The sequence below is a fragment of the Spinacia oleracea genome, chromosome 6 (assembly GCF_020520425.1).
Source record: "Spinacia oleracea cultivar Varoflay chromosome 6, BTI_SOV_V1, whole genome shotgun sequence".
In the NCBI taxonomy this organism is placed as follows: domain Eukaryota; kingdom Viridiplantae; phylum Streptophyta; class Magnoliopsida; order Caryophyllales; family Amaranthaceae; genus Spinacia; species Spinacia oleracea.
In genome coordinates, this window is record NC_079492.1 from 137,125,970 (window position 1) to 137,197,611 (window position 71,642).

Below are 71,642 nucleotides of genomic sequence, written 5' to 3' on the forward strand. Positions count from 1 at the left end.
TTATTTTTATTTTTTACCTTCATAAATCTCCTCGGCAACTACAGAATACAATTTATATCATAGACTATTTCTAATGTGACATAATTTAGGTATTGGATCAAAATATAATAGTTGGTATAATAGTTTTATTTTAACTTCACAATTTAATAGAATCCCTCCCACGGGTTAAAATCTAGATAATTCTAGGCCTAACCCTTTTTACTTTTGAGAGTTTTAGTTGGGCCAAAATCGTTGAATGCAAAGAGGGGAAAATTAAAGAACAAAGGACACGTTGAACACAAAAAAGGAAAATTAAAAAAATCCAACTCATCCAGTCATCCCCTCAAAAAAACAAAAACAAAAAAAAAGAAAAAGAAAATCCAACTCATCGACTTTCCGAAACCGCGTCAAATTTGGAAAACTTAACCGCCTCAACCAGCCTACCCTCTTCTATAAATATAGCCCTCCCACCCTCCCCTTCCTCCGTATCTTCGACCCTCGTATGGTTTATACTTTCTTGCGTCGTTTATGTCGTTATTTTCGTATGGTTTATAGTTTGTCTTTTAATCCAATTGCTGAATAATTAGGGATTTGATAGATTTCTGATTTTCGAATTCTCCGTAATATATCGGCTGAGTTATTGACTGTTGCCTGCTTTCTAGGCTTCTTTCGGATTGATCGGTGTAATATTTGCGCAATTTTTTGAGACGGGGGCTGTTAATTCAATTGCTGAAGAATAATTAGGGGTTGTAATTAATTTTGAATTAGGGGTTTGAATTCATGTTTATGTTCTTGCGCTGCTCTATAAGGTTTCTAATTGGTTGATAATTTCTGATCGGAGGGCTGTTTGTTTAATGCGATTGCTAAACTATTAGGGTTTGATTGGATTTCTGAAGTTCGAATTCTCCGAAATTTATAGGCTGGTTTATTGATCGTTGCTGCTTTCTTGGCTTCTTTCCGATTGATCGGTGTAATAATTACGCAATTTTTAAGACGGTGGATGTTAATTCAATTGCTGAAGTTTGAGGGTTTTAATCAATTTTGAATTAGGGGCTTGAAGTATAATTGCCGAATTTCATATTTATGTTCTTGCACTAATCTATAAGGTTTCTGATTGGTTGATAATTTCTGATCGGAGGGCTATTTGTTTAATTCGATTGCTGAATGATTAAGGTTTGATTGAATTTCTGAAATTCATATTCTCCGAAAATTTATCGGCTGATTTATTGATTGTTGCTGCTTTCTAGGCTTCTTTCGGATTGATCGGTGTAGTATCTGCGCAACTTTTGAGATGGAGGCTGTTAATTCAATTGCTGAAAAATTAATCGTTTTTCCCTAGTTTATGATGGTTTTATTCAGTTTTGATTATCGATTCAATTTGAAGTATAATTGAAGGATTTAGTTCTGATTCAATTGCTAGAACTAGAAGATGCTTTTTAGCTTGATTTGTGATTGAGCATGACAGTTCTTTGTTGGCGGTTGAATAGTGATCAAGTATGTCATTTGTTGATTTGGATGCGGGTTACAATTTGATTAAATAGTCCGTGTTTGATTTTGGTAGATTTTGATGATTATGGAGTTGCTTCGGTTTAAGGTTCCTGTCAGACTTTGATGATTATGTAGTTGCTTCGCTTAAAGGTTCGTGTTAGATTTTGTTGATTATGCAGTTGCTTCGCCTAAAGGTTCGTGTTAGATTTTGAAGATTATGCAGCTGCTTTGCCAAAAGGTTTGTGCTAGATTTTGGTTTGATTTTTGATGAGTATGCATTTGGTTGTGTGTTCGGTGATCAAGTAGGTTGTTTGTTGATATGCAATCCTCATAAAAGTTTGTGCTTTATGAGGATTGTATAGAGCTGATATGCAATTTGATTTGTCCGTTTCAAATGCTGTTGTGTTGGTTGTAGTCCCAAAAACTCTTACAGATTTTCAGGTGTTCCGTTTCTGTTCACTATGATTTTGTGTGATTCACCTCATGATTCTGTGATGATGAATAAGTTTGAGGATTTGAAGATAAAAATTTGTTATGAAAAATTCAAATCTTGTAGGCGATGGTATTTGGATTAGGTGTTTATTAATTACGTTTAGAATCCCTTATTACCAAATAAGATCCCTCGGTGCTGTTTATTTCAGACTTCATACTTCTAATTTCTTAATAATATCTGCATTATTCAGTTGGCAACGGAAGTTTCCTTCGATTCTCCCCTGCTTTGGTAAACTGTAAATATTGCTTAATACCATAGTTTTGAACTGTTTTTAAACGGCTTTTATCTTGTACTCTATCATTTATTTTCATCTTTTTGTTCTGTTATATATTTTTCAGTTATACTAGCTTTTCTGATGTTACTTAAACATAGGTTTTATTGAGAATGATGAACTTTTAACAGAATTTCTTTAAAGTAATTCATAGGTCATATTTTCATTTGAAACAAAATTGTTTCCTATCTAATTTTCTCTTTTTGGGTTGGATTTTGATACAGCAAAAGACAAGAGGTCGAAATCCAAATAAGCTGGTTCCTTGCAAATAGTCATGTTTTCATTTGAAACAAAATTAATTTTTTTATTTCCTTATTATTTTCGCTAGCTCCTCAAATCTTTAGTTTTTTTCATAAAGTAAGTGCGCTTCTGATATTTCCAAGTATTGTCCAGAGACCAAAGTATGAGTATTAAGAGTGGTTGACTACCTGAGATTCTATGACATGCGGAATTCCTGGAACTAAATTTTGAGGTCTGAATTCTCCAAGTATTGGTTAATTTATTGATTATATTTGCTGGACAATTTGTATTTGTTTTGTTTTTTCTGCTGCAGTTGGTGAGTAGGTTCTTTGTTGACTGCGTTCCCTAGGAATATTGTTATTCGCTGAAAGGTTTTCCGTAGATGGTTTTGATCAGCATACACACTTTGATTTGTTGATTGGGAGTTTTGTATAGCTTTTTCCACCTCTATTGTGGTGCTTGCAGTTCTAAGTCACTTGCAAATTTAGGCGTTTGTTTTGTATTTCCCCCTCCAAGTCTTCTCTTGTGTTTGCTTGTTTCGTGAACAGGTGATGGGGGTGATGACGAGTTAGACAAAGTTCCTCTTGAAAACCAAATTACACATTGTGATATTTATACTTGATTAAATAAATATTTGTTCTAACATCAGATGGTGTGGTTGGTGTGTTTAACAATAAATAATTTAATTTTAAACATCACTCATTCTGAAATATGGACTTTGGTGTAGGAAACTCCAGTCCTATGTTGCTATCCATTTCCTCCTATTCCTGTTTTTATCATGGAAACTGATTTTGTATGTAAGTAACGCATGCTTGTTCTTCGTGGTGGTGTCAAGTTCGTCAAATAATATTAATTATCAACTTATCAGTATAATGTTCTCCATCCCTATGTGATTAGCAGGGTTACTAAGTTCAGTGGTATGTTACTTCTCATAATTTCTTTCTTGCTTGTGTTGGAGATTACAGTAAATGATTTCCACTCTCTCTGAGTCATGTGTGGTATTGCGTTTCTTTCTCCCAAGGCTTGTGTTATGTTAGAAACTTCATTTGCTGTTATTCTTTTTTGGGTCTATTTCTAGCCTAAGCTTCCCGGTAGTTTTTGGCCCCATTGTTGGTAATTTGTTTTTTAATTTTTATATTTCTATTTTGACTTGTGGGATTATAGCTTTGTGCTTGAGGTGAGGGTGTAGGGATGTAAGTGTTCTCATCCAGGTAACATTTTCTTTAGAACCAGTATATATTTGCAGACTACTGACATGTGATCTTGTGGCTTACTCGTAAGAATTTTTTATTGGTGATTTTTGAATTTGTTGTTTTCCTATGATTTGACTTCTTGATATGGTCTGCAATTGGTGACTGGGGATGAAAGATTTTCTGGTTTGTTTCTCTTGCAGACAACATTATTTGGTAGTTCTCATGGTCTTAGGATCACAGTTTGAGGTTAGAATCTTTTTGTCCACGGAGACCCCTTCATCCTTTCAATCAACAATATCTTTTCCCTTTGAATTCGCATTATATTGATGTGGACAAGGTTTATCACATCTATGGGGTAGAGGAAGTTTCGTATTTTTTTTTCCCCGAAGAAAGCAACACTTGCTTAAGCCTCGGGGTAGTGTAAATGTATTTCTTTATTTGAAAGGCAATCTAATCTACGTTTTCGTTCTATACTATTGTTACTACTGTGCCTTAGGTGCTAAGCGGTGGCAGCTGCAGGGGGCTGATTTTTCTGATTCATTTGTTTTTTCTCCTACGTAATCTTCTCTGTTTTTCTGTTGGCAAGTGTTGCGGACTTGCGGTAGTTATCATCTCCATTGTGGTAGCATGCTTGCTGGAAAATGATTGGTTTCTGATAGTATTTCAGAGTAAGTATTGTTTCCTTAAAGGCTAGTGTGGCAGTATGAGTTCTGTTTCTTAATAATTACTCCGTAAGTCCGTGGGTGAATTTTTAGCTTCAGCTTCCTGGGTATGTGTACTTTCCTTTTTCCTTTTGTGATGAGTGTTGATCGTTTATTTTTTTGGTACACTTAGAACCACAGTCTGTTCTTTTTTTTTCTTATTCCATGGGCCCCTTCATCTTTCCTATCAACAACTGCTTCGCCGTCGAAATCGCACATTGGTGGCAGATAATATCTATTGATCTAAGGGAGTTTTATACCTGTTCCTTCTAACACTTCCCCAGATTTTAAGTGCAAACATCCTTTGGCCATGAATTGTTCTGTAGGTAAACAGACAACTACTTCTTTATTGGACTTCGTGTTGATTAAAGGACATTATGTTGATCCACCTGCTGGATTTCTTGGAGGAACATTAAGGTTTGGTTGGTTTGTGCACTTTCTGCATGACTTGCTGACTTAATTGCTGATAAATATTTGGCCTTCTTGGGAGCGAAGTTCTTTCTGTTTGTTGTTTCGACTGTTGTGGCGCTTAACTTTTGCAGATTTATGGTGTTCTCTTCCTTCCACTTCTACTTCCATTTGCTTTTGTAAAGTCATCTCTTGATTCATGATTAAGTGGTTGGTCATAATCAATTAACGATACAACATCAGAATAAGTTATTATCAAACTGCGGAAGGTCATTTCTATTTAATCAATAGACCTGTCTGTGATGCTGTGACCTATTCTGCAGTCTGCACACAATTAATTACTTGTGAGCAATACATGATTTTTGCTGTAGGTTGATAATAGTTGTTCCCCTAAATTGAAGGCAATCTGGTAACTGACTGAAGCTGATATACGTGTAAAATGAGCAATTCCCTTGGATAGTGTCATTTGAAGATGAAAATTCTGACGCTGATGATAGTCGAAGAATTAGGAGTTTGGTGACTTATTGATTATTTTAGCTGGAGGATTTCTTTGTTTGGTTTTCAATGGTCATGCAGTTGCTTCTCGGTGGTTGATTAATTGGTGATCAAGTAGGTTGTTAGTTGACTCCGTTTCCGATAACCTTATGTCCAGATAGGTTTTTGCTAGATGATTTTGATCTGCATAGTTGATGGATTTTGGAGTCCTTCTGAACAGATGTTTGACTACTAACTCTTGCAGATCAGGAATTGTTTTTACTTTGTCCTCGTGAAATTCTCTCTCTTGCAGATTAGGAATCGTTTTTGCTTTGTCCTCGTGAAATTCTCTAGATTTTATTTACTGGTTTCATGATCAAGCGAGGGTGGATTCCGACAAAGTTCCTCTTGGGAACCAAATGACATCGGTGACAGTGTTTTGATAGGTTGCAAATAGTTTAACATTTGATGATGGGCCTTAATGTTGTCAACTTCAGTGCGTTTTGTTGTTCGTATCTTCTCCTCCTTTATGATCGTGGACCTTTTGCAACAATAGGATATTGATACATCTGAAGCGGTGCAAGCTTGTGATTTGGGATGGGTGTTGTGAGTCGTTCTCTTTTCATTTTTCTGATTAGTTACCTTGACAACCAAATTACACGGGTGATGGTATGTTATTAGGTTGCATATATTTCAACATCTGATGATGGGCGTGGTCAGAGTTAAAACAATTTTGATGGTTAGAATTTGCAGTCTATTCTTTCTCCAGTTGTGGTTTTACTCATTCTCAATCTGGTACCTTGATCCTGTCGACTTCAGTTTTTATACAGGTTTTTTTTTGGAACTCTGACTGCAGTATGTTGTGTTCGTATTCTTCTCCTCCTGTTTAATCATGGACCTATTTTCTTCATGTATAGGAAATTGAATTCATGTGTAACGCATACTTGTGATTTGGGGATGGTGTTGTGAATCTTTCTAGTCATTTTTCCGATTAGAGGGTGATTAGGCTGTTGCTAATTGGTCATCGGTAGCATCTTTGGAGTTTCTTGCTTTATCTGGATTCTGGATTTTCACAATTGGATTCTTACGGTGTTTGTTTACGTTCTCCTAGGCTTTTGCTGGAATTTATTTTCTTCATTTTAGTATCTTTTTTGTCAATTTTGTAGCTGGTGGCTAGTATTGATCATTTCCTTTTTACTGTTTATGTTCTGAAGATTTTCACTCATCTTGTATGGAGATAGCTTGTGCTTCAATGACTGAATCATATGGGTCTTATTAGAGTTGGTGATGCAGAATCTTGATAAGAGTTGTCTAGAAGTGTAGATGCAGTTTCCCATCCTGTCCTTTCAATCCTGAAATCTGGGTCTTATTAGGTTTGCTTGCCTCGTAAAGTGTTGGTGCTTGGAAACATATGGATGTTGGTGGCTCGTGATGTGTTTTGGCTGGCTTATAATTTTTGTTGGTTAATTTGGCTTCGATTATTTTGGAACATGTTGGTGTGGTGGTTTCTTGGAGACTGGGTGTCAAAAACTTTATGGTTTGATTTTATTACAGAACTATGCAACTTTATGGTTCTGGTTCTTTTACACAAAATAAAATGAAAATGTGAACATCCTTAGGCTGTCTTATTTTGTAGGTATACAACCAGTTGCTTCTGCATTTGACATTCGATCAAAATGGTTATCTGGAGGAGTTACGCATCAAGATCCATTACAAGAAGATTGTTTTTTAAAAATAAATGATTCTGGTATTAGAATATTTTCCTTCATGCTCCTCATAGACTTTTTATCTTGCTGTTGATGTTCCTTACCGAACTTGTGGGATAAAAAGCATTTAGCACGCTAATGCTCTTAGTTCTTTAGGTCTGAAGGGTGTGGGGTACTCAAGTTTTTTTAATGCACTGGGTGATGTGAAGAGGCATGCCTTTCTCTCCGTTTTTTTCTTCTGCTAAGGTGCTCGACTCTTGCAGCTAGTTTCTGTTTCTAAGAGCCTTCAGGTATGGAGCTCGGCTTTTGATGATGCTTTGGTTCTTGCTCTTCCTCCCCCCCCCCCCCCCCCCCCTCTCTTTGTAGTGTAGAGAATGTAAGTGAGCTATTGAGATTTGACTGGTAAAGATGTCCCAAGCTCTTTGCAAGGTTGAGTTTCTCACTCTATTTTAGTTTATCCCACCATTCGGTTTTAGGGTTTAATCTACTTCTGTTTCTCTTGGCTCCAGTGAACGAAGCAGCTATTATTGGCTCTGTTCGTACAACATTTTGATTTGTTCAGGATTATTGGTACTTGAAGCGGTTGTGGTATCATGAGGTTTGAGTTTTGTTGTCGCATCTTTTAGTTTCTGACATGTGCGTAAGAAGTAGATTATGTTTCTAGGATTGTTGTATCTTGATAAGGATCATTTATGACGAAGAAAAAGTAATATTTTGGGTTTTACAGTTCTGTGTGCCCTCAGAGATTTTTTTTGGGGGTGAATACTGCTCTGTGTGCCTTCATGTGTGACTTTTGGCTGATGAGTGTGACAGTAGTAATTTTTATGATATATTGTCTACGAATGGTGGAACTTTGATTTCATGGACTTCCTTCTGCCGATATAAAATAACTTTTGTGTCCTTTCACTTAAGGAATTTGTGAACAATTCGCTGCTTGGTCTTCAACATGCCCATCTTATGAAACTCCGACCTTCATTATGACAAGTTAATTTTGATTTTGTGATTCCTGATGCTCCTTCTACTTCTTGGCTTCTTGCAAATCATCCCTCTTAACTTCAGGAGTTCAACTGTTCCATGGTTAAGATTTTGTGAATTTTTATGGTTCCAAGACTGTATCTTCTCTTCGTTGTGACTTGCTGGGTGAAATTGTTTTAGGGTTTGTTGTTGGATTCTCTTCCTGAATCATTTCATGACTTACTTCTTGCTCTCAAAATAGAGCTATTGGTGCACTTTGATGCTTTTGACATGGCTTTCACATGGAGATTTTTCTAACATTTTTTGCGGTGATTTTTTGTACATTTGCACACTGGACCTGCAGAGTGTAGTTGGTTATGTTTACATAGATTTTGGACTCCTTTTCCTTCAGAATCTTTTTGTTTTGAACCTTTGGGAATTTACATTTTCTCTTCTTGGTTTATTTAGTTAGTCAGATATATTACTGACTTCACACTCTGTTGCTTATATGATTTATAAAGGTGGAATCTCCTTGGTCGTTGCCGTTGATTTTCTCTGCTCGGGTAAAATTTTATGCGAAGTTGGTTTTATTTGCTGTGACTGCTTCTGTAAAAGATTTCTATTGGGAATTGGTGTGTTGCTTGTTACATTTCTGCTTATTCCAGTGGGAGTCCTCCGTGCCATGTACAAGTGTCAGCGTTGCTCATTTATATGCCAACATTTGCTAGTGTAGTGGTCTCCAATACATCAGGTTAATTGTCTGGAAAATTACGCTGGGTGAAGAGGTCTCAGGAGTTTGGTGACTTATTGATTATTTTAGCTGGAGGAGTTCTTTGTTTTGTTTTTAATGGTCATGCAGTTGCTTTCTCGGTGATTGAATAATGGGTGATCAAGTAGCTTGTAAGTTGACTCTGTTGTCCGATAACCTTATTTGCAGAAAGGTTCGTGCTAGATGATTTTGATCTGCATAGTGGATGGATTTTGGAGTCCTTTCTGAACAGTTGTTTCGACTACTACTGTTCCTGTAGTTTACTTAATCTCTTGCAGATCAGAATTCGTTTTTGCTTTGGCCTCATGAAATTGTCTAGATTTTGTTTACCGGTTTCATGATCAAGCGATGCTGGATTCTGACAAAGTTCCTCTTGGAAACCAAATGACATCGGTGACTGTTTTGTAAGGTTGCAAATAGGTTAACATCTGATGATGGTGTATTTAGCGTTTAAACAACTGATGATTTAAATTCTTACTCATTCTCAATTTGAGGACTTAATGTTGTCAACTTTAGTTTTTATACTGGTTCCTTGTTAATCTGCCTGCAGTGCGTTCTGTTGTTCGTAATTTTCTCCTCCTTTTTGATCGTGGACCTTTTGCAGCAATAGGATATTGGTACATCTTAAGCAATGCAAACTTTTGATTTGGGATGGGTGTTGTGAGTCGTTCTCTTTTCATTTTTCTGATTAGTTACCTTGAAAACTAAATTACACAGGCGATGATATATAATTTTGATGATTAGAATTTGCGGTCTATTCATTCTCCAGTTGTGGTTTTACTCATTCTCAATCTGGGACCTTAATGTTGTCGACTTCAGTTTTTATACAGTTTTTTTTTGGAATTCTGACTGCAGTATGTTGTGGCCGTATTCTTCTCCTCCTGTTGAATCATGGACCTATTTTCTTCATGTATAGGAAATTGAATTCATGTGATTTGGGATGATTTGTGAATCTTTCTAGTCATTTTTCTGATTAGAGGGTGATTAGGTTGTTGCTAATTTGTCATCGGTAGCATCTCTTGAGTTTCTTTCTTTATCTGGATTCAGGATTTTCACAATTGGTTTCTTATGGTGTTTTGTTACGTTCTCCTAGGCTTTTGCTGGAATTTATTTTCTTCATTATAATATCTTCTTTGCCAATTTTGTATCTGGTGGCTAGTATTGATTATTTCCTTTTTACTGTTTATTTTCTGAAGATTTTTACTCATCTTGTTTGGAGATAGCTTGTGCTTCAATGACTACGAATCATATGGGTCTTATTAGAGTTCGTGGTGCAAGGATCTTGATAAGAGTTGTCTAGAAGTGTAGATGCAGTTTCCCATCCTGTCCTTTCAATCCTGAACTCTGGGTCTTATTAGGTTTGCTTGCCTCATGAAGGGTTGGTGCTCGGAAACGTATGGATGTTGGTGGCTCGTGATGCGTTGTGGCTGTCTTACAATTTTTGTTGGTTAATTTGGCTTCTATTGGTTTGGAACATGATGTGTGGGGTGGTTGCTTGGAGACTGGATATCAAAAACTTTATGGTTTGATTTTATTGCAGAACTATGCAGCTTTATGGTTCTGGTTCTTTTACACAATAAAATCAGAATGTGAACATCCTTAGTCTGTCTTACTTTGTAGGTATACAACCAGTTGCTTCTGCATCTGACATCATTCGATCAAAATGGTTAATGCTTCAAGATCTACTGCATGAAGATTTTTTTTGTATAAAAAGGAACAATTCTGGTATTAGAATATTTCCCTTTATGCCTCTCATAGAATGTGTATCTTGCTGTTGATGTTCCTTACCGAACTTGTGGAATGAATAGCATTTAGCACGCCGATGCTCTTAATTCTTTACGTCTGAAGGGTGTGGGGTACTCAAGTTTTAATGCACTGGGTTAGATGAAGGGGCATCTCTTTCTCTTTTTTTTTCTTTTCTTTTACCCTAATAACCCTTGGAGCCATTTTATGTACCCTGCTTCTGCTAAGGTGCTTGACTCTTGCAGCTAATTTCTGTTACTAAGAGCCTTCAGGACTACAGGTATGGAGCTCGGGTTTCGATGATGCTTTGGTTCTTGCTTTTCCTCTCCCTCCCCCCCTCTCTTGGTAGTGTAGAGAATGTAAGTGAGCTATTGAGCTTTGACTGGTAAAAGATCGTCCCAAGCTCTTCGCAAGGTTAGGGTTTAATCTACTTTTGTTTCTCTTGGCTCCAGTGAATGAAGCAGCTATTATTGGCTCTATTCTTACAACATTTTGATTTGTTCAGTGATTTGTGGTATGGGTTTGAGTTTTGTTGTTGCATCTTTAAGTTTCTGACATGTGTGTAAGAAGTAGATTATGTTTCTAGAATTGTTGTATCTTGACAATGATCATTGATGAGGAAGTGGGTAGGTTTTCAAGAAAAGGTTTATTTTGGGTTTTACAGATCTGCGTGCTCTCAGAGATTTTTTATTTTATTTTTTGGGTGTACTGCTCTGTGTGTCTTCACGTGTGACTTTTGGTTGATGAGTGTGACATTAGTAGTTTTATGATATGTTGTCTTCGAATGGTGGAACTTTGAATTCATGGACTGTCTTCCGCTGATATAAAATAACTTTTGTGTCCTTTCACTTACGGAATTTGTGCACAATTCGTAGCTTGGTCTTCAACATGCCCATCTTATGAAACTCCGAGCTTCATATGATAAGTTAATTTTGATTTTGTGATCCCTGAAGCTCCTCCTACTTCTTGGCTTTTTGCACATAATCCCTCTTAAACTTCAGGGGTTCAACTGTTCCGTGGTTAAGATTTTGTGGATTTTGATGGTTCCAAGAGTGTATCTTCAGAAGTCTTCTGTTCGTTGTGACTTGTTAGATGAAATTGCTCTTGGATTTTGTGGATTTCATGACTTACTTTTTGCTCTCATAATTGAGCTATTGGTGGACTTTGATGCTTTTTGACATGGCTTGCATATGGGGATTTTTCTAACATTTTTTACGGTGATTTTTTGTACATTTGCACACCAGGCCTGCAGAGAGTGTAGTTGGTTATTTTTACACAGATTTTGGACTCCTTTTCCTTCAGAATCGTTTTATTTTGTACCTTTGGGAATATACATTTTCTCTTCTTGGTTTATTTAGTTAGTCAGATATATTACTAAAGGTGGAATCTCCTTGGTCGTTGCTGTTGATTTTCTCTGCTCGGGTAAATTTTTTATCGAAGTTGGTTATATTTGTTGTGACTGCTTCTGTAAAAGATTTCTATTGGGAATTGGTGTGTTGCTTGTTACATTTCTGCTTATTCTAGTGGGAGTCCTCCGGGCCATGTACAAGTGTCAGCGTTGCTCATTTATATGCCAACTTTTGCTTGTGTAGTGGTCTCCACTACATCAGGTTAATTGTCTGGAATTACGCTGGGTGAAGAGGTCTCAGGATATATGGTTTTTGGATATCAGGGATACGTTCCAATGGTTTGGGATATCAGGGATACGTTCTATTGTTTTTGGGGCTTTAATGATTCCATGTTTACAGTGCAGATATATTTGACATATGTTATCTTTTGGTTCTGGTGTAAGATGTGGTAGATACACATGGTTTTGGGACAGTGGTAATTGGTTTTTGGGATTTCTTCTGTGTTTTATGTTATGGGATACAGAGTAAAAGAAATGTGTTATGTCTTGTGTATGTTGATATGAGACTATGAGAGTGGTGGTATGGAGATCTATTGCTTTTGAAAGAGGGAAGAGCTGCAATCTGTGTCACATGTTTACACAGCTTGTACTCCTAGATTATGCCATTACTTGGAGTTTTTAATGGGCATTTGGTTTTGGCGCTATGTATTATTCTGTTTGTCACATTTACATTGTTGCTTTAACAGTGGCTTCTGCTGATGCAAAATACTATTTACACGTACACAATAGGGACAAAGTGGTCTGGTGTATGGGGGAGTTTCTGATTTACTTTATCTCTGATGTTCTGATATTGACTCTCCTGATATAGATATAGATCTATGAACATGCCTCGGGGCGTGTCGAGGTTTATGATTAAGGTTGCTATGCGATTTTCTGTATTGCAATGCTCTTCAGCTTTCTGTTTAACATCTCCTATGATTTTTAGAATGTGGTCGTCTGGGAACCATGTTTACTGGCCTTAGTTTGTAAGATAGTGAGCCTGTGGTGTGATAGTCTGGACCATGTCCGGTGGCCTTAGTTTTTATGGTAGTGCTCTCTGGTGTGATAGTCTGGGAACCATGTCTAGTGGCAATGTTTTAAGGTAGTGACTACTAGTGAGCTTTCTCGTCTGGTTGGTAACAATTTTCTTTTTTGGTATCTGCTCATTCATTTGATTTCAATTTTTTACTCCCGGACTATCTAATTGGGCCTTGTTCTTTTTGGTTGAACTTCAGGACATTTCAGTCTAGTTCATTCAGTTTATTTATTATTTATTATTTATTATTTATTATTTATTATTTATTATTTATTATTTATTATTTATTATTTATTATTTATTATTTATTATTTATTATTTATTATTTATTATTTATTATTTATTATTTATTATTTATTATTTATTATTTATTATTTATTATTTATTATTTATTATTTATTATTTATTATTTATTATTTATTATTTATTATTTATTATTTATTATTTATTATTTACTATTTACTATTTACTATTTACTATTTACTATTTATTACTCCCTCCTTTCCTAAATAAGTGTCCAGTTCCCATAAATAGCGTTCCTTTATAAGTGTCCAGTTTCCATTTTTGGACATACACCTTTCCCACTTTTCTATACACTTTTCCTATCTTTCTATACACTTTTCCCACTTTTCCACACAATTTTCCCACTTTTCTATAAATCATTTTTACTTTTTCTTACACATTCTACAATTTTTCCACTTTTCTCAATTACCACATCCACTTTTATTTATGCTTTATCAATAAACAATTATCTACTTTTTCCTTTCCCGAAAAAAAAATATTCCCAATCATCTTACTCACAATTCAGTTTTATTAAATTCCGCGTAAATGTCCAAAGTGGACACTTATTTAGGAACGGAGGGATTATTTATTATTTATTATTTATTATTTATTATTTATTATTTATTATTTATTATTTATTATTTATTATTTATTATTTATTATTTATTATTTATTATTTATTATTTATTATTTATTATTTATTATTTATTATTTATTATTTATTATTTATTATTTATTATTTATTATTTATTATTTATTATTTATTATTTATTATTTATTATTTATTATTTATTATTTATTACTCCATTCGTTTTTAAACAAGTGTCCAGTTTTCATTTTAGGACATAAACATTTCCCACTTTTCTATACACTTTTCCCACTTTTCAACACATTTTTCCCACTTTTCTACAAATCATTATTATTATTTTTTCTTACACATTCTATACTTTTCCCACTTTTCAATCACCACATCCACTTTTATTTATGCTTTATTAATAAACAATTATCTACTTTTTCCTTTCCCAAAAAAAAACATTCCCGATCATTACCTCTTACACACAATTCAGTTTTATTAAATCTCGCGTAAATGTCAAAAGTGGACACTTATTTATGAACGGAGGGATTATTTATTATTTATTATTTATTATTTATTATTTATTATTTATTATTTATTATTTATTATTTATTATTTATTATTTATTATTTATTATTTATTATTTATTATTTACTATTTACTATTTACTATTTATTATTTATAATTTATTACTCCCTCCGTTCCTAAATAAGTGTCTTATTCCCATAAATAGTGTTCCCATATAAGTGTCCAATTTCCATTTAAACTTTTCTCACTTTTCTATACACTTTTTCCACCTTTCTATACATTTTTCCCACTTCTATAAATCATTTTTACTTTTTCTTACACATTCTACCCTTTTCCCACTTTTCAATCACCACATCCACTTTTATTTATACTTTATCAATAAACAATTATCTACTTTTTCCTTTCCCAAAAAAAAAACATTCCCAATCATTACCTCTTACACACAATTCAGTTTTATTAAATCCCGCGTAATTGCGTAAATGTCCAAAGTGAAAACTTATTTAGGAACGGAGGGAGTATTTGTTATTTATTATTTATTATTTATTATCCAAACATCATTCATCGTTCCACCATTCACCATTTCATCATCCATAATTTATCGTTAATCAATTTCGTCATCCATCATTTCATTTCATCACCCATAATTCATCATTCATCATTCACCATTAAAGATGGAGATCTTGTCAAGCGCATCATCCATCATTTGTCATATCATCATTCATCATTCCCTCATCCATCATTGCCTACTGTTTTAGGGAACAAGTTGTAAATAAACCTAATCTACTAAAGAAGATGAGAAAATCATAGCTGAGAGACTTAGGGGCCAAACCAACTGACTGGAATACATATGGTCTCCTTGCTGCTGTATTATATGTTATGTTTATCTAACTTAAACTAATGAATTGGCTTTTTTTTTGAGAGAGAAAATCATAGCTGAGAGAATTAGGGGCTAAACTAATGAATTGACTTGATCATAATAAATATGAAGGTAAAACATTGAGATCAAGATTTTTTCAATTTTTACTTTGGTTCCTAAAAATAAAGTTGATGTTGGCGGAGTAATTATAGACCTAGGTCATGATGCATCTCTTCAGGCTTTGTGTCTTAGCGACTTAAAGTAATTTACTGCAGGTATATGTATTTTCAGTTCCTGCAAGTTGCTTCAGTTTTATGTTGACGCTATACTCATGTATTTTTGTTGGCATTTGGTCTATTCCTAGATTTGCTTTATAGTCTTGTTGGCTTCACATGCATGCATGCTTGACGTATATATCCTGTTGTCCTCGCTTTGCTTGGTTGAGCTATTAACCTTCATGTTATTGACAAGAGTTCAGAGGTTTCTTGTTGAATAGGAGGGATGTTGGACGTTGGTTGGATTTACACTTTTAAGCCATTGATTCATGGTATTGTTAATTTTATGCTGATGTAAGTTTAGTTGTGGCAGACAATGGAGATTGAGAAAAAGGGTAGCTTACATATTTTTTGTTATTCAATGCATGTTTCTTGTATGGTTTTGATCTCATATAGTTTGTGATAGATAGTTTAACTTATTCTCTTCTTCAGTTATATATAGTGGGGTTGGAATGTTGGATTATGCGTGAGGTCATAAACATGCTTCAGGTGAATCAGGTCCATGTTTGGTCAAAACTAGTCTTTTCATGTTTATTATATTTGATTTGATAATGTCTTTTATTGTTGGCAAATTTTTTTTATTCTTGGATTTACTCCTTGCATTGTAGATGTATGAGCATTTTTCCACTATAGGAGTAGGGGTGCTATATTCTTTTTCTTGCATATATGTATGTACGAAGTACTAGTTTTGGACACTATGATACTGTGCTTTCTCTCATGGACCTTACTGATATGGTTGCGGGATTTTCTAGTCACCAGTGAGTATGAGGTGTCTTCTTTCTGGGAAGTATATATTGTAGTTGTTGCTTGATCTTGTTCTGGTGATTTGTGAATATTCAGGGAGATGCCATAGCTTCAATTTTGTTGTTTCTGCCATGACTAGGATGGGGACATATATGCTGAAGCATGATGAGTTTCTCTTCCTTTCTTGTCTTTTAAAAGTGTGCATACTGTGTTCGTTCGTAAACATATATACCTTCTGTTGCCCACCTTTTAAGTATACCATTGGCATGCTTCAGCTTCATGGTTTCTTGTTATGGTTTCAGGGACTATGGTTCTAGTATAGTAGTATATCTTTGTTTTGATTAGTGAGTAGAATATTTGTAGTTTATATCAATATGTTGTCCTTTATTTGGTTGTTTGCCATTACAATGAATTTGTAGGCATGAAAGTGAAGGGTGGTCTCTTGCCGATTTGAAATGTATCTTTTGTGAGATAACCTTAGAGTTGGTTATGTTCTTTTTATCGTCTATTCCTTTGGTGGCGTTGGAAAGTTACCTGTTTCTAGTTTTTTGTGGACATGAATATAGAGCTTCTCGTAGTTCATTGGAAGTTTTCCTTTTGTCTCAAGTTAACCATGCGTATTGCATATTCCGTTGCATGCATGTGATTGCAGATTTGTTATAGGATCTGCCAACTTCAGAAAAATTTAAACATCTATTATGTTCCTTGTTTCTTCTTTGTTGGGACTTGTACTGCAGAAATTATTTTATAGACATTTTTTTTTTAAAGTTTTTAACTCCGCCTGTGAGTGTCACTTTGTGGCATTTGCTGCCGGTCTCAAGCCCGGGTAAAGGAGGAGAGTTGCAGTAGGTCTGTCGCGACCAGTGTAAAAACTTCTTCCTTCCTGTTATTGTTAATGGTAGACTAGTACTGGTTCTTGCTGGGAGTATGGTTTCAGAACTAGTCTGCAAAGTATTGTTGTCTGGTGAATTCAGTATATGTGTGGGGTATATCCTTGATAACAATGTTGTTTGTGCCATGACAGTTAGATGGCAAGATATTGTCGACTAGGAAGAGGAAGAGTTTTTCATCCTTTCATGTCTATATAAAATTTCATTTTGTGTTTCTAATCCTTGTTTTTCTTTGATTGCCTCATCTTTTTTTGATGTTGCTACTTCTAGTCTTTTAGTGTACACACTTAGCACGCGACCTGTTTTGTGTTCATGCTTTCATCTTAGGGTTTTATGGGTTGGAATTTTGTGTTCATGCTTTCATCTTAGGGTTTTATGGGTTGGAATTTTCTTTGTTTGCGGTTGAGGAGTGGAATGTCTGACGTAAATATCAATATGTTGTACTTGTAGCATCTGTGTAATAGTTATTCCGAGTGTTAGAACTTCATCAATGTAGTGTAGTTCTCTTTCATCAATGTGTTGTACCGTGTGGTAGGTTAACAAAGATGATTGAGAGGTTTGCCTTGTTTTAACACTTTCTTCGCAAAGTATTCTTATGTTTGTGAATATTGACCTGGCATTATGTTTTTGGTAGGTTTGTGAGGTACTTATTATGTTTGTGAGCCGCCACACAATATATTATCGTGGATCGACCTTTCTGAAAAGTTTGTGTTCTGGTTATTGTTGACGTAGTTAGACATTTCTGGTTTATGTTGATGATCTCTGTGGACCCCTGCTATGCTAGAAGGCACATTAGTGTATAAAAGAAGCATCAACGTCCTTAGGCCCGTAATTGATTTCTTGTTCAGGGAAAGGGCCGCATTGTTATGGGTTGTGACGTGTGGCATTCTCAAGAAAAGGTAGGTGAGAGCTTTAATACGTTCCCACCGGAGTTGCGAGTCTTATGGGCCATAGCCATTGTGCGGATGGGTTGTTCAGATCCCTCGTATGGTGAATAGGAATTGTCATGGGTATTTTTGGGTTTGGTTCTGCATATTCTGTCCAAGAAGTCAAAGGGCAACAGGAAGGAGATGAAGTTGGCAATGTTGTTCAAGCCTTTCGAGGGATTATGTCTTGCTTATTCTGGATGATAGCCTTGAATAGCGGATGGAGGACTACACAACAAGTTGTTGCTGCACCCTGAAACATGATGTAAATTTAAGCTAATTAATTACTATGGTTACACAAGTTGGTAACAAAGTATTTCATTGGCCATAATTGTTCATCCAATATTTTTACTAGTAATTTTTTTTGCAAAATTACTGTAACCCTATTTATGTGCATTTTTTAAGTTTAATATTTTAAGGTAGGTATATTGTTGGGATCCATGTATTACCTCCGTTTTCTAATAACATTACAAGTTTTATTTTGGTATGTTTCTAAAAAAGGTTAACAAGTACGATTGATTCAATTTTTCGGTTGAACATGTATTCAAAAGTCTATGCACTGTGCCTTCCCCCAACCCACCGTGTTCTTGCATTTAAAATTTATGAAAAATATCATTCTAAAACCAAACTACTACGGAGTAATAAATAATAAATTTGGATAAGTTAATAGTTGTTTGTCCTAGGATAATACTAACCTCCATATATTGCTGATGGAATTATAAAGCTAATTTACCTAACGAGTCCCTTTTGTAGTAAGGAAAGAATCCATTCTCAATGTACATGGCTGGGGTAGAAAGTTAGAAACCTGTTCACTGGCCCAACAGGTGTGGGGAAAACAGGACTAGCCAGTGCTATAGCTATTTGGATCAATGAAGTACGTCTAAAACTTGATATATATATATATATATATATATATATATATATATATATATATATTTATTTTTTAATTGACACAATTTTTTTTTTGACTCTTATTATATTTATTTGATTAGTACTTCTTCTGTTTTTTTACTTGTATCATTTAGACCGGCAGACTTGTCAATACATCGTTTGACTATTAAGTATCTCTAATTTTATATTTGTAAAAATATAAATATGTATTGTGCCCAATCTAACAATATTTTACATAATGACATTTATTTATTATGTATAAAAAGTTCAAGTCAAACTTAGTATAAGAATAATGACAAAGTCAAAGTGAATCAAGTAAAAGAAACAGGGGTAACAATATAGTCATGTGGGATCTTGTTATAATCATCTCATGTACGGAGTATAATTTGTAATATCAATTTTTTTTATTATTAATTTTTACAATTAATAATTAAAGATAATGAATGATTGGAATATTACATTGACAAACGTGAAACAGTAAAAGAAATAGAGGGAGTAACAATATAGTCATGTGTGAACTTGTTATAACCATCTCATGTATGAATTTGTAATATCGGCTTTTTATTATTTTTTACCAATTAATTATTAAAGATAATAAACCAATGATGTCTTGGCCTAGTGGTTAAGATTGAGGGCCTATGTAAAATATGTCTCAGGTTCGAATCCCCCTGCCCCCATTTGTAATTTACATTGAAAAGGCTAGTCGCATGTATGAAGATATTATAAACCCGATGAACTTAGCGCAAATTGTCCATTGCCTTAGCCCAATGGATGTAATTGATCTCGATAGTCATGACATGACAATGCCATAAACCTTTTTAAAAAAATCTGCTAAAACTTACAATTATTTAAATAAAAGCACACTTAGCTTCTAATTAATTAACATGGTGCTATGAAATTAATACTACAAACAACAAACATTTTTACAATTGATTATTATTAATTTTATGATTAAGTTGCATGTTTCTTGTAGATGATGATGATGAGATTGTAGTTGCGGGTGTCCACAATTTGGCATTCTTGACTTTGGAAATGCTTGTTAGGACTCCTAATGGTGTCACATCTCCTACCACCGTTACCTGCTTTGCTGCGAAATCTATGTTGAAAGATGTCACACCTGCTCACATTTCATTTTTGGACAATGTCAAAAACATTATTCAAATTTCAAACCACTCTTGTATATAGTTATATACTATCACATGGTACTATCAACAATAGACATGACTAATAGGTCGGGCTAAGGCTATGTTCTGTTAACCTTATTTACACTTATTTCAGTTCAGATAAATTCAGATAAGACAAGTTCAGGAAAAATAAGGGTTGACCAAGTATAATTTATAACTAAAATAAATTTTGATAAGTTCAGATAAGTCCAGTTAAGTTCAGATAAAATAAATTCAGGAAAAATAAGTGAAAATCAGGTGAATAGAACACACCCTTAGTTAAACTGATCGGGCAGTAATTTCAAAAACCGGCCATAACCAATCATTACACTTAAAAGAGTTAACACTAACAACATTTTACAAAAGAAATCTAATTACTCAAATAATTTTCTCAACCAGCCGACTTGTCACCTCTAGGCTCTAGGCTTTAGTCTAATCAATTTTTTCTTTTCTTGTAAGCAAATTCTCTTATCAACTACGTGTCATATACACGTGGGGATGAGTAACAATGTTTTCTAACAAGATGCAAATGGGTAGAGAGGGGAAACATAATAACAAAAATCTGAGAATAGCATTTATTTGGTACTTGTTGATTGAGCTCAGAAAACATAAAGAGTGCCCTTATTATAGCAAATGCATCATCATCATCATCATCATCATAATCGGCCCACTCACTGACAAAGATTGCTTGACATGCATACAAGGTCCACTCCTACTCTCCTAGGGCCCTTTAAGCCTTAACCCCAAATAACAATTATGTGTATAAGTCCGACTAATTGCCTAAGAGCTAGGCAACTAAAAACATAATGAGAAAAGACAACGATACTTTAATTTGAGTCTAATCACGTACAAGTTGCTTATTAAGGTATATAACTGTGTTCAGGATATTTCACCCTCTGTTAGTTCCCGAGTCTTTCACAATGTATATATATAACCACTTGAGGTTGACATGAGTGGTTAAGTGCCTCTTGCTCCTTAATCAAGGTCTCGGGTTCGAGCCTTGGGAATGAAAAAAATCTCAACTGGGAGGGATGCTGCCCATCGAGGTACCCATGCAAACTCCCACGGGACATTACCTCGCCGAAGGCGGTGGGAACTCCTCGTAGTAGAACCAAAAAAAAAAAAACAATGTATATATATACTTCTTTTGTTTCACAATAGATACATTAATTTGACTGTTTCCAAAATGATCGAGGAGGATTTGAAATGAATAAAGAGTTGAATGAATGTACTATGAGTCTATGATGATGATGATGAAGAAGAATGAGTAGTTTACCTGGCATTCTAGAGAGATGCTTTTTCATTTTTCTCTCACAACCTCTGCAATGCAGTGACACTCTCAGAACCACCACCTGCAACATTATTAATCCTTCTTTTAAAGTCACACCCACCAAAACTCATAATAATACGAGTACATCAAACATCATCATCATTCATCACCAACAAACTACTGTCAAAATTGACCTCCATTGTAAAAATGTTTATTCAGTACGGAGTAATATATTAGACCAATGTACTTTTGCGAATTGCGATGTTACTAAAATAAATATATTTCTCACTATTTTTCAATTGACAAGTTTTATTTTGACAAACATAGTAAGAAAACGGAGCAAAGTAAGGTAATAGACAATAATACCCATATGACCCTACCAATTAATTACTACGTAACACACTAATCATGTGCCCCACATATCCAAGTAAGGGTTAAATAGGAAGCTTACATTACAAAATTTACCAAATTAAGAAATTTGTCAACTAAAAAATAACTTTTTCTAAAAAGAAAATGTGTCAACTAAAAAAGAGCAGTGAAAGTAATTTTAATCGGTAAAAGACAGTTCTAATCGTTAAAAAATCGTAATGTTCAATTAGTAACTTTAGAATGTCACGTATTATGGTAAGAGTAAGTTTTAATCAGTAAAGTTAAATTTATCGAAAATATATAAGGTGAATAGAAAAATGTATCGTACAATTTTCACACCATTATGAGTCTTATGACTTGTACAATTTAGACATAATTAAAAGTAGAACTTTACCTTTCTCTTGAAAATGTCCTATACTGAAATCAAAGAGAATAAACAACCCCACGAGCGACAACTATAGAGTACCAGTCAAATGGCCCATCAATGTTAATATTGCTCCATTTTTTAATTTTTAAACCAATCCCATCCTGCCATCCATACAAGTCATCCTTCTTCATCTTCTAAACCCGAATTATTAAGAGCTTAAAATACACTCTACGTAGTACTCCGTATATTTCAATAACCTTATTCGTACAAAATTATTGACACAATATAATTTTTTTTGAAAGGAGAGTGGTTTTCGAAAATTCAGTATGCAATATACTACGTACATGACATGTACTAAACTTGTCGGTGTCCAAGTATTTGGCATGTTATACATCACCTTTTAGAAGGGGTTTGCTAAATCAAGAATTTCATTTAGGAGCAAACAACTTGTATTGAAACAAATTTAGTATTGTATTGTATGTTATTGATCTACCAATACGCTATTAATAACAGTTAATCAGACATTCTGCTTCATTAACTCGCAAAACTTTTATTGGTTAATTATATTATCTATAAAGGTTGTTAGCGTTTAAAATGGACTCTCTCTGAAGTACTACTATTTAACGAGTGGACTAAAAGAATACATTATCATCAACAAAGAAGAGAAGCAAACCTGATCAGGGGACCCAATTGAGGATCCGGTTGAGGAAGGCGGTTTGGGAGGTCTAACACACTCGGGTGTAACAACCTCAACATCGTCGTTAATGTCGTTAAAATCATCAAAAGGCGGCTTAAGCTCCAAAACAGGGTCAAAATCAGACAACACTTCTAGAAAAGAAGTGTCATCCAAAAGATACCTAGATGATTCAGGCGGGCTAACATAATCAACACCAGCCCTAGTGTTAGCGCACGCCGCCGCGGCCTTCATGATCAGCTCAGACGGCTTAGAGAAACTCCTTCTACCACCACCCTTATAACCACCACCACCACCATCATTATCATCATCACCGTCCACAACAATATCACTTTTACTATAAACCGGTGATTTTGCGGTGGTGGTGGTAGTGGTAGTAGTTGTATTATTAGTAACGTTATTTCTAGTTTTACTAGTCTTTTTTTTGGTTAATGTAGGAAGTTTGTTACCCTTTTTTGGGGTAAGAGGTTTTGGACTATTATTTGGTGTAGGTGGTTTTTTCTGTAGGACATGATGTGTGCAAGGGGTTCTAATGGGTGTACTTGCACATGAGCCGTTATTGGTGCTAATGCCACTTCTTCTTTCGTCCATTATGATCGGGTTGTGTCGGTCGATGGCTCGGCTTCCGGGGTTGAAAGTCGAGAAGGTGGAGGAGGACGACGAAGATGGTAGTAGTACTTCCATGTTGGGGGAAGAGATTATAGATGTTGATTCTTGTGAAGTACAAGATGATATGTTTATGTTTAGTCCCTTCATAATTATATTAGGGAATCAATGTTACATGCATGGAGAAAGGGGAGATGTTTTAGGAGGTGGAAATGTTGGAAAGAAGGAATTTTGAGTTATGTGGGTTTAGAGTATATGGGAATAATTTGGGGTGGGTATGGGACTATGAAGAGGTTGTGTATGAATTGAATGGAGGGTCTTTCTTTTATCATTAAAGGACCACATAACACCCCTATCCCCCCTCTCTCTTTCTCTCTCTAAAAAAATGTAGAAAATTATGGGATTATTATATTGATAATTTAAAAAACAATTGTATCAACTAATTACTAAAGGAAATGAATGAAGTATAAACAACATCACGTTTCACATTAATTAATGGATGTGATAAGAGAGTGTAATTTAATGCACGGTTGTCCTTTTGTATCGTGTTGTATACGAAATATCTAAATGTTAATGTCTAACCGACTTGTTAATATAAGAATCTTATACATTTATACTTGTGATTCGTAAAGGGTAGCTTAGAAAATTACACAAGTACGAAGTATATGATAGGCTTGAACTTCTAACCATGGACAAAATTGAAAGATAAGAAAATAACAGATGGTTGTCTTTTCTTTTCAGACGGCGTTAGATATTTAATTGTTAGATATACAGTCTGATTTATCACTCAAAAATTTTATACTTGCGTAGTATTTAAGTGGTGTAACATGTTACGAGTATCGCATGTATTAGCGAAACCAAAACATAATTTAATTCCAAAAAAAAGGGTAGCTTAATTGAATTACACAATTAAGTACATGATAGGCTTGAACTAACTAGTAACTACCTAGCCATGGCGAAAATTGGAAGATAAGAAGTAAGAAAGAAGATTCTAAAGGAATTGGATGCTTCTAGGCAAGCATATCAATGAAATTGCAATTAGGGGCTCCACGGAATAAGACACAAAGTGACTTTTCTTATCAAAGTTTTGGAAAAATGAGTTATGCTCTTCTGCTCAACCGCAAACTCAACAGAATCAGATGCTAACATTTGTTTCTTTCGAATTCCCCTCTTTACATCAAATCTTTAGACCCATACAAAGCTCCTTACCAAATTTATTCTTTTTCGTGTTCTTACCGTTTCAGTTATTCAAGCTTCATCGTGATTGTGATGTTGTGGGTAGAAAAGTTACAAGTTTGTGTTTATCGATTTTTCACTAAAACTTGTATGACTTCACGGGATGTTGTCGACTCCCTAAGATAAGGATGTTAAAAGCAAGTTTTACGTAAAATAACATGATAAAGACTAAAAGACACACGTTACATCATGTACTACTCGCATAAAAAAAAAAAAAATACATGTGCTACTCACATTTGTAATGGGCTGGTACAGTCTTATGTCGTGTCAAATTTCATTCCATGCTGTTATCATCCATTACCTAACATGCATTTCTCATGACCAAACACAAAAATACCATATATTGTCATAACGTTGCTAAACCATGCATAATTGGCAACATGTGTATCGTATCGTGTCATGCCTCTGTGTTTACCGGCATAGTGTCATCCTTCATAGTGTCATCCTTCATCCTTATAGCTCACACATAGCGAGAGAGCTTTTCTAGCGAATCGAATAGTAGCACTTTAGACTTTACAATCAATAATTAAGGTAGTGGAACTTTTTAATTTGGGTGGAAGGTTTAGAAGCTTCGTCTATCACTTTAGGCTGTAATTTTGTTCTCTGTTTTATTTTCCTTATTTACTTATCTTTCAGTATTTATTCCCATTGTATGAGTTGTAGCCATCACACACCCTACATTTCTCTTTCATAAGATGCCCTACAACATTCATTCATCCACTGTTTTGCCACCACTGTCATTGTTTAACCATGCAAGATTTCAGTTTTTAACATAATTCTTCATTGCTTCACACTAAAAATAACGTAGCACCTCTTTCACTCAAAATCACTTTCAGGCAATATTGATGATTAACAAGTTTTAGCTAATTAATTGGGCATATATAATGGGACAAGTATAGTTAACAATATTCCAATCACCAAGTTCTATATTGTAAGCCCAAAAAAATGACCACTTTTGCCATAAAAACCGCCGGCCACCACGTTACAGCACCTCAACTGTACAACCACAACCACCCAATAGCCCCTATGCACGCGCAGAAGGCTGTGATGTACATGTGACGCGTTTCATACATACACCGACATGGCGACATGTGACATGCTTAGTTGGGGTTAGGGGCGCATAAATTCTACAGGTAGATATCCTAAGACAACTGTTTTGTACGGAGTAGTAAGAAATGAAAGACCCCTTCAAACACAGTGAAGAAGACAACCCTGGTTATCAAAAGACTACATATCAAATGTCCTTCCGTTTCTTCCAAGATGTACAATAAAGGTCAATTTTATCTAGTTACTCAAAAAAGAACCATTTCTTCTACTCTGATTTCTTTGGTGCTGATGTTGTTCTGAAAACCCTTGATTGTATCCATTTTTTATGTACACTGACTTTACAGTTCTTCTAGTATTACTCTACATTTTTTTTTTTTTTTTTAAATAGGAGTATTACTCTACATGATCACTGGTTTTTGCCTCGTTTTGTTGAATTGTACATCGCCACTGAGAACTGAGCCGATGAACTTCTCTGCTTCTTCAGCATTCAGATCTCCAGTATATGCTGTATACTTCCCTTTCCGAGGTTTGTAAGCCACTAAGAAGCTATTTGACGACCTGAATCCAGATTTATCAAACGCATCCAAGAAAGATTGCTGCTTCTTCGCATCTACCATGGTGTAGTAGATGGAATCTTTGGACTCAGATGAAAGATTTCTTCTCCTCGATAATGATTTCTGAGAAACCTGGAGCCACAATATTCACCATAGTTGAAAGAAAATAGTCAGTATGAAATACAAATAAGTATTACTAGTTAGGTACAAAATGGAACCACAAATATCATGCTTTGTCTAAAATTCAGCAGAATTATAACAACTGTATCTTGGCTTTTCTGATACAAAGGAAATCCAACTATTTTAGTACTGAATTTCTGATCACGTAGTCTAGCTTCCTGTAATTAAGTATCCCGATATGGGATTGGATACATTTCTAGTATATCTTGCATCTAAATCGGGAAAGAGAGTACTAGTCATGCAGGTATCTAATTTCTTCTACAAAATCGCTAGCAAGTACCAAAATGTTTCAATGAGATAAAAAGCTTGGTATCAGATATAAATCTTACTTGCTGTCAACTTAGTTTCGAAACTAGTTATCAATGACCGTGATGGCACCACCAATTCATTACTAGCTTGTAATATTCTTTTCAATCCAGGAAATAACATATTTCATTTGGCCGTTCATAATTCACAGTACTAATGCAATATCAAACTAAATGCCACATCACAAAACTAATGCAATTAAACTAAATTTGACAGAATTCATCATATTCATGAGAATGACTAATATGACTTCTTGTGTTTCAATATGAGTGAGTACCTGTTTGATTTAATAGGTCGTATATAAATTTACCAATAAATATTCCCACTTACCATTGATAGAATTGATTCGAGTTTGTCTCTTGCTTTTGATGATCTAAAACCACCAATTAAGCAAACAGGAGTTTCTTCTCCACAAAGAGCATGAAAGTTTGATGCTGTCAAGAGCGGTACTTGTTTGCTAGAGGATTCACTCTCAGATTTTTTGGTCTGACGTGAAGCAATCTTATTCTTCTTTTCAAAACCGTCAAGTAAGATACCAATTTCCTGAACAGCCGACTCTAGATCTCTCACAGATATTCCCGCTTTCAGTATTTGTTGTTCTCCAGTTGACAACCATCCCACTATAGCAGGAAGTGCATTAACCCCTAAACTTTTGACCTCTGGATCAGAAACATCACCAACCTGCAAAATCAATCAAAAAAGAAAACTGCACTTTTACCTTGGGCTCCACTCACCGTATCTAAAGATATCCAAAGGTACAAGTGTACAGAAATATATTGTAACAAGTATATCAGCAGGTCAAATTCACGGTTCACCGATACATGTACATAGAAGCCGCAGAAAATGAGACAGCTAAAACTGAATCTTTGCGAGGAATAATGGAATAACATGCATCAAGTTCAAAACTGAATAGGTGACAATATGACATCTTTCCTCAGACTTTGTAGAAACAAAGTCTTGTTTGATTGGTCACATTGACGATCACCTATGTCGATTCATGTTAGCCGACCCCAAATCATTTTGGGACTAAGACTTTGTTGTTGTTGTTTATTTTTCGAGGGAAAGGGGGAGGGGGGAAGAAAGGGGCAGAGTGAAGGCAATGCAGAACAAACATGCAATACCTGTGAGTCATAGAAGATGAATCGCTTGCGATATAAGCCACTGAGAGTACGCCAAATCACTGGTGTATCTTTTTTGGTTGAGAGAAGCATCGCTCGGGGTAATCCTTCCCCAGCCCCAAATGAAGGCTGAAAGTTATTCAGGCTAACACGTCTCGAAAACCTTGGCAAGTGTTCCTGGCAAAAGCTTTTCAAGCTTTTCACATCCCACTCGTCATTATACTCGACTAAGGAACCACTCTCACTTGTTATGTAGGAGTAAACAAATAATCTGGGTGTTCTACGAGGATATATTCCCTGATTCTTACAGAAAGAAGATTCATTCTCACAATTGATTTTACCAGCCTGCAAAAAGAGACAAGAGCATCATCATTATACTGTTATGAGAACGTAATGGTTTTCAGAAGAAAGAAATCAAGGATAGAAGAAGTGTACTTTCAAAGCTCCCTTCAACGAGTTACCAATCTCCTCTAAGAATAACTCATACTGCTGGACCGACATTGTTGAGGGCGTATAAGATAGCAGAAGCCAAGTTATTCCCTTGCCATTTATTTCTTTCTCAAATATCTTTGAACTTACAGCACGAACAATTTTGGGGGGGCTCTTAAACCCAGACTGTGATCCAGCTGACCCACCAAATGTAGATCCAGATGACCCACCCGAACCGCCAAAACCAGAGCCACTGCCACCACTAAATAAGTTTGAAAACATATCATTGAGACCAAAACCAAATGGGTTTCCACCGCCAGATCCACCAAAAGAAAAGGAGAAAGACCGGCCACCCCCACCCATATTCTGCCACTGTCCTCCTGATCCACCACTAGTGAAGTGGGAGTATCCACCATAATCTCCTGCACTCCCACCATCAAAGGATGGGCCACCTTTTTCATCACCATATAAATCGTAGTTTTTCCTCTTTTGCTCATCAGATAAAATTTCATACGCTGCACAAAATAGACATAGTGAACAGAGATGCATCAGTAAATTTCACAATAACCTCTTTAGAAGACAAAGGAGAAGATACTCAACCCCCCCTCCCCCCCCCCCCCCCCCCCCCCCAGGGAGAAAAATACACCCACATCTTCCTTCCCCGGGGTGTACCTCAGAATTAAAGAGAGGGGGTGTAAGCTGTGCAGTAGTTGTCAAATTATAGCAGGTATATGCACACAGCTCGCAGTAAACCAAAAAAGTTCGTATATGAGATTAATTTTTTTTTTGGGGAGCAAGGAAGGCTTAAATCCCGAAAAAAAGAAAAAGAACACATACAGAAGAATTCAACATCTACATCAGCCTCAACACATGACTTCGGAATTTATTATTCCCTAGTCTCATTTATACTCTTATTCTATTGAGCACGTATCAGAAGCCACCTGTTCAACAATGGCTTATTCAAGTCTTCTCCACGCCTACAGGCTACAATAAGGAATGCAAAAGTTTCAACAAAATATTTGTGGCTCCAAGTTTTAAAACCTCTGGGTAACTGATTCTAAATTTCCTATGTTAAACTAGTAACCAACAATAAACTCTGCTCTCCTTTACTCACAATATGCAGTAAATTGGTCAAAGGAGGAAAAGCTAGAGGGGCAGTCTTCTCTTTCAAAATTTCTAGCATATTTCTTCAATTGCTTGGTTTGAGAACCGCTAAACCATGGACTGGACAATTAACAACTTCAAAGTGAATGATAACCTTATGAATTGAACAATTAGCAAGTTCAAATAAGGAAAGGCCAAGTACAAATTACCGTTGTTGATCTCCTCAAACTTTGCTTGAGCACCTTTATTCTTGTTTTTATCAGGGTGATATTGTAAAGAGAGCCTGGAAACAACACAAAAGGTAAGAGTAAGAAACATACATACAACAGTTCCCAGATGGTATGCAAGTCCAGAGGATGAAAAACCAATCTTCTAGGGCCGCCACAAAAGAGTATCAAACAGATTCTTATAACAAAAACAAAACTTATAAAAGCAACAACCTAATAGGCTAACATCAGCAATTTGCTTATAAAAGTACTCAGTAATAGATACTCCGTAATAGCTAAACCCATTCCCACAGAAATTCATTGGCAAAATACAATTTAGCATCATAAATCATGACCAACCCCCAAGTCTATTATGACATATTTGGCAGATGGAAAATTGCAGTGTGTTAAAATTGCAAAGAGAGACAACAGAAATCTCAGGACAGAAACTTGAAGGACATGAGATGTCTTCAAAAAGAAATTCTCAAGACATATGGCCCATATCGATTAAAACGTTGCCTTGCATCAGTCTATCACAGAGTTTGAAAAAAATGCTGAGACCACATACTATCGCAGTTATGGGAACCCGCTAGACTTTAACATGTGGATCAAGTGATTATGAGATAATTTGGAATTTTGGAGTCAATCTATTCTCAATAATATTCTGTGCTGACATGTGAATAGTAAAATAGAGGGCAAAAGACAACAAGTACACCAAATAAATCTGTAACAAATTAAGCAGGCTTGAGGCATCTAGAATTCACTAAAGGCATAACTATAAATATCAATCAATTGAGAGTGTTTCGAGCACCAGGACTGATCCCGTGGGATTAGACCATGAGATGATGTTTCCCCATTCTGTCCCCCCCCCCCCCCCCCCCCCCAACTTCCAGAAAGAATACAGACATACACCATAATAAAAAGCACTACTCCATTGAAATGCATATCAATCTCAACAGCAAAAGACATACATACTAGGTTCTTATTATTGTCAATACTATTGATTTTTTTGTAACTCGCGCGTATATGGAGAATCCTGGTAGCATTATATGGAAATAAATGGATTCCAAGTATAAAACATCCGAAAATTCTAATGCCTCTACAGTAAAGCAAAGGTAAACTCAATTTAACAAAAACAGCTCATAGCGGTTCCGACTGGAATTAAAATCTTTAGTTGGATCTGGTTCATCTTCTACTGAAGTTTCTAAGGATGAGGAATCTCAACAAAGAAACTCAGGAATTATATGCTCACACACACAGTACATGTTGAGTCCTTTCATCCAATGATCTGTCAAATAAGAGGTCCACACACATGCTACAATGGTAATTACAATGGGAAATATCTTATGGCATCTCCCTTGCTAAATTACTACATTTCAAGAGAGAACACCAATGTAAGAAGCAGTGGATGATCCCATTTCATTGTTCCTACTTCCAAGGGAAAATTGTAGATTACAACAAGCTGTACAAAGTGATTAAAGAACATACTTGTGGAACGCCTTCTTAATATCACGTGGACTAGCGTCCCGGTCAACACCTAGAACCTGAAAGAAGAAAAATTAGGAACACAAACATGTTAAGAGAAGATCTTGTGATTAGATAAGAAATATTCCGTGGTAAGATCATAAGCTAGATGCAGAAACACTGAATGACAGAGCAGCCAAGCTAATTTGCCACAAAGGTGTTTCAAGACCCCATAGAGCCGGAAAGAATGAAAAAAAAAAAAACTAAAAGCTACCTTTTTATAGGAAGAGAAACTAGTTTTTGGCCCGGGCGATAGCCCCGGGTTACTACATTATAATCTTTGCATTTATTTATTTTTATTTATGCAATGATAACATGAAACATGTCATGTCTTAGGGGCTTTATTGTTTAAACACAAGGTTGGGGGTTCAAATATTATGCAAACCATATTTCACATTTTTTTATATATAATCGCTAGAGTAAATGACTAATAAGCATAGCGCCACTTTTCACGTAAACTTCTTTAATTAGAACATACGAGAAAACTATTTTAAAATTGTTACCAGATATACAAACATGTGAAGTTGCAATTCAGCTAATGCATAAACTCCCAAACTATCCAAATATGTTGTCCAAGTAGAAAACACTCCAGGGAAAAGTTCTATTGGAGGTACAATATGTGCTATATTTCCGAACAGCAACACATATTGTAGCCATGAAAATTGCAAGTAACTTAATTGGTAACCAATTAAGAACATAATATAACAAGTACATGCTAAACCATCTTCTGAACAATTTTATCTACACCCAACAGGCAATAGACTTGGGCCTAAATATTTTTCAAATTCTTTTCTACCCTAAACTGTCTCTGCAAGTGTAGTCCATATTACTGAACATTGTTTTTTCATTCTGCAGATACTTGCTAGTTTCTGCCTCAGCATTGCCCTTCACACTCCGACTGAAAAAGGCGCTTAAGAACCAATGTTTAATACAACCTTGCCACCAATATGTTATCCAGACTAGAGAACTCACTCATATGACACTTAATAAACCCGCGAATTCCAATTACAAATGATAGTCCCACTTGAAATCGAAGTTCAAACACAATGGCTCCTCCCAATTGACATACTGAATACAAATCGCTATTCGCCTATTCAGACACTTCAAATACAATCAAACCCCAACAGAAATCCCTCACATTGTCCCGTTTGATCCTCTATTCCCAATGTCTCCCTAAACTCCATTGTACAAATCTTATTTTCGGTTTCGACCCCGGTATCATCACAAACTTTCTTCAACCACTAATTTAGTCACAATAATTTCTGGAACGAATTATGACATTTTCACATCTCTAAATTTCCAATTTCATGCAATTAATCATTCCAACCAATAATATCACGCAATTAATCCAGAACCTAAAAGAGAAAAAATCTCAATTGACCAAAGCTATACATTGACATAATAATCTTCCCCTTCAAACACAAAAACGAAACTCCCCAATTTCTACAACCCGGCAATCATGAATTCAACTTCCCAGCGATTCAATTTGAAAATTCGTCACTCCCACCCTAAAAAACAATCACCTTTACCACAATACCACCTAAACTGTTAACATTAACATTAAAATTCTGCAAACCCTTCTAGAAAATACAAATCATTAACTACCCATTTGCATAATAATCAAAATTAACACCCTGAAAACTTTTATTTGAACAGTAATTTCAATTTTGTTTAAAAGAAAATATAGACAAAAAAAAGTCCATTAAAAAAAGGTACCTTATAAAGGTCTGATGTCTTCTTAGCTTCGGCAGCGAAGATAATCAAGGTTGCCAGAAGTATTGGCGCAAGCTTCAAACGAACACCCATTTTTTTTAATTTTTTCTGGAAATTGAAAAATGTCGTTTTTTTTTGTTTTTTTTTTTTTGGTAAAGAGTGAAAAATAGCAGAACTTTGAAAGTACTTTCGTATTGAAGATGGAGTAGAGAGAATATAAATAGATTACGTATGGTTGTCCAGAATCTCCGAGAAGTTTTCAATTTTCATGGAGTGTTTGAGCACGTGGCTTATTCAGGTTGTTCCACGGCCCCTAGACCAATAGCATTGCAGGAAATCTTTTATTGACGTTTCACTGCTGAAACTCATTGTTGACAACTACTCCCTATGTCTCTTTTGGTTTTTTACTTTTTTTTTTTTTTTTCTGGGTATTTTAAAATGTTCTATACGTTTTTTTTATATTATCACATAAATAACTTATATTCTATTAAAATTTGTGTCAAATTATTATTTTAACCAATTAAATTCATTGGGTAATTTAATCTCTCACACTTTTCTATTGGGACATTAAATTTTTCTCAACTCCCTTTTGATAAAAGTGAAAACATTATAAATAAACGTAATTTATCTTGTTTAAATAAAAAAAATTGTGGAATCTCGATGCAAATTAATTTTTCGTTAAAACGCGTGAAAAATACAAAACGTAAAAAATAAAAAGAGACGGAGGGAGTAGCTTTTGGCCCGTTCTACGCACGAGCTATTTTTAGGAAACTCTATTAAAAAAATTGGTAAATTGACTACCAAAATGATAAAGGTTTCACTAAAAACTTTCACTAATAATTTTGATAGTACGTAGACAAACTAAAATTTTCAAGATATATTGGGTGAAACATTACTTTTATAGAATATATATATTATGAGCTCCCACAAGTCCACAAATACATTCTTAGTTTAGGAGTACATCTTTTTATCTAATGGGTTTTTAAAAAAAAATGAGAATAAGAGAACTATGCTAGTATGGAGTAACTTAGTTAAACATATGTATTATTTGGATTAAACCAAAGAAATCCACAAATCTTCAATATGCTAAGAAATTCACCATATATTGTTGTTTGTTGGATTAAAAACTATGTTTCAATTGCCAAGTATACATGAAGTTTCGCACCCTATCCTTTGCATCACAATCAAGATAACTACCAAAAAGAAAAATGACCTAAGAATTAAGAGTTGATGATCAAGCTAACCAAACGTGATATGTCAAAATTCTGGAAAATATCAAAGACTAAACTATTTTTTTAAAACTCGAAATTATGCTTATAAAGTTAGGGGTGTGGTAGTAGTAGATGTCATACAGATTTCAAAACAAAAATGCATCCACATTTGTCGATTTTTAAGTCGTTTGTAAAAGAACTTGAAATATGCATGATGACGATTGAGGCAAGTCAGACAACGAGATGCAAAGAAGATGCACTGTTTATTTAAATGGGCTAAAAAATGAATATAATGATAACATTAAATAATACCAACCTCATTAGAAGAAATATTTTTCCAGAAAACAATGGGGTGGGCATGAATTAGAAGTTCATAACATAATTTTAACTTCCACCCACCTATAGGAAAATAGTAAAATTCTTCAGAATGAAGAAATTTAGCTAAATAAGTTAGGGAGGAATGTCGGTCTATAAAAAATTGTAAACATGTAGGTTAGTTAAATAGCCAAATTCATTAACGCGAAAATTGTAACCATCTGAAACGTTTCTCATTCTTGATTCATCATAACCGCCAATCTAATAATCAATGTCTTTAATTAAATTGTTCTAAATGCTTTAACTAAAGTTGGAAAGGGAATGATGAAATGTTGAGGTGACTTATTAAGTTATTATGTATTAAATGAAGAATTGATTATGTATTCTTGGCCACATGTCTTCTAAGTGGTGATGATTATGTGTCCGCCACGTGTCTTCAAAATAGTATTGCTTACGTGCCCTTAAATTACGTGCCCTTAACGAATTTTTGTATGGAGTAGGGGTGTAGGTGGGTTAGTAGTTAAGTGTGAGAAATAATATACGGAGTAATATTAGTAAAAAATTTCATTTACAAAAACGATGCAAGTATTAAGGGACGGTTCGAAAAGGAAAACAGTGCGAGTATTAAAGGATGGAGGGAGTAATAAGATAAAGGAAAATTTGTAATTATTAATCCAATCTTTGCCCGGTTTTCTTTAATTAAGCCTACCTATGCGATATTTCTAAATAATCCAACCTTTATGACCCAACTACTATTATTAAGCCTGGATGACCGGTTACCTGCTACAAAGTCAAGGAAAATTTGTAATTATTAATCCAACTTTTGCCCGATTTTCTTTAATTAAGCATACCTATGCGATATTTCTAAATAATCCAACCTTTATGACCCAACTACTATTATTAAGCCTAGATGACCGGTTACCTGCTACAAAGTCAACAATAAAAACGTTAACAACCTAAAGTTGGTTTCCCTCCTAAAATATTGGACACGTCATCATCACTTGCCACCTAAACAAGGATTTCATTTTTTTTTCAAAAAACCCTTAACCCTTCTCTTCTCTATACCGTATTTCAATTCCTCTCTCCTCCATTACTGTTGCTTCAACCACAATTGTACTGGTTCATGACATCATCAACGATTTTCTTGTGGAAATAGGTGACTTCATCCACGCGCATTCAAATTTCGTCTCCAAAATCGTACAATTGAAGGTGAACTTACGAACATTAGCGTTTTTGTTCCTTTTTTGGTAAATTTTGAATTTTGGGCTTCCTTGATGGTCAGTTCGTAAAAACCCGAGTTGTTGCAATAATATAGTTTTTTTATGTTGTGGGATGTTGGTTATTGTGGTCTTGTTTAAAATTTAGAAAGAAAAGAAAAAACCTTGAATTTGAAGAAGATCTAGATCCAACAGGCAATTGCTTTACCCCAGCCATAGCAATTGCTGATTATTTTTGATGAACTTCGAATGGAGAGGTATGACCGTATGAGGGATCGACAATGGTGGAGAAGAGGTAGAAGAGAAATAATGGAGAGGAGTGCAGAGATGAAGCAGAAAATCGCAGAGGAGAGAGGAACGAAAATTAAAATAGCAATTAAAGAAAATAAGGGGGAAAAAATTATAATTGTTATATGCCACGTAAGGGTGAATACCGCCTGTAGCAGGTTAGTAACTTGTTAGGCTTAATAATAGTACGTAGTTGGGTCATAAAGGTTGGATTATTTAGAAATATCGCATAGGTAGGCTTAATTAAAGAAAATCGGGCAAAGGTTGGATTAATAATTACAAATTTTCCTAAGATAAAATTAATATTACCTCCGTTTCGAAATAGGAAAAATTACTTTAAATAATCACTAGTGGAAAAAGGGTCATTTGCATCGCACTTTTAAGCACATTTGCGTCGCACATTGTGCGTGGCAAAAGATCTCGATGCAAATGACTAAAAGTCATTTGCATCGCACAAAAGTGCGATGCAAATGACCCTTATTTGCGTCGCACATTAAGCAAATGTGCGTGGCAAATGACTTTTCAGGCACCATGTTGAAAAGTCATTTGCCACGCACATTAGCTTAAAGTGCGTGGCAAATGACTTTCAGGCGCCAAAAAAAAAAGTCATTTGCCACGCACAATAGCTTAATGTGCGACGCAAATGACAATTTGAGCGCCAAAAAATTAAGTCATTTGCCTTGCACAATAGCTTAATGTGCGACGCAAATGACATTTTTGGCGCCAAAAAATTAAGTCATTTGCCTCGCACATTAAGCTAACGTGCGTGGCAAATGACTTTTTTTTGTTTTTTTTTAAATTGGTTTTTTAATATTTTATTGGAAATTCCGACATGATCGTCTTTGAAAGTAGACGCTTCCCAATACCGGGAATACATTTATAAATAATACCTGTCACAAAAGTTTACAACGTAATTAACGTTCCCAATAAAAGGCAATTAAATTCGTCATAGATCAACAATCTAGTGATCCCGGTTGTGCGTTCCGCTCTTGCTGGCATGTTCACTCCAAGCTGGATTTGAAGCCTTAACAAATAACAATAGGGAATCAAAAATACAATTTAGACCAAGAAATTCTTTTATCAAATGAGTTTTCCATATTGTTTAATACCACATACCTGGCTGTGCCCGAAAGGAGCAAATCGACTTCTTCATTACCCGCAGCAGAAACTGCACGCAATCTACTGCCTCTAATATGAGAACCCACAACAACACTGCTATCATCTCCACGTGGAACAAGAACAAGGCTTTGTGGGTAAGTAAACATGCCATCATCCCAAGTATCTGCCATCAGATGTCAATCTAAATAATATCAGAATACAGATATATCGCACATTAAAGGATCCAACTTCTAGTAACTTCAATTTCTAAATATGCAGGAAATATCTGCTTCTTGTTAGTTTTTCAGGAAATACAGATATAAACATTAACTTCTGCTTCTTGTTAGTTTTTCAGGAAATTAAATAACTTTAGGAAATATCTTCCACTGATAGTTCATGCTATTACACCAAAATAGTATAACTGTAGAAGCATTTTACCTTTTGACCACTAGAAGGTTTGATCCTATGTAGGCCGAAAAACTTGGTAATAAGTGTGTTATCATATGTACGCACATGATGGTGATATTCAGGAAGCATCCGCAAAAGGACCTAAAACAATGCACACAATCAGCAGAAGTTGATCACACAGTCCAGATGGAATTTGCAATAAATAATAGCAAATTGACATTTAAAGCATTCAACAGTTCAACCTAATCTAAATATGCAGTAGTAAGCATTGGCATAGTGCAATTCACATGTAGACAAGCTTATCAGACCAACCAAGCATGCAGAACATCAATAAAAGTTCCACTTGTGTTCATTATTCATAATCAATCAACTTTCAAACTTGTGACACAGCCTCACAGATACATGGATACACCCCTTCCAAAATGATCCTTCTAGGAACTTCTAGAATATCTATCCAAACAATAGGAAATTAGGACAATTATTACTGTTTCTACAAGCTCAATTAGCACCCAGAATACAATTTACATTCTGTAGGTTTAGAATACAAGCGAGTTAACTATAATCATTTAATTTCTGGCCAAAGATGTCCATAGACAATCCAGTTGATGGTCTAACCCCACTTGATGCTTTCAAGCAAATAAACCAAATACACTAGGTTCTCATCCCCTAACTCTCAACCTACCCACCCACCCACCCACCCCCCACTCGTCAAACAAAAACATAAAAACAGCAATAAGAAAACCATCACTTCTTTCCACTAAGCTTTGAGGCCTGCAAACAAGGGTAAGATTTTGGCAGGTAAGACTGTCATCACATATATTACTACTTCCTAACATAGAAAAAGAGTCTCCTTACTTCTATCTTTATCAAAGTTTCAGTCAATATTAGTCTTTCAAAAATGTTATTTGTGAATCTTTAGAAACAATTCTGACCATGTCTATACTACTACCTCCCTTTCGAAGCAATGGTTTCACTTTACTTGGTCACGCTTGCCAATGTAAAACTTTGAGCATTAATATCTCTATTTTTTTTTAAAGTTACAAAAGCTGATATTTCAAAATACATATTGTGAAGATTCCAATAGGATCCCAATAAATGGACCATATCTTTTCATTTGGGATCATCTTAAGGTTATATATTACAACTGAAGGTTATATACTACAGACAAACATCTGGTTTTCACAGACAGGCAAAAAAGTTACTTAAGAGAGAATTGAAGTAAAACATGCAAAAGGTGAAAGAAAACTAGAAGTCAAATGCATGACAGAAGATGTAAGCTAAGCACTAACCTTTACTTCAGATTTCCGCAGCGTCTTAATCATGAAGCGATCATCTTGAGTGAGGAAAAAGACACTACCACTTTTCCCAGGAGATGACAATTCCCTCAGGGCATCATTTCCACAGATGGACATCATGTAGTCAGCAGCATCTATTTTGAAATCTCTCTCAAATTTCTGAAACAATAAGCATGTGAGCCTTTTAAGTATGAAGGCTTGATCTGTTATGTATATCCATAAATTGAATGATGAGAGGGAAAGTGACAAGTTTCCCATGTCGTAAGGTACAAGTAATAAACCTTCAAATTTAGTTACTCTTCAAATAATCACTTGCTCTAGATACTCTTATAGAGAAAATGCAAACTTCTAAAACATATGACAAGAGCTACTCATGCTTTACAACAACACCAAATTTACGCTACCTTAGATATTATAAAAGTTTTGTAGAAATCTCATTTAAATATTTACAGTATATATTGACTAATTTTCAAACACAAATCAAGCTCTCCTGTCACCTTCCACGTCGGATATGAGTGTCTGACACTTTAACTGTCCCCCTTACCACAGTTTTTTTGTTTTAAATTACTCTATTCTAGAGCATGTGAAGGCTCATTTAAAAAGTATACAAGTCAGTGGCAAGCAAACGACCTGATACTAAGCACTTTTAGGAACCCTATCTCCCACAACCATGTAAAGCTACTTACCTTACAAATTCAGGGCCCATGAAAAAGACAAGCACTCCAAAGCTATCATGACAAATATGACAGCAAAATCTGCTAAATAACCCACAACAAAAGTGCACAGGAAAAAGCAACCTTTGGGAAGAAATGATAATAAATCACAGATTTGTTTCCAAAATGTGTGATATTCGGAGCCTTATCCAAAAGAATATCATATTTGAAGCAAATGTGATGTTTCAGTTCATAAGCATAACAGTAAAAGCAAATCAAATAGAAGCAATTGCATCAACATCATGGTTGTTATTACTTATCTCACATTCCGGATTAGTTCTTCAATTAATGGAGCCATTAAACAGTATAATCCAGGCCCAAGTTTTTACAGTGAGCTCAATGTATGCGAACATGACGATGAGATCATATGTGAGTTTCACATTACTAATTTGAATGTGCAGTGGTTGAAAGAGTTGGAGCATAACTCTTGATAGATGACAATTAGTAAAGATCTTGTAAAATTTCGGGGTCTGAGCAGAACTCATAAGTCATAACAGACATCAGGAAAAGAATCTCTAAATAGAATGTATATGCAAATATGCTATTACACTTCCCACAAATTCAGAATCCACAACAAACCTGAAAACCATCGGACAATAATCTTTCCATTTGAAATCATCAAATTGATGAGGGGGTGTTAATTGCGACCCTTCTTTAGGAAAATCCATCCAAAATCTTGCACGTGGACCAAAATCAGATGCTCGAACTTCTCGTCTTTGTATGGGGGTGATCTTTCCCACAGTATATCTGATCAAAATCTAATGTAAGTTCAGTATAGCAAACTGAAGAAAACACCATCATATATGTGAGAAAGTTCCAGCCAAAACACATTATTTTTTCACTCTTTTCGATTAAAATATAATTCAACTGAAATTCAACACAACCTACAACTAAAATTCAACAAAACCTAAATCCTAAAATGTACCCAATTAAAATTCAAAAAATAATATCAACCATTAAAATTCAATTATAATGCATAATTAAAATTCAATTATAATGTCCACAATTAAAATTAAAATACACAATTAAAATTCAATAAATATCAAAACTATTCAATACCTAAGAGAGGGGAGACGACAATGAACGAGGGCGGCTGAGTGGGAGGCGGCGTGGGCGGCGGCGCTAAAAATGGAGCAGGGCAGTGAATTAAGCAGTGAGGGGAAGCAGTGAAGCGCGCAGTACGTGAATCAGCGAAGGAACGTCGGCGCGACAACGATGGAAGGCGGCGAAGCAACGACGACAGTGCCGCCGGTGAGAACAAAGCAGCTAGTGTTGGTGTTGGTGGTGGTTTCGTTGGGGAGGGCGCAGTGTTAAGGGTGAGCTTTGCAATAACCTAAGTCAGAATGAATATTCCTTTTGCAATTAAGGGTGAGCGCGAATTCGGAAAAAAAAAAAAAAAAAAACCAGTGCATCGCAGATTTATAATTCTGCGTGGCAAATGACTCTAGGTGCTCCTAAAGTCATTTGCCACGCAGAATTATAAATCTGCGATGCACTTAGTTGAGTAATTTGCGTCGCGGATTTATAATTCTGCGTGGCAAATGACTCTAGGGTGCTCCTAGAGTCATTTGTCACGCAGAATTATAAATCTGCGACGCAAATGACTAAATTTTATGCTAAAATTTGTTATTTGCTTCGCATGTTCAGAATGGCGTGGCAAATGCGGGGATGCAAATAAGCCTTTCCACTAGTGTTAATCCAACCTTTCGACGATTTTCCATTAATAATCCAACCTTTTGATTATTATCTAATAATCTAATCTTTACACCCCATTAACTTTTATTGCACCCATATGACTGTTTACCTGCTAATAAGGTCACCTGTTATTTTTATTTTTTTAAAAAAAACTAAAATCGCTTCACGTCACTTATCAAGGCGTCCCCGGCCATAAAACCCTGATGAAATCACCATTATGAACAGCCATAAAACCCTCAACCTACTTCCAATCGTCTCAACTATCACCACCGCCGCATCAACCACCACAAACAACCTCCCAAAACCTCTTTCTCTCTCCATTAACTTCTCCCCAGCTCCAATGCACGGAAACACCCTCCGCGTCGCTTATCAAGGCGTCCCCAGCGCGTACTCTAAAGCCGCTGTCGGAAAAGAATATCTCGATCGTGAAGCCATCCCTTGCGAGCAATTCGAAGTGGCCTTTCAAGCAGTGGAGCTCTGGATCGCCGATCGGGTAGTTCTTCCAGTTGAGAACTCCCTCGGCGGTTCGATTCACCGGAATTACTATCTTTTTGCGTCGTCATAGGCTCCATATTGTTGGGAAGGTTCAACTTCCGGTTCATCATTGTTTGTTGGCTTTGCCTGGGGTGAGGAAAGAGTATCGGACGCACATGATTTCACAACCGCACGCGCTAGCCCAGTGAAGTCGTTGATGATACCGATGGCCGCCGCCGAGTATGTTTCTACTCATGGGTTGAGGGATACCGCCGCCATCGCAGGAGAGGAGTGGACGTGTTGTTGAGGTGGAAAGGTGTTTTGATGGTGGGTTCATTATGAGTGTGGTGTTGCCGGCATTAGTTGGTGTTGATGGTGGGCGAATTGTTGCTGGAGGTAGGAGGGATGAAAGAGGGAGGAAGGATGAATGAAGGAGAAAAAAAGGAAAAAAAGAAAAGAAAAAGTATTTAATTTTTTTTATAACGAATGGTTACATGACACGTGTATTAGTTACCTGTTGTATCAGGTTGGTGACCGGTTGGGTGCAATAAAAGTTAATGGGGTACAAAGGATGGATTATTAGATAATATCCTAAAGGTTGGATTATTAATGGAAAATCGTCGAAATATTGGATTATTTAAAGTAATTTCCTTTGAAATAATAGGGACACTTTGACTTTTGACACTATTTACAAATTTTAATTTGATTATCATTTGTGATTTATGGGTAAAGAGTGTGATCTTGTTTGATTCGTCTCAATATATACTTTTGGAATATCAACTTTTTATAATTTTTACGAATACAAAATTAGATATATTAATGTCCAAACATTTACATTGGCAAGCGTGAAAAGGTAAACTCCCCCATTATTTCGAAACGGATGGAGTAAGTCTCTTCCCCTCTCAAGTGCTCACTCCATATGCATTTGAAAAATTGAAGGAAAGAGTGTTCACGATCAAGTCAATATTCAATTATCTTCACAGACAAGTATGACTTTATTGGTAGATATTATGAAGACATTTAGGGAGATGATACACATACCCCGGGGTAATGTTCATGATCAAAGTCAAGATTCAATTATCTTCACGGACAAGTATGACTTCATTGCTAGATATTATGAAGACATTTAGGGAGATGATACACATACCCGGGATAATGTTCATGATCAAGTCAATATTCAATTATCTTTATGGACAAGTATGACTTCATTGGTATATATTATGAATACATTGGCAGATATTATCTTCAAGGAGATGATACACATACCCCGGGGTAATGTTCACGATCAAGTCAATATTCAATTATCTTCACGAACAAGTATGACTTCATTGGAAGATATTATGAAAACATCCAGGGAGATGATACACATACCTCGGCCCTCGGGGTATGTAGGGCCTCCCTACCTGGGCTCATGTTGGTCCATGTCAGCTAAAAAAAATCATTTTGGGGGGGTGGGGTGGAGATGGGTTATACTGGGGGGGATTTTGGGTAATTGCGCATTCAGTGTTTGCTTGAGCGGGACATTTTACGCCCATATTCTCAAAATTAAGTTCCGGCTCATCCTACCAAAAAAAAACTCAAATTTGTGTTGAAGCTTCACGGTTGTTAGTAATTTCTTGAACTTCTAGTATTATTTAAGACAAAGTCAATGGATAAAGATAATTTCTTGAACTTCTAGTATTATTTTTTCTATCTATGTTTTGATTATGTATCTAGTGCATGAAATGGTAAATTCATGTTATAAGTGTATAACAATTATTGAATGAATGTTATCTCTTGGAAAATCCGGTTCGATTTGAGTTCTTGAATTTGATGGGCGGAGTAAACGATAATGCGTATTTAATTTTTGTTTATAGTTACGGAGTATTAAAACATGCAATACGTTGTTTGTTTTTATAATATTTAACTAGGTTTTGATTATCATGTAATGCAATTATATATTAACAATAAATGAGTTTCGTTATATAACACTAGTCTTATATGCACGCGATGCGTGCGAGATTATATATAAAAAAAAAATTGTCTTTTTTATTTTATTACAAATGGTTTTTTCAAATTATGTTTTATAATAGCACATTGTTCATAATGTACCATGATATATTATAGTTTTATACGTAAAGAGCTACGGAAGAAATACTACATTTGATAAAGGTGTAGGATCATCGAAGAAGCTAGAAGCTAGAAAACGACAACACAAGAGGAAATAGCCGCTAAGCAGGTAAATTATTTGTACAATTCATTGATCTGGCTTAGCTATTCTTACCCACAACTGCAATTGTGACTTGTTTTTTATATGTTAATTCCATGCACTTATTTGCTCCCCATTTGGAAACATTCCTAGTTATCGTGCTAGGTTAGAGCACGCAAATGACGTGGTAGGCTCGTGGCTGGATACGGGCTTGAACAACGGGGTTGTGTTAGAAGTTATCAGGGTTGTGTTAGGTCAAAGCTCCCAAATGAACCTTTCTCAAGATTATTCACAAACACTTGATTATGGGAGTAACCAATGGTGCAAAAGAGTCTTACGTTTATCTTATGAATGTAGTCATAGATTTAACAATTACGTCATTCATATTCATTGTAGTGTATATAGTTAAGAATCCCCGAGGTCTATTTACACAACAAAATAGTATCGATTCTAACTTTAGGGTTTAGGGTACGTGTTCCGACAATCAATTTTAAGTTTAATACAACTACTACTTATTGTAAATTATTATTACCTATGCCCAAACAATCGTTACTTTATTTTTATATAATTTAATTAAAAATATATTTTTTTCCTTACTCACTTTTGTTTTATTAAACGAACATTTATTTATTTATATTGGTTTTTATTAAATTTGAATGTTTCGTTTTCAAGCTAAAATATTAACTTAGTTTAGATTATTAGGTTTAGATGACTAGGTTTTAATGTTTTATTTTTCAACCTAAAATATCAGCTTTAATTTCTTGCAAACACAAAAAGTCTACCCTACTCTTACACCTCCCCTCTTACACGACTCTACTTTTACTACTTTTGACAATTTGTGTCAAGTGCCATCATCATGTCTACCCATATTTTTTACTATTTTTAGTTTTAATTTTCTTATAAAGAAACAAAAATAATTTAACTGTAATCTTTTAAAACATTAACAAAACAAGTGTTATGATAAAAAAAATATTAGCATAAAACATGATTACAACACATATTTTTATTAATTACAACAAAAAAAATTCCCCAAGACATTGTTTAATCCGCCCTCAGCGTCTTCGTGTTCATAGACTTCGTTTTCCTTCGTCTTTTTTCAAATACAAGAAACTTTGGTTTTAGCCAAAACCAACAATCAATGAGAACCATATAAGATCTGGTAACTTGCATCAAATCAAATAATCAAAATGCATCATTATATTTCTGTGTCATCTTAAACTTCTTCAAATCAAAAAATAACAAATATGATAAATTAAAGCTCGATGCATATTTATTATGCATTCATTTAAATCACGAATGAAGATCTTCAAAAACAATGACTACCAATTAAATCACGAATTTCAGAGCATTGGTATCATCAAAGAAAAAATAAAGGGAAAATAATAATTTACATTTGAATTTCAAATTCAAATCGGGGATGAAAATTTGGGATGAAATTTGGTTTTTGAGGTGGCAATGTTGAAGTGTCCTGGACCAACCACCGTTGAGGGTACAATAGGCCCACATACTCCCAGGGTATGTGTAGGCTTTGCGAGGTGAAAATGCTCGAAGTCACAAAGTATTTTGGGATGGAAACATTGCAATGTGCACTGGGAAGCAATTTGAGTTCTTAGGTATAATTTTTCGTCACATTATTGCGGATATTTCTTCAAAATGATTGTCATAAAATCCCGTCAGCTTACTTGCTTATTCTTGGTGTCTTGAAGAAAGAATCAGTCCAACTAATATTTTAGATGATCAAACTTTACAATGTGATGCGTCAATTGACGTTTAAGATATTCATGTCCTCCAAAGTCAAAAAAACAAGGGGCGTCCAAAGAATAAGCGCCAAAAGAGTGAAAAAGAATTAGCCAAAAAACCAAGATGTTGTTCAAAGTGTAAGAGGCTGGGGCATTACCCAAATAATTGCTCGGCGTATAAAGAGAATGCATTTATTACCGATGAGGCACCAATGAAGAAGATAAAAGTTGTCGAAAGTAACAAAAATTTGAACTCAGTTTGTTCTGTTAAATGTCAGTTAAGTTATTAGGTGATCGAACAATATGTTTTACTAATTTTTTCCCCTTTTGCACCACATCTTATTTTAGGTTACCTTTTGAGGAGTTGGTAGCTAGCTATTGTTTTTCCTTTACATTGTTTTGGTTTATTATGGACTTATGACAAATAAACTAGTAGCATCTAATTTGAGGGTTAGTGCATACTTTTTTTATCCTTCTGTATGTGTCATCATTTTTATTATTTTTTATTTTGAAGCATATTCCCTATAGTAAACGTATATTGTAACACCCTAATAATTCCTTGCATTTATAAAATCATTTTCCAACTCAAAATAAGGAATTACTAAAGTATTACTGCCACCGTGATAACGTCTAAGGCTATACCTGAATTACGCAGCGGAATTCACTAACTTTTAAAAACAATAAATAACAGTTAATGGCCTCCATAAAAGTTGGAACCATAACGTTCCAAACCAAAATACTTTAAACAAAATCCATTAACTAATTAAAAATGTTATAGTCTAGACTAAATAAAATAATTAGAGTTTAGAATAATGCAAGTACAATAACTCTCTCAACCAACCCTTAAAAGATTACTTGTCCTGCAAGTCACCTCTAAAAACTGTTATTGGTAGACTACTCCCCAACAATGCAAATGCTAATGATGGATCATAAGAGGGTCATTATGGCAAAGGCATGACTAAAACACAAAGCACGTAATCAGCGAAAGCTGAGAACAAACAAGCTAGAATGAAATCCTATATCTATCATGCTTCATTCCAACGATAAATTAGATCACATGTGAAAGCCAACTAAGTAAATAATTAATCATGAAGACAAGACTCGACTCTCGACACGACTCTTGACTCGTAGATTAATTAGAATAGGCTTCGAACGGGCCCAAAAGAAATATCTATTAAGGAATAGTGTTGGGAGCCAACCAAACACTAAAATAATAATAATAACTCAGTTGTCGGACCATACCGACGGAATTCCAGTGCATAAAAGAAATGAAACGTCTTGTATCATCCATAGGAGTACAAGCCCCTTGGCAAGGTACTCCCCCTATTGTTCATAATCAAGGTATATAAGTTCGAAGAGTTTTGAAGCTTGTTCAATGCACTTTACGTTTATTAATATCAAATTCACAAAGCCGACTCGAGACATAATCAAGGAAAGCATTTAATAAACAAACAACCAAACAATTAATACTCTTTTTAAGATCATTAGGGCTTGTGATCAAACATTCAAGACTCAAGTGAAATTACTCCCATTGTTCCTTCTCAACATACTATTGAGTCCACGACATGCCTGTTAACATGCGGGTTGCGAACTAGGCACGAATAATCCTTAATTCAATTCACCTTGACTCATTCTATATATGCCGATATGCGGTGGCTTACGTGAGCATACCCTTCATATATACTTAATAAACATAACTCGAAAGTCTACCCTACACATACGGTGGCTTACATGAGCATACCCTTCATGTGTGGTAAATAACAATGGTGCAACTAGACACAATATACTTGGCTCATAAAATGCTACATTACGTACAATAGCATAAATCATTCCTTGCATGCGAATAAACCATACATGCATAACCATACTTGGACTGTTAGGTTATGATACATATGACAATTCATAAATCATGCGGAAAAACCATAAACCCAGGAAAACATATTATTTACACATAATCATTTAGCATAGATTAGATGCATACTATTTGTTGCGTGCCTTCCCTAGCTGCGCCCGAACCGAACAAGAACAAGTCTTTAGGACTCCAAGTGTCGTCCCTCCGTAGATAGTCCACAGCACGTCCGGATCCGCCTTAAGATTGACCAACTAGAATCGCCCTTAAGGTACTATTATTTTCGGCACTTTATAGGCAAATGTGTGACTGAATTTTTCTCTCAAAAACTCACTTTGAATACTTTTAAACTTGTGTTGTAAATTGTGAGCCCTAGCCTCATATTTATAGCGGTATGGAAAGGGAATCGAAATCCTATTCAGATACAAATTAATTAAACCTAGAATCCTATAAGAACTCTAATTTAATTAATTTATCAAATAGAATTAGGAATTTAATCATTAACCGAACTCTGCATGTTTTAGGAAACGTGCACGAACACAAACACTTGCACACACACGCACGGCAGCCACGATGGGCCCCATGCGTGCGCGCGAGCAGCAGCCCACTCAGCGCCCGCGCGCGCTGCGCGCCGCGCGTGCTGTGCGCGCTGTGCGCGCTGTGCGCTGCGCGTGCTGTGCGCACTGTGCGCGCTGTGCGCTGCGCGTGCTGTGCGCGCTGTGCGCGCTGCGCGCTGCGCGCAGCCTGCTGGGCCTGGCCTTGCGCTGGGCCTGGCGTGGCTTTTTGTGCGGCGCGCTTGGCTTGCTGGGCGATGGCCTGGCTTCGTGCTGGGCCTCGTCCGGCAGGCCTCGTCCGATGCTTATTCGTACGATGCGCTTCCGATTAAATTTTCCGATTCCGGAATTCATTTCCGATACGAACAATATTTAATATTTCCGATTCCGGAATTAATTTCCGTTTCGAACAAATATTTAATATTTCCGTTTCCGGAATTATTTTCCGATTCCGGTAATATTTCCGATTCTGACAATATTTCCGTTTCCGGCAATATTTCCGATTCTGGAAATATTTCCATTTCCGATAATATTTTCCGACACGTACCATGTTTCCGTTTCCGGCAACATCTACGACTTGGATAATATTTATATTTCCGATACGATCCATATTTCCGTTTCCGGCAATATCATCGTTTCCGGAGTATTCATTCCTTGCCTGTGACGATCTTAGCTCCCACTGAAACCAAGATCCGTCGGTTCCGAATATTCATAGATGGAGTATTTAATGCTATTAAATACTTGATCCGTTTACGTACTATTTGTGTGACCCTACGGGTTCAGTCAAGAGTAAGCTGTGGATTAATATCATTAATTCCACTTGAACTGAAGCGGCCTCTAGCTAGGCATTCAGCTCACTTGATCTCACTGAATTATTAACTTGTTAATTAATACTGAACCGCATTTATTAGACTTAACATAGAATGCATACTTGGACCAAGGGCATTATTTCCTTCAGTCTCCCACTTGTCCTTAGGGACAAGTGTGCATTTCCTAATTCCTTTGTCGCTCGATGCTTGCTCTTGAACATAAGGTAAGAGTTGTCATCCTTATTATGTCCAGAGGTGTTCCTCGGTTTCAGAGTTCAACTGATCAAATAAACAGATAATCATAGCCTATGATTCATCCGAGCACGGCCATGCATTTCACAGTTTCTAGCTCTCCGAGTGGCCTTGTACAACTTTTAAGCATCTCATCCCGATTTATGGGAGGACAATCCCAATCTTGCGATCTTGAGATTAGACTTCGTTTGATAGGTGATTACCTGAGCGTTGCCTTTATAGCCTCCTTTTACGGTGCGACGGTTGGTCAACGTCAAAGCAACCAGTTCTCAAACAAGTAATCTCAAATCACTCAGGTATTGAGGATTTAGTGTCTAATAATTTAATGAAATTTACTAATGACAGACTTTCATCTCTTACAGTAAAGTTTCATAGGTCTCGTCCGATACTAGTCTTCCCAAAGTAAGTATCTATGCAAATGATTATGACATTGCCATGTCCACATAGTTCAAGAAACAGAACTACTAGTCATCTTGCATTCTAATCGTCTAACGTTTTCTATGCGTCCAATTTTATAGAAAACTCCGATTAGGGACCATTTTCAACCTTTGACATTCAAGTTCACTTGATAGACATTTCTTAGTCACAGGACTGGTCCTGACAGTCTATCTTGAATATGTTATTCCAGTAGGAACACGCACAAGAGGGGGGGGGGGTGAATTGTAATTAGAACTTTGATAGAGTTTCTTGCGGAACTTAAGAAACAATCAAGGAACTGAGAATAGAGAAGACAATAACAACAATTGTGAAAACTTCTTGATACTAATCAAGAAGAGAATTCTTTTATTATGGTAATGCCTCGATTACAATAATCTCTCCAACACAAGTTCCTCTCAAACTCGTGTTCCTCACAGTAATCTACTTCGATTACAACTCCTTAACTTCTCTCTCTCAGACTTAAACTCTAAGTCTGAACAGGATAACTCTATCCTTACTAATACAAAATATATTTCGTGTTTGGATAACTCTAGATATTAATAATGCTTTTGTGTGGATATAAGGAACTTAGGAACTTTGATTTAACTAGGACACAAACTGTTTTAGAAAATCTTAGACAAAACGTTTTTAGGAAAGCAAGAACTCTCAGAATGTTTGTGTACCTTAAACCAAAAACGATTTCCCTTTTATAGTGTTTATCCTTAGGGTTAGTTCCCTTCAAAACCTCAACTGCTAACTGCCAGCACTTTGGTCTCCACGTCCCTTGACTTGAGGAACAAGGGGAAGACCACTTCCCACGTTCAGCCATAAAGCAGTTAGTGGTTTGACTCAATCAAACCCTAAAATATTTCTTTAAAACAGATTTTATTTATCTACAAAAACTTAGGAGAATTTTTAGGAAAATAAGTTTTGTTTAAATAAAATAAAACGTAAATCTATTTTATATTAAATATGTAAAACTTGTTTTTATTTATTTAAATGTTTTCCATAAAAATTGCTTCCAATAAAATAAATGGCCTAATTAAATCATAAGTTCCTTGAGTACTCTATATACCATTAGCATAATTAATATTTACATAAAATTCTAAGTACAGTAGACTACCTAGACTTTATGTCTTCCCTTTGTCTGGAACTTGCAACTCAGAAGCTTCAGACGTTCCAGCTAAGGAACATTGATGAGTTCCTCTCTTGCTAACACAGGAACTCTTGGCTATGAGTCTGTAATAGTTCTTGTGGATATTCGGAACTCTCGATATGTAACTGTGTTGCTCCTCTTGTGACTTCAAACTGGAACAGATACAACTTCCAGCTCTGGAACTCCAGTGACTGTTCCAAGTGTACATCAGGAACTTCACCAGCTTATTCAAGTTCCTATCCTAATAGAAACTTGGGCATTTGCCTGTTCAAAGTCATTTAGCAACCATAATCAGGAAGTTTGCAATATGTGTGTGTCATCAACCAAAACTTAGGAACAACAATATTCCCCCTTTTTGGTGATGACAACACTTGCAAACTTTTTACAAAGAGAGTAAGTACAAACAAGAACTTATACAGACTATTGTGAAACAGAACATAAAAATTGAAAAACAAAAGAGAAAGATTAAAGAGAAGAAAGAAAGAAAAATAACCTTACAGAGAGATTCAGAGAGATTAAAGAGAAGAAAGAAAGAAAAATAACCTTACAGAGAGATTCAGAGAGATTGATGCAGGAACTGGGATTGAGTGTGCCTTGGAAGTTTGCACCCTTGACTTCCCCCTGTTGACATCAACAAAAAGCATAGCACGAAATATAGCCATTCCAAACACAGTGCCCCACGATCAACGTTTGGCAAGTTAAGCTAGCCTCAAAGTATTAAACCAACTCATACAGTAAATTGAAAGCAAGCAGTAATGATCAGAACTAGAAAGCACAGATATGTGTAACCAAGCAAGTCAAAATAAGATGGAACAAATACCCAAGTTTGAAAATTATACAAACCGAAAGCAAAATTAAAAAGATTGTTCCATGGCAAAAGATAAAAGAAACATGGGATAGGGTGATTTAGGCTTGGGATGGGGAACCAGAACCAGCAGTTTCTTCTATCACAGTCTCCTCAAAAGATTCCAGATTGTTGATCTTGGTGAGGATTGTGGCACGAGTTGCATTGGCTTGTTCTGAGTAGTGGTGAAGATTGTTTTGGAGAGTCTTGACACTTGTAACCAATGCACCTATGTGGGCCTGCATTGAGCTAATCCTGTGATCTGTTCCCTCCTGTAGTTCCACCAGACGAGCAACTGTTGCCTTTAGCTCCAATATCTGATCATCCTTTGTGTTCCAGGCACCCCCATGATCTTGAACATGTTCCTGTTCAGATGGAACACGACGAGCTTTGGACTTTTTGGAGGATCTGGGTGTCCTTTTTCTTGGCCCAACAGTTTCAGGCAGTTCCTCTTGATTCAGTGGAACAGCATCCTCCTCTATGGGCATCTCCTTGACATCCCCTTCCTCATTTATTTCCATGAAGACAGGCCCTCTTTTCTTGTTCTCCTTCATTGCCACCCTCAAGCTCTTTCTTTTTCCTACACTCTTCTTGTTCCCTCGAGATAAAGGGACCTCTATTTGTTCGAGTTCCTCCTCCTCCTCCACTTCTTCTTTAACTGCAGTTCCTTCCTGATCTTCCTCATCTTGTTTCTCTTCCTTTCCAGCCCTAATGACTTTACCCTGAACCACTTTAAGATTTAATAGATGGAGCATTTCAAGTTGAAGGATTTGGGTGGATTTTAAGGGAATCACAAAGTATGGGCTAAGGTCAACTGAGAAGCTTTTGAAGATTTCTGTAAGAAGGGAGGAGTATGGAATTTTGAATTTGGGGATACAGGTGGATAAGTGTTTGATCATGATTGCAGGAAAGTTTATGGGAATTTTCCTTTCAAGACAATACATGAGACATGCATCAAACAGACTTGCTATGTTTCTTTTCTGAGTTCGAGGAACTACACCTCTCCACACAATATTAAACAGTAATTTTTGAAGAGGTGAAAAGCAGTTGTGTGAGGTGGAGGTGGATACTTTAGAATCTCCTCCAATGGAACCAACTATATCTTTCTCATCTACATTATCTATGGTCACTGTGATTTGACCTTTGAGCCACATATCAAAACCCCTATTGGGTGTACCAAACAGCTGTTCCAGATAAGAGGCATCAAATTCGATGCGAGTTCCATTCACTTTACTTGAACATACATTATCAACACATGCAAAGTTCTTGCAGAATTCTTTCATAGCTTCAGGAATTAAGGGAGATTTGGCATAGGTACTCAACAGACTTACCCACTTTTGTTGTTCAAGGATTTCCATCAACTCTTTAAATTTCGTGGCTTCACACCATGTTGAGTTGATTGCGAACCCCTCGACCAGATTGTTTTCCTTTGCAGTGAGTTTCTTGGACCCTTTTGCTTCCCCCTTAGTTTGAGCAATCTCCTCTGTTTCCTCGATGTTTTCACCAGAAGCTTCCACTCGTCGTTTTTTGGATTTTCTTGTGGAGGATCTAGGGTTTGAGATTGGGGATTTCATTTCGATGTCAGTGTCGGTTTGTTCCCCCTGAGTGATTGCGAGCATTGGATTGTGGGATCGAAGAGGAATTGGCGATTGAATGGGTGAGGTATCCATGGGAACTGGAGATGAAGGGTTTCTCTTTCGTTTGAGGGATGTGAGATCAGTGTTGTTGCTTGTGAGAACCATGGTGGAGGTTTTTATAGGTGGAAGGAGAGGTGATGTCAGTGGAGAAGGCGTGTGAGAGAGAGAAAGGGGGTTGCATGGATTGATTGTGGAAAGGGAAGAGTTTCTCCTATTTATTGCCAATGGAACCGTTCCAAACATTCTTTGAATATGGGTATTCGGTTTTTAATTTAAAAAATAAATAGAGAAAAATAAAAGGAAAATGTAGAAAGAAAAAAAATTGTGTTTGACTTTGACTTGCTTAATTTCGTATCTCTGACTTAACTAGTTTGAAAGGAACTGCTTACCTTGCTCATTTGAAGTGTGAGTGAATTTGCCACGATGGTAAGCTTCAACTATGTTTGCACACAAGATTTTGTGTTTGTAATAGTCTATATGTACCATGATTTTTGCTTTTGCCTTAGAGGAACTTCAATTTGGCAATTACCTTAGCTTGATCATTCCGAGTTCCATTCTCATTTTCTCATGTTTCTCTCTGTTCAAAGGCTTAGTTAAAATATCAGCAATTTGGTGATCAGTTTGGCAAAAATCTAATTTGATCAAACCTTTCTCAACATTATCTTTAAGGAAATGGTGTCTGATGTGGATGTGTTTGACTCGGGAGTGATGAACCGGATCTTTTGAAATACAAATAGCACTAGTGTTATCACAATAGATAGGAACACAATCATAGATAATACCAAAATCTCTTAGCTGTTGTTTTATCCATAGAATTTGTGAGCAACAAGCTGCAGCAGCTACATACTCAGCTTCAGCTGTGGATAGAGCAACAGTGTTCTGTTTCTTGGAACCCCAAGAAACCATGCATGGACCTAGGAACTGTACCATACCTGATGTGCTTTTTCTATTCACTAAGTCACCTGCATAATCAGCATCCGCATATCCTCTTAGCTCGAAGGATCCACTTCTTGGATAGTATAGGCATAGGTCATCAGTTCCTTTGAGATATCTTAGTATTCTTTTCACCGCAGTTAGATGGGACTCCTTTGGATTTGATTGAAATCTTGCACATAGTCCTACACTAAAAGAAATGTCAGGTCTACTGGCTGTTAAATATAATAGAGATCCAATCATACCTCTGTATTTCGTTTGATTCACACTTTTCCCATTTGGATCAGTGTCTAATCTGGTAGCAGTTCCCATGGGAGTGTGATTTACTTTGGCTGATTCTAGCTCATATTTCTTTAGGAGTTCCTTCACATACTTTTGTTGGTGTATCATGATTCCCTCCTCGGTTTGCTTGATTTGTAAACCAAGGAAGAAGTTGAGTTCCCCCATCATACTCATTTCAAATTCACTGCTCATCAAGCTTGCAAAATCCTTGCACAAATTTTCATTAGTTGCTCCAAATAATATATCATCAACATAAATTTGAACTACTAACAAGTCAGTTCCTCTAGATTTTAAGAATAAGGTTTTGTCTATTCTACCTCTTTTAAAATCATTTTGAAGGAGGAACTTTGATAATCTCTCGTACCAAGATCTAGGGGCTTGTTTTAGTCCATAGAGAGCCTTATCTAATTTGTAAATATGATTTGGAAATTCGGGATTTTCAAATCCAGGGGGCTGTTCCACATAAACATCTTCCTCTAAGAAACCGTTTAAGAAAGCACATTTAACATCCATTTGATAAAGTTTAAAACCCATGAAAGCAGCAAAAGCAATTAAGATTCTAATGGCTTCTAATCTAGCAACAGGTGCAAATGTTTCTTCAAAGTCAATGCCTTCCTGTTGGTTGTAACCTTTGACCACTAACCTTGCTTTGTTCCTTATGATTGTTGCATGTTCATCTTTCTTGTTCCGGAACACCCATTTCAGCCCTATCACCTTCTGGTGTTTTGGTTTGGGTTCCAAGTGCCATACCTTGTTTCTTTTGAATTCATTTAATTCTTCTTGCATGGCAATGATCCAGTCAGCGTCTTCCAGAGCCTCAGTGTGATTTCTTGGCTCAAATATGGAGAGGAACGCGTGGAATGCGCAAAAGTTCCTTAGTTGTGACCTTGTCTGAGTTCCTTTTCTGATGTCACTCACAATGAGTTCCATTGGGTGGGACTTTAGATGCTTCCAAGGTTTAGGTTGAAATTGAGCTACTGGTGTTGTGGCATTTTCGTCAGTTCCTTCTATGACCTGAGTTCCCTGTTGGTCATTGTGGGGTTCCTCTGGTGTTGTTTCTGGATCTTCTTGGTTTTCTGCTTGTTCCTCTAGTACGGGAACTTCTTGATTTTGTTGAGCAGTTCCTCTGGCTGTGTGTTTTCTTAGTTGGAACTCCTCATCATTTTCTGCAGCACGAGATAAACCAATCTCGAAAAATTCTTGTTCCTGAACTATGTCAGTTTTGTTAGATTCATCAAATATTATATGTACACTTTCCTCAACACACATAGATCTTTTGTTATAAACTCTATAAGCCTTGCTATTTAAGGCATATCCTAGGAACACTGCCTCATCGCTTCTTTCATCAAACTTCCCCAAGTTCCTTTTTCCATTGTTGTGGACAAAACATTTGCTGCCAAAGGCTCTAAAGTAAGAGATGTTGGGTTTTATACCTTTTAGTAGCTCATAGGGGGTTTTGTTTAGGATTGCTCGAATCATAACTCTATTTATAATGTAACAAGCAGTATTGACTGCTTCAGCCCAGAAGTTCCTAGGCAGGGAACTGGCTATTAGCATGGTTCTTGCCATGTCCTCTAGGGTTCTATTTTTCCTCTCAACAACTCCATTTTGTTGTGGAGTTCTGGGAGCTGAGAAATTGTGGTCCATACCTTGTTCCTTGCAGTATTCATCGAATTTGTAATTTTCAAATTCTGTTCCATGATCTGATCTTATATGGATCAGTTGGTGACCTGTGGTTTTCTGGATTTTCTTTGAAAATGTAACAAACTCATCAAACGTTTCATCCTTGCTTGTTAGAAATATGACCCAAGTAAAGCGAGAGTAATCATCAACAATAACTAATACATATTTTTTCCCACTTCTGCTTTGAATTCTCATTGGTCCACATAAGTCCATATGGATGAGTTCCAATGGTTTTGTGGTGCTTACCAATTTCTTAGATTTAAAGGAACTTCGGACATGCTTGCCTTTTGCACATGCATCACACACTTTATCAGTTAGGAACTTGATTGAGGGGAGTCCTCGAACCAGTTCCTTTGATCTTAGTTTGTCAAGCAGAGAGAAACTAGCATGTCCAAACCTCCTGTGCCATAGTAGGGAATTTTCTTCAAGGGCACTGAGGCAGGTTAGATTGTTCCTGGGAACTGTATTGAGATCCACAGAATATGTGTTCCCTTTACGAGTTCCTTCCAAAATAACCTTCCCAGTGTTATTGTTTATGATTTGACAGTTTTCAGAAGTAAAACTTACAGAGTTTCCTTTGTCACAGAATTGAGAGATGCTTAGTAGACTGTGCATCAAACCCTCGACTAAAAATACATTTTCAATGGCGTAGGAACTTGACCTTCCAACCTTTCCAATTCCAACAATTTCTCCTTTCATGTTGTCTCCAAAGGTCACAGTTCCTCCATTGTAGGCTTCTAGTGAGAGGAATTTAGATTTGTCTCCTGTCATGTGTTTGGAACACCCGCTGTCGAGATACCACGAGCTGTTCCCCTTCACTAGAGTCTGTAAAGAGATCAAAGGTTAGTTACAGGAACTCGGGTTTCCTCGAGTTCCTTTTCAACTATAACTTCAGACTTCTTAACCCATTTTTGCTTTACATAATTTATGTTTCTTTGATCCTGTTCCTTCATCTTGGAACACTCAGTACTTATGTGACTTCCACTTCCACATGAGAAGCAGACTTTTACACTAGGAAGATCCACATACTTCTTCTTATGACTGGTTTTATGGGTAAAGCCCAATCCTTCTGTTCTCTTAGATTGAGCATTCTCAATCCATTTGGGAGGAACTTTAGGTGGTTGTCTCTGTGCCCTGGCCATGGATAGTTCCCTTTCCAGTTTTTCTTTTTGTTCCTTTGTGGTGATCAGATCTTTGTTTAAGTTTTCTAAGTCGATGTTAAAAACTCCCATGTTGATTTCCAAGGATTTTGTAGGATCTAAACTTAGATTAAACATCTTATATTGACTGAGTTGAACTTGTAGAAGGATGTTTTCATTTCTAATTTTTTCGAATGACTCATTAATAGAGGTATTTCTATCTAGTAATTCAAAGAACCTGCCTTGGACATCAGATCTAATATTGTTCAGATAATTTATGTGGTCTTTACTGAGTTCCAAGGCTCTATCACTTTGTGCTTTTAATATACTTAGCTTTTTGTAATCATCTAGAGTTTCTAGCAATAGTTCAATTAGTTTTGACTTTGAGAGACACTGAAGAGTGGAGGGACTTACTTCTTCTGATGGAACTTGATCAGTTCCTTCTGTTCTAGCCATAAGACAGAGATTTGCAGTTTCTTCATTTGGTTGTTCCTCATCGTCTTCTGAGTCTGTTGCTTCGCCCCATGCAGCTATCATGGCCTTCTTGAAGTTTGGTCTGTTGAAGGTAGACTTGTTAAAGCGATCTTTGACCTGTTCCTTCCCTTTTCCTCTGGTCTTGTCGTTCTCCCACAGAGGGCATTCACGAATTTGATGATCAGTTTCTCCACATTTGAAGCAACCTTGCTCAGTTTTGGAACTAGTGATTTTCTTGGCAAAGTTCCTTCCTTTCTGGTTTCCTGGTTTGAAGTTCCTATAGAGCTTTCTCATTCTTCTGACCAGCATGGCAGCCTCTTCTTCATCTGGTTCAGATTCATCGAGTTCCTCAGCCTTTAGAGCAAGTCCTCGACTTCTTGAGCTCTCGGGAACAGCAGCTCCAAGATGTAATTCGTGTGTCATCAAGGAACCAGCAAGTTGTTCAATGTTGAACTTGGTGAAGTCCTTGGTCTCAAACAGTGCAGTGACCTTTGTTCTCCAACGATCATCTTGTGGCATGCTTCTTAGTATTTTTCTTACCTGTTCATCTGTGGGAATGATTCTACCAAGAGAAACTAATTCATTGGTTATGTTAGTAAATCTAGTGAACATTTCTTGAATAGTTTCTTTTGGAAGCATTTCAAATCTTTCATATTTAGACATCAAAAGGTCAATTTTGGAACGCTTAACTTCATTAGTTCCTTCGTGGGTTACTTGAAGTAGTTCCCAAATCTGTTTTGCGTTCTTGCACCCCATGACTCTGTTGTGTTCATGAGGTCCAAGCCCACAATGTAAGATTTTGACAGCCATGGCATTCATCTCATATTTATCAAAGTCTTCTTTAGAAAATTCAAACATTGGTTTAGGAACTACCTCGTTTTCAGCATTGGTCTTTGTTACCTCGAAGTCTCCAACTTCAATTACACGCCAAACTTGGTAATTTTCAGCTTTGATGAATATCTCCATTCTATTCTTCCAGTATGAGTAGAACTTGCCATTGAACATAGGTGGCCTTTGTGTCGAGTAACCTTCTTCCAGTTTCTCTTGTGAGTTCATACTTTCAGGAACTTGACTCAAACAGGGTTTCCTGTGTTTTAGTGAGTACTGGCTCTGATACCAACTGTTATTCCAGTAGGAACACGCACAAGAGGGGGGGGGGGGTGAATTGTAATTAGAACTTTGATAGAGTTTCTTGCGGAACTTAAGAAACAATCAAGGAACTGAGAATAGAGAAGACAATAACAACAATTGTGAAAACTTCTTGATACTAATCAAGAAGAGAATTCTTTTATTATGGTAATGCCTCGATTACAATAATCTCTCCAACACAAGTTCCTCTCAAACTCGTGTTCCTCACAGTAATCTACTTCGATTACAACTCCTTAACTTCTCTCTCTCAGACTTAAACTCTAAGTCTGAACAGGATAACTCTATCCTTACTAATACAAAATATATTTCGTGTTTGGATAACTCTAGATATTAATAATGCTTTTGTGTGGATATAAGGAACTTAGGAACTTTGATTTAACTAGGACACAAACTGTTTTAGAAAATCTTAGACAAAACGTTTTTAGGAAAGCAAGAACTCTCAGAATGTTTGTGTACCTTAAACCAAAAACGATTTCCCTTTTATAGTGTTTATCCTTAGGGTTAGTTCCCTTCAAAACCTCAACTGCTAACTGCCAGCACTTTGGTCTCCACGTCCCTTGACTTGAGGAACAAGGGGAAGACCACTTCCCACGTTCAGCCATAAAGCAGTTAGTGGTTTGACTCAATCAAACCCTAAAATATTTCTTTAAAACAGATTTTATTTATCTACAAAAACTTAGGAGAATTTTTAGGAAAATAAGTTTTGTTTAAATAAAATAAAACGTAAATCTATTTTATATTAAATATGTAAAACTTGTTTTTATTTATTTAAATGTTTTCCATAAAAATTGCTTCCAATAAAATAAATGGCCTAATTAAATCATAAGTTCCTTGAGTACTCTATATACCATTAGCATAATTAATATTTACATAAAATTCTAAGTACAGTAGACTACCTAGACTTTATGTCTTCCCTTTGTCTGGAACTTGCAACTCAGAAGCTTCAGACGTTCCAGCTAAGGAACATTGATGAGTTCCTCTCTTGCTAACACAGGAACTCTTGGCTATGAGTCTGTAATAGTTCTTGTGGATATTCGGAACTCTCGATATGTAACTGTGTTGCTCCTCTTGTGACTTCAAACTGGAACAGATACAACTTCCAGCTCTGGAACTCCAGTGACTGTTCCAAGTGTACATCAGGAACTTCACCAGCTTATTCAAGTTCCTATCCTAATAGAAACTTGGGCATTTGCCTGTTCAAAGTCATTTAGCAACCATAATCAGGAAGTTTGCAATATGTGTGTGTCATCAACCAAAACATAGGAACAACAGAATATATCGTCAAATTGAAGGGACTCATCATTTAATAAACCACAAATTAAATGGAAAAATGAATTCTTTTCATTTATTGTGAATGATTAACCAATAATGTTTTACAAAGATTTAAACTCTAAAACTTTAAAACATTAAACAGAGACATCAAAGCCATTCTCCAATATGCTTGATTCCCATAGCTGCAGTGTGCGAGTTGTGCTTCGCCTGCGGTAGAGGTTTAGTTAATGGATCTGATATGTTGTCATCAGTTCCAATTTTGCTTATCTCGACTTCTTTTCTTTCAACGAACTCTCGTAGAAGGTGAAATCTACGAAGTACATGCTTGACTCTCTGGTGGTGTCTAGGCTCTTTTGCCTTTGCAATAGCTCCGTTATTATCACAATACAGGGCTATTGGTCCTTTAATGGAGGGGACTACACCAAGTTCTCCTATGAACTTCCTTAGCCATATAGCTTCCTTTGCTGCTTCATGTGCAGCAATGTACTCCGCTTCAGTTGTAGAATCCGCAATGGTGCTTTGCTTAGCACTTTTCCAGCTTACTGCTCCTCCGTTGAGGCAGAAGACAAACCCAGACTGTGATCTGAAATCATCTTTGTCGGTTTGGAAACTTGCGTCCGTATAGCCTTTAACAATTAATTCATCATCTCCACCATAGACCAGGAAGTCATCTTTGTGCCTTTTCAGGTACTTCAGAATGTTCTTGGCAGCAGTCCAATGCGCCTCTCCTGGGTCTGACTGGTATCTGCTCGTAGCACTGAGTGCGTACGCAAAATCCGGGCGTGTACATATCATAGCATACATTATTGAACCAATCAATGATGCATATGGAATCCCATTCATTCGTCTACGCTCATCAAGTGTTTTTGGGCACTGAGTCTTGCTTAGAGTCATTCCATGAGACATGGGTAGGTAGCCTCGCTTGGAGTCCGCCATCTTGAACCTATCAAGCACCTTATTGATATAAGTGCTTTGACTAAGTCCAATCATCTTTTTAGATCTATCTCTGTAAATCTTGATGCCCAATATGTACTGTGCTTCTCCTAGATCCTTCATCGAAAAACATTTCCCAAGCCAAATCTTGACAGAGTTCAACATAGGAATGTCATTTCCGACAAGCAATATGTCGTCGACATATAATACTAGGAAAGCAATTTTGCTCCCACTGACCTTCTTGTATACACAAGATTCGTCCGCGTTCTTGATGAAACCAAAGTCACTGACTGCTTCATCAAAACGTATATTCCAGCTCCTGGATGCCTGCTTCAATCCGTAGATTGACTTCTTTAGCTTGCATACCTTTTTAGCATTCTTTGGATCCTCAAAACCTTCAGGATGTGTCATAAACACAGTTTCTGTTAAAACGCCGTTTAAGAAAGCAGTTTTGACATCCATCTGCCATATTTCGTAATCGTAATATGCAGCGATTGCTAACATTATTCGAATAGACTTTAGCATTGCAACTGGTGAAAAGGTTTCATCGTAATCCACACCGTGGACTTGCCTGTAACCTTTTGCAACCAATCTAGCTTTGAAAACTTCAAGTTTCCCATCCTTGTCCTTTTTCAGTTTGAAAACCCATTTGCTTCCAATGGCTTGGTAGCCATCTGGCAAATCGACCAAATCCCATACTTGGTTTTCAGACATGGAGTCTAATTCAGATTGCATGGCTTCTTGCCATTGCTTGGAGCTAGGGCTCGTCATAGCTTGCTTGTAAGTCGCAGGTTCATCACTTTCAAGTAATAGAACGTCATAGCTCTCGTTCGTCAAAATACCTAAGTACCTTTCCGGTTGAGATCTATATCTTTGCGATCTACGCGGGGTAACATTTCTAGATTGACCATGATTCTCACCAGATTCTTCTAAAGATCTCTGAGTTTCATCCTGAATGTCATCTTGAGCATTCTCTAGAGTTTGTTGTTCGACTCGAATTTCTTCGAGGTCTACTTTTCTCCCACTTGTCATTTTGGAAATGTGATTCTTCTCCAAAAAGACACCATCTCGAGCAACAAACACTTTGTTCTCAGATGTATTGTAGAAGTAATACCCCTTTGTTTCCTTTGGATAGCCCACAAGGATACATTTGTCAGATTTTGGATGAAGTTTGTCTGAAATTAATCGTTTGACGTATACTTCACATCCCCAAATCTTAAGAAAAGACACATTTGGAGGCTTTCCAAACCATAATTCGTATGGAGTCTTTTCGACAGCTTTAGACGGAGCTCTATTTATAGTGAGTGCAGCTGTATTTAGTGCATGTCCCCAAAATTCTAATGGAAGTTCGGCCTGACCCATCATTGACCTGACCATGTCTAGCAAGGTTCTGTTCCTCCGTTCTGACACACCGTTCCATTGTGGTGTTCCAGGAGGAGTCAATTCTGATAGAATTCCACATTCTTTCAGATGGTCATCAAATTCATAGCTCAGATATTCACCGCCTCTATCAGACCGCAGTGCCTTAATCTTCTTGCCTAATTGATTCTCTACTTCACTCTGAAATTCCTTGAATTTGTCAAAGGATTCAGACTTATGCTTCATTAGGTAGACATAACCATACCTACTGAAGTCATCAGTGAAAGTGATAAAGTAGCTGAAACCACCTCTAGCATTTGTACTCATTGGTCCACATACATCTGTATGGATTAAACCCAATGGTTCATTTGCTCTTTCTCCAACTTTAGAGAAAGGTTGCTTCGTCATTTTGCCAAGTAAACATGATTCGCATTTACCATAATCCTCTAAGTCAAATGGTTCTAGAATTCCTTCTCTTTGAAGTCTTTCTAAGCGTTTCAAGTTTATATGGCCTAATCGACAATGCCACAGATAGGTGAGATCTGAATCATCCTTTTTGGCCTTTTTGGTATTTATGTTATATACTTGTTTGTCGTGATCTAATAAATAAAGTCCATTGACTAATCTAGCAGATCCATAAAACATCTCTTTAAAATAAAACGAACAACTATTGTCTTTTATTATAAAGGAAAATCCCTTAGCATCTAAGCAAGAAACTGAAATGATGTTTTTAGTAAGACTTGGAACATGGAAACATTCTTCCAGTTCCAAAACTAGCCCGGAGGGCAACGACAAATAGTAAGTTCCTACAGCTAATGCAGCAATCCGTGCTCCATTTCCCACTCGTAGGTCGACTTCACCCTTGCTTAACTTTCTACTTCTTCTTAGTCCCTGTGGATTGGAACATAAGTGTGAGCCACAACCTGTATCTAATACCCAAGAAGTTGAATTAGCAAGTATACAGTCTATAACGAAAATACCTGAAGATGGAACGACTGTTCCGTTCTTCTGATCTTCCTTTAGCTTCAAGCAATCTCTCTTCCAATGCCCCTTCTTCTTGCAGTAGAAGCATTCGGATTCAGAAGTGGGTTGACTGACCTTTCTCTTTGCAGATTTGGCGCCAGTTTGCTTAGTTGGGCTGGCTTTGTTGCCACCTTTCTTAGCATTCCTCTTCTTTCCAGATTTCTTGAACTTGCCCCCACGCACCATAAGCACATCCTGCTTATCACTTTTGAGCGTCTTTTCAGCGGTCTTCAGCATACCGTGAAGCTCAGTGAGCGTTTTGTCCAGACTATTCATACTGTAGTTCAGTTTGAACTGATCATACCCGCTATGAAGAGAATGGAGGATGGTGTCTATAGCCATTTCCTGAGAAAATTGCTGATCCAGCCGACTCATATTCTCAATGAGTCCAATCATTTTGAGAACATGTGGACTTACGGGCTCGCCTTTCTTAAGCTTGGTCTCAAGAATTTGCCTATGAGTCTCGAATCTTTCGACTCGAGCCAGATCTTGGAACATGTTCTTCAACTCACTGATGATTGTGAAAGCATCTGAGTTGATGAACGTTTTCTGCAGATCCGCACTCATGGTGGCGAGCATTAGACATTTCACATCCTTGTTGGCATCAATCCAACGATTGAGGGCTGCCTGAGTGACCCCGTCGCCTGCAGCTTCGGGCATCGCCTCATCTAGGACATACTCCTTTTCTTCCTGCATAAGAACTATTTGCAAGTTCCTTTGCCAGTCAAGGAAGTTTTTCCCGTTCAACTTCTCCTTTTCGAGAATTGATCGAATGTTGAATGAATTGTTGTTTGCCATATTAAAAACTACAATTGAAAAGAATAAACAAATAAATAACCATTCACAGTTTCTCTTAATAAACTTAAATTCTAGCATACATGCATAATTCAATGTTTATTAAGCATTTTATTCAAATTATGTGTTCCGGCAGGTGTGAATAAAATGATTCCAAGATCCTAAAATCATTGAAGAACTAAGCACAGTTTGTCGACTTAATCCTAGAACATCTTAGGTAAGCAAAAGCCTTTTGCTAATAGTCTAGAAACTATTCTTGGTTGATAGGTACGTCTAAGAACTTATTAGGTAAACCTATCGAATTTGCCACGACATAAAAGGACTCCTTACTTATATCGTTGAGTTTCACCAAAACTAACATGTACTCACAATTATTTGTGTACCTTGCCCCTTTAGGACCAATAAGTAACACCTCGCTGAGCGAAAACTATTACTAGATTGATGTAAAGGATATCCAAGCAAGTGTATATTTTGGCATGGCACCTTTTAACTCAATTTTTAAGTTTGGAACTTAAGGCTCTTACTATGTTGGTTAGATTTTAAGTGAACTAAAATCCTTAATCATGCAACATAATCAAGCTTTTGATCTCATGCATTTTAAGACATATTTAAAACAATAAATAACTTAAAACATGCATAAGATATTTGTGATCTAGTATGGCCCGACTTCATCTTGAAGCTTTGACTTCAAAGTCCGTCTTGAAAATCTCCGTGGGAGGCACCATTTTCTTCAAATAGGATAAGCTATAACTAATTACAACTATTTGATGGTTCGCAGACCATATTTGAATTGAAAAATAACTTTGGTACTTTAGACCAATTACATTCAAATTAATGGTACGCAGACCATATTTTCTATCCTATTTGGGCCATACTAGTCACTTCATAACCTGCAAAACAGTACATATACAATATATACCATTCACCCATTCATTATCATGAATGGCCCACATAGCTGGTTAGTAAAACACATTATGCATCACGTAAACATTTGCAGCAATTAATCAAGGGCACCAATAATCTACCAATTATTCAGTCCTTATTAATTCTAATCAAGTTGTTTTAACCTTAAGGATTTGTAGACCTAATCAAGAGTTTATGACTAAAAAGCGCTCCCACTTAAACCAATAAATTCATATGCTTTACCAATTTTAAACATAAAAATGTATTTCTAGTCTAACCGGAAACATACAAATTTAATTAAAATTTAAAGCTCATATAAATTTATAATTGAATCCAAAAAGTTTAATTTAATTTCAGTCGCATTTAAATTAATTCATGATTTTAATTTTAGTAAAATAATTAGAATAAATAACATTTATTATAATTATAATATTCAAAATTAAAATCCAAGAAAATAATTTAAATTATTAATTTTAAAATTAATTAAAATTACGTGAACTGAAATTTTCAAATTAAACATTCAAAACGATCTAATCGTAACGCAAACACCCTACGCGTAGCACGCCCATGGGCCGCACGCACACAGCCATTGCTGGCCATGTGCGCGCAGCCCATGCGCTCGTCGCATAGCTGTTGCATCCCTATCGCAAGCCTCCGCACGCATTGGTGCTCGCTGCGCGCGCCAGCGCTCATCGCACGCGGGCTATCGCTCGCAGTGCGCGCGCGACATCGCTCGCTGGGCGCGCGACATCGCTCGCTGGGCGGGCGACATCGCTCGCTGTGCGCGCGAGCAATGCTAGGCGCAGCGCTCGTGGCACGCGAGCTTGCGCTCGCTGCGCGCGAGGCTGCGCGCTCTTGTGCGAGGCAGCGCGCGTTGTGGCGCAGCTCGCTTGCTGCCCACACGCGACTGCCTTGGCTCGCCCTACGCCCATGCCCATTCGTCCATTGGTCGTGGCACACGACACAAGGCAGGGCTGCTGCCTTGTGCTCGTGCACTACGCCCTTGCTCATTGCATTCGTGCCGCACGGGCGACGAGCTCCCTTGCTCGTCGTCGCATGCCCGCATTATACAACACCCCTTAAGGGTAACACGAAGCGTCCATTGCTTCGTGCGTGCAAGTTATATGAACGAATCGCATAAAAATTTAAAATTTATATTTAAAATTAATGACAAATTAATAAATAATATTAATTTCATAATTTTAGGGCGAAAAATCGAAAATTTATTATCCAATTGATTTCCGATTGTTATGGATTCAAGTCTAGGTCATAAAAATTTAAAATTTATCGTAAATTTACAATTTTTATGGTGGTTTTTAATCATAGGTTTCTAATTAAATTACAATTAATTATGAAAATCAAATTAATTCTAAATTATTCTAATTTTCAACAAATTAATCATAATTACAAATTAGATTGCATAATTAACAAGATTAGGCATTCAAACTTGTTAAACATATGCAGTAGGTCAATCAAAAATTCAAGATTTATCAACAAGAATCGCAAATATTTAATTTAACATCTTAAATTTACGAAATTTTGCATTCGAAAAACTAAAACCTTCGAAAAGTCATAGTTAGGCTTCGAATTTGAGAATTCTGGGTTCGGCAGAAAAAAACTATTTTTGTCAAAATTTTAGAATGCCTTTTACATGCGGAATTGACACAAAAATCACTCAATTCGGATGAGTAACGAAGAAACTGCCGAAAAACTGCGTACGTATAATTAAATAAACGCAATTTGCAATTAATTAACAATTACGAAAATTAATCACCCCTTTTAATTCTTGCAAATTTGTAATATTTAACCATGTTCATGCAATTTAGATTATGAAAATAATAAGGGGCTCGTGATACCACTGTTAGGTTATGATACATATGACAATTCATAAATCATGCGGAAAAACCATAAACCCAGGAAAACATATTATTTACACATAATCATTTAGCATAGATTAGATGCATACTCTTTGTTGCGTGCCTTCCCTAGCTGCGCCCGAACCGAACAAGAACAAGTCTTTAGGACTCCAAGTGTCGTCCCTCCGTAGATAGTCCACAGCACGTCCGGATCCGCCTTAAGATTGACCAACTAGAATCGCCCTTAAGGTACTATTATTTTCGGCACTTTATAGGCAAATGTGTGACTGAATTTTTCTCTCAAAAACTCACTTTGAATACTTTTAAACTTGTGTTGTAAATTGTGAGCCCTAGCCTCATATTTATAGCGGTATGGAAAGGGAATCGAAATCCTATTCAGATACAAATTAATTAAACCTAGAATCCTATAAGAACTCTAATTTAATTAATTTATCAAATAGAATTAGGAATTTAATCATTAACCGAACTCTGCATGTTTTAGGAAACGTGCACGAACACAAACACTTGCACACACACGCACGGCAGCCACGATGGGCCCCATGCGTGCGCGCGAGCAGCAGCCCACTCATCGCCCGCGCGCGCTGCGCGCCGCGCGTGCTGTGCGCGCTGTGCGCTGCGCGTGCTGTGCGCGCTGTGCGCGCTGCGCGCTGCGCGCAGCCTGCTGGGCCTGGCCTTGCGCTGGGCCTGGCGTGGCTTTTTGTGCGGCGCTCTTGGCTTGCTGGGCGATGGCCTGGCTTCGTGCTGGGCCTCGTCCGGCAGGCCTCGTCCGATGCTTATTCGTACGATGCGCTTCCGATTAAATTTTCCGATTCCGGAATTCATTTCCGATACGAACAATATTTAATATTTCCGATTCCGGAATTAATTTCCGTTTCGAACAAATATTTAATATTTCCGTTTCCGGAATTATTTTCCGATTCCGGTAATATTTCCGATTCTGACAATATTTCCGTTTCCGGCAATATTTCCGATTCTGGAAATATTTCCATTTCCGATAATATTTTCCGACACGTTTCATGTTTCCGTTTCCGGCAACATCTACGACTTGGATAATATTTATATTTCCGATACGATCCATATTTCCGTTTCCGGCAATATCATCGTTTCCGGAGTATTCATTCCTTGCCTGTGACGATCTTAGCTCCCACTGAAACCAAGATCCGTCGGTTCCGAATATTCATAGATGGAGTATTTAATGCTATTAAATACTTGATCCGTTTACGTACTATTTGTGTGACCCTACGGGTTCAGTCAAGAGTAAGCTGTGGATTAATATCATTAATTCCACTTGAACTGAAGCGGCCTCTAGCTAGGCATTCAGCTCACTTGATCTCACTGAATTATTAACTTGTTAATTAATACTGAACCGCATTTATTAGACTTAACATAGAATGCATACTTGGACCAAGGGCATTATTTCCTTCGGCATAACCATACTTGGACAACATGCTTGTTATTTAAATTCAACAAACATAACCAATCATAACATGCTTGCTCAATTCAACAAACATAAACCATATCCATAACATGTTTGCTCACACATTCCAACATGAATCCATAAATATTCCAAGTACATGAATCACAATATAAAATCACCACATGAATTCCCATGAAAATAAGGTGGTCACCCTAGACTTGTATGTACATACCTTGAATTCCTAAGTACGGGGGCCACTTAATTTGTGATTCAATCCACTAAATTAGAAATCTCCTCCTATCATTAAAATAATGAAACTTAATTATTATCCATGTTCATTAAATTTCCAGCAACTTTATTTTGTTTTAAAACGCTTGAATTAAGTAGAAATTAATCATTAATCGTTAAAATAATGATTCCAATTAATCGTTTAAAACCATAGCATGAATTTTAATTAATTTCATGCTCAAAACCATTAAAAATTGACACTTTAGGTCTTAAAACAAATCTGAAATTATAATTGATTACCATAATTAAAATTGACATCTAATAATGTTAATCAATTAGCCATAAGGTTACGTTTATGCCAAAACCCTAACCCTAAATCATCATTAAAATCATTAACACCCTTAAAAATTGAAGATTTATTTAATAAACCAAATCTGAAAATTAATGTCCTTCAATCAAAAATAGTCCTCAACATTCTAATCATCAAAATCCTTAACTTTGGTGTTCATAACCAATCCTAAGTACAATAATCAATCAAAATCCAATATTAATCATAAAAATGCATAATTTAAAACATAATCTTAAATATAGAAGATTAGGAATAAGAGGAATCCTACCAAGCCGACCTATAGCATGACACGATCACGAATTAGTCTGACCAGGCGCAAAGAGAGAAACAGCCGGAGGTGAGGCACGACAGCAGCGACGAGGGCTGTTGTCGATGCTTGTGTGGTGCAGGCAGGGGCGCTGGGCATGCGAGCAGAGGCACGAGCGTTGGGCATCGAGGCAGCCAAGCAGCAGCAACAACGAGGGGCGCGGGACTGCGCTGCTCGGCTTGGCGCACGAAAGGGAAGAGAGGAGAGGAGATTGAGAGTGCCTTGGGGAGGAAGAAAGAGAGAGGAGAGAAAATTTAAGAGTTTGTAAAATGTGTGGGAATTTGAGAGGTATCAAGGGGTAATTGTAGGCTTCATACCCCTTGGTAGGTTAGGTTTTAGGAAAACTCCTTTTGGGCTTAATTCAATCAAGTTGGGCTTGCTTTAGTTTGTTTGGGCTAGAATTGAATATACTATTAAATTATTCTTTCAGCTCCTAATAAAAATTGGATTAGGCTTTAGAATAATTCAAATCGTTTTAATTTCAAAACCCAAATAAATTCTCTACTTGAAAATTAAATTCGCTTCATAATTAATTAAAATAATAAATATTTTTAATTAATTAATTACATTTAAATAACTTATTTAAATGCGATTTAAATTCGTAAAATAATAAAGTGCTTTATAAACATAATAAAATATATTCATAATTACTTAAAAATACGAGGTATTACATAAATGACAAGGTGATTGTAAATAAGCTACACCTCGCTGACAAGTCGACTGCATTAGAGCATCTCCAATGGCAAGCTAATTTGACAATTAGCTTGTTATGGCACACAAGATTTCAAGTTATTTTATATTCAAGCTAATTTGTACTCTAATGGCTAGCAACTATCTTGTTATTTAATTTGGTCCCACTTGTCAATTAATTATTTGGCAACTTTTGGGAGCTAAACAAGTTAATTTTCTTGGTCAAGCTTAATTATTGTTTTTCACTCCAATGGTCTAGCTATAAGCTTGAAACTTTTATAAATTTCAAGAAATCCCTACCTACAACCATTGGAGATGCTCTTAGGTTACTACAGCTAACTAATCAGGCCCGTTGATGAGTATGTGTAAGCAACCCAACAATATAGGGCACCCGAAATTCAAGGGTACAAAATATGTCAACATTGTTAAATGTTTTCAGCGTCCTATTATTAGATAATTGTGTTAGCGCAGTTGGCGAGTGACATTTTGCAATTAGTGATGAGTAATCGAGTTCAAATCTTTGTCGCATCGAATTTGTTACTTTTACTTTTTCTTTTTTTTGGCAGTGGAAACATACATGCAATAAAAAGAAGAAAAACAACAACACCCATTACAATCAGCCTATTGTTGATTCATGAGAGATACACCTAACACTATTAGAATTAAAACTACGATTAGACTGATCAAAAGAAATACAAGAAACAGGGAACTCCACACTATTACAGCACATAGCCTTCTTCCTTGGTCGATTTGAAAACTCCAACATATGGGTCACATTCCTCCTCTTCCTTCCCGCTCGAGACCTGCAACAAGCAACAAGGTGTGAGCGATCCCCAAAAACGCGTCTCCTCGCAGTCTTGCGCCTCCTCGGGGTGGTGAGCTTCCCTTGAAACCCGAACTCCTTTTCTTTTTCCATAGCTAGTCGAACACACCATCAGTCTTGTTGTGTGGTGGGGGCTGAAGAAATGTTGCCTGCTAAATTGCTCATGCAATCACTATCACCGATCTCTTCCATACTCATTTCATCCTTACACATTAATGAGCTTTTCTCTTTTTGGCTTCTTGAACTCTCAACATTGATTGACATATCACCTTGAACACATTTCTCCATTGAAGAATTTGGGGGCTCACACAATCCCCCTCCATGAGCTTCTTTCTCCTTGGGTAGAAAATTCTTTAGCTTAGACATTAAATGGATAACCACAGAGGAACTTAATCTAGAGTTAACATAATAAACAGATTTTCCTTCAACTATTTTTTTGTAATCCTTCTTTGAGATAGAAATAGAGGAGCTCGGCCTTCGTCGGTTGACAAACCAATATTTGGACTCCGCAAGAACAGGTCTTTTCAAAATAGAGGAACTTGCATCATTCTCCATTACTCCATCAACAACCGCTTCTACATTCTTGCTTAAATCACTGGTATCCCCTATACACGAGTGACCCTCCAAACTTGTTTCCATGCTTGTAATAGTAGAGCTCTCGTCATCTGAACAACACTTACTATCTTACATATCCTCATCCCTAGCCACTTCTTCCCCCTTACTTAAAAGCCTTGTCACTAGGACAACCATTCAATACATTCCCCTCCTCATTTGCGATGTCTTGCTGCTTACTACCCTCCGTTTCTATACTAACCCATACATTCTATCTTCCTTATAAATTTGATAACTGCAGACCCTTTTACCATTAACTCCTGTTTATCGTTGAGGAGGGTAAACCTATTCCTAACCCAGCTGGAATAATATTTTTAGTACAAGATATTTGACCCCTTTTAAGAGTAGATTGTTGAACGTGCTCCAGTTTTTTACCCACCTCCTGGTTTGAAGGATCAAGTTTATGGGCTTTTAACAAGTCCCAATGAGCAAAGTCACTCCTACCCAATTCAATTGCAGCCGAGGCTCTTCTAAACAAAGCTTTGGTATTCTTTGGATCATAATCCAAAATGATTTTACAGATATACCCAACCAGCTCAAT

The 71,642-nt window shown here is 36.5% G+C and overlaps 4 protein-coding genes across 34 annotated transcripts; 1 reads left to right on the forward strand and 3 right to left on the reverse strand.

Moving 5' to 3' along the window:
- The first annotated feature begins 238 nt into the window (after positions 1-238).
- On the forward strand, positions 239-18,441 carry LOC110791644 (uncharacterized). Of its 29 annotated transcripts, XR_008922836.1 has the most exons (9): positions 443-1,705; positions 2,625-2,703; positions 3,865-3,910; positions 4,161-4,332; positions 6,884-6,994; positions 7,110-7,243; positions 7,463-7,551; positions 8,429-9,336; positions 10,054-18,441. XR_008922836.1 is itself a non-coding variant. In XM_056830826.1 (5 exons), the coding sequence occupies exons 1-4, from the start codon at positions 3,887-3,889 to the stop codon at positions 7,196-7,198; spliced, it is 396 nt and encodes a 131-aa protein (XP_056686804.1). In that variant the 5' UTR covers positions 3,865-3,886; the 3' UTR covers positions 7,199-7,243; positions 7,463-9,245. The 29 variants fall into 29 exon arrangements, 1 of the variants encoding a protein (XP_056686804.1); XR_008922861.1 differs by having other exon boundaries at positions 239-1,705; positions 4,251-6,994; positions 7,463-9,336; XR_008922835.1 differs by having other exon boundaries at positions 450-3,910; positions 4,251-4,332.
- Positions 18,442-19,520: 1,079 nt separating this feature from the next.
- On the reverse strand, positions 19,521-23,808 carry LOC110791646 (protein SODIUM POTASSIUM ROOT DEFECTIVE 1). The gene is made up of 3 exons (XM_021996415.2): positions 22,651-23,808; positions 21,248-21,323; positions 19,521-19,925 (listed from the first exon to the last, which is right to left on the reverse strand). Exons 1-3 carry the CDS (start codon positions 23,425-23,427, stop codon positions 19,732-19,734), a joined length of 1,047 nt encoding a protein of 348 aa, XP_021852107.1. The 5' UTR covers positions 23,428-23,808; the 3' UTR covers positions 19,521-19,731.
- A 1,918-nt stretch (positions 23,809-25,726) lies between these two features.
- Positions 25,727-32,926, reverse strand: LOC110791647 (dnaJ protein ERDJ3A). Its single transcript, XM_021996416.2, has 7 exons — positions 32,698-32,926; positions 30,946-31,001; positions 29,461-29,534; positions 28,154-28,662; positions 27,722-28,063; positions 26,931-27,281; positions 25,727-26,246 (listed from the first exon to the last, which is right to left on the reverse strand). Exons 1-7 carry the CDS (start codon positions 32,785-32,787, stop codon positions 25,959-25,961), a joined length of 1,710 nt encoding a protein of 569 aa, XP_021852108.1. The 5' UTR covers positions 32,788-32,926; the 3' UTR covers positions 25,727-25,958.
- Positions 32,927-36,532: 3,606 nt separating this feature from the next.
- On the reverse strand, positions 36,533-40,549 carry LOC130464385 (phosphatidylinositol 4-phosphate 5-kinase 9-like). Of its 3 annotated transcripts, XM_056833919.1 has the most exons (6): positions 40,299-40,549; positions 39,819-39,986; positions 38,521-38,685; positions 37,262-37,372; positions 36,842-37,007; positions 36,533-36,749 (listed from the first exon to the last, which is right to left on the reverse strand). In XM_056833919.1, the coding sequence occupies exons 2-6, from the start codon at positions 39,846-39,848 to the stop codon at positions 36,727-36,729; spliced, it is 495 nt and encodes a 164-aa protein (XP_056689897.1). In that variant the 5' UTR covers positions 39,849-39,986; positions 40,299-40,549; the 3' UTR covers positions 36,533-36,726. The 3 variants fall into 3 exon arrangements, with proteins under 3 accessions (XP_056689897.1, XP_056689898.1, XP_056689896.1); XM_056833920.1 differs by lacking the exons at positions 39,819-39,986; positions 40,299-40,549 and adding an exon at positions 38,808-38,893; XM_056833918.1 differs by lacking the exons at positions 39,819-39,986; positions 40,299-40,549 and having other exon boundaries at positions 38,521-38,799.
- Between the last annotated feature and the right edge of the window lie 31,093 nt (positions 40,550-71,642).

What these genes read in the sequence shown, in the direction of transcription:
- LOC130464385 (XM_056833918.1), bottom strand. Translation starts at nt 38,784, where the DNA reads ATGGGAAACTTGTCACTTTCCCTCTCATCATTCAATTTATGGATATAC. An exon ending in TGCGGAAATCTGAAGTAAAG is followed by an intron (nt 37,373 to 38,520) that starts GTTAGTGCTTAG and finishes GCATTGTTTTAG; the next exon opens with GTCCTTTTGCGGATGCTTCC. An exon ending in CTCCTTTCGGGCACAGCCAG is followed by an intron (nt 36,750 to 36,841) that starts GTATGTGGTATT and finishes TTATTTGTTAAG; the next exon opens with GCTTCAAATCCAGCTTGGAG.
- LOC110791646 (XM_021996415.2), bottom strand. Translation starts at nt 23,427, where the DNA reads ATGAAGGGACTAAACATAAACATATCATCTTGTACTTCACAAGAATCA. An exon ending in CAATTGGGTCCCCTGATCAG is followed by an intron (nt 21,324 to 22,650) that starts GTTTGCTTCTCT and finishes ATAATGTTGCAG; the next exon opens with GTGGTGGTTCTGAGAGTGTC. An exon ending in GCATCTCTCTAGAATGCCAG is followed by an intron (nt 19,926 to 21,247) that starts GTAAACTACTCA and finishes AAATGTGAGCAG; the next exon opens with GTGTGACATCTTTCAACATA.
- LOC110791644 (XM_056830826.1), top strand. Translation starts at nt 3,887, where the DNA reads ATGGTCTTAGGATCACAGTTTGAG. An exon ending in GTTTCTGATAGTATTTCAGA is followed by an intron (nt 4,333 to 6,883) that starts GTAAGTATTGTT and finishes CTTATTTTGTAG; the next exon opens with GTATACAACCAGTTGCTTCT. An exon ending in TTTAAAAATAAATGATTCTG is followed by an intron (nt 6,995 to 7,109) that starts GTATTAGAATAT and finishes TTAGTTCTTTAG; the next exon opens with GTCTGAAGGGTGTGGGGTAC.
- LOC110791647 (XM_021996416.2), bottom strand. Translation starts at nt 32,787, where the DNA reads ATGGGTGTTCGTTTGAAGCTTGCGCCAATACTTCTGGCAACCTTGATT. An exon ending in AGACATCAGACCTTTATAAG is followed by an intron (nt 31,002 to 32,697) that starts GTACCTTTTTTT and finishes TTCTTCTTTCAG; the next exon opens with GTTCTAGGTGTTGACCGGGA. An exon ending in TCGAATCAATTCTATCAATG is followed by an intron (nt 26,247 to 26,930) that starts GTAAGTGGGAAT and finishes TTGTGGCTCCAG; the next exon opens with GTTTCTCAGAAATCATTATC.